Here is a 55,217-nt window from a genome sequence, read left to right as displayed (position 1 = left end):
TCATGTGTTATATCCTAGTGAAAGTGCAGTGATTCCGGGTCCACAGAATTTCTCTGTATACTAGTTTGGTTGTTTTGGTTATAAGTAACAGAATGCCTCATTAAAAATGAACAAGTCAAAATTTTAGATTGCATAACTGAATATTTCCAGAGGGAGATCAGGCATGGTTTGATCAGGGTGCTAACTGAATTTCTCTGCATTTTTCTTCGTTTGTGCTTCTTTTGAGTGGTAGCAAAATAACTGCAGAGCTTCTGGGCCTCAAAGGTATATTCCCCACTACCTAAAACCCAAATCTTTTCTTACTCCAAGTCCTAAACAAAATTCCTGTGTTTGACTTTGATTGCAGCCCACTGAGACAATCATTTTGGTCCAGAGATTATCTTAAACCTATCTAATCCTATTCCTGGAAGCTGTAGGTGGGAGAGAACTCTCTCCCCCAGCTCTCACAGTTGTTTCTTGCAGGGAAAGAAGATAAAATGGGAGCCCACCCCAGTGTCCTCCTCAAACTAGTTTGTCTTGTGGCCACAATCTTCAAAGCATGTAAATTCCCTGGTGAACCTCCGCTCTGAGACCTGAGACTTTTGTCTAGAATCCACAGGGTGGATGTGTTTTCCACGCCTGAGGGCCTCAGCCCACAAGAGTTCCATTGTTGGCCTTTGGAAAACACTCAGCCACACCCCTCCCATTCCACCCCCTTCCAGGAAGGGAACCAGCTTTCAGAATTAGTCACCCTGTCAGCATCTCTTACAACAACCCCATTGAATCCAAAGGGCAGCCCTGGGGAGTGAGTGCTATTATTATCCCAGTTGTGTGGAAGGGGAAACTGAGGCCAAGGAAGAGAGGCTTGCTTGCCTCAGGTCACACAGTGAGAAAGTGGTGGAGCTGAGATTTGAACACAGGCCATCTGGCTCTGGGTTCTTTCCCCTCCACACGAGGACCTATTTTGTGTCCCAAGGCTGTGACCAGCTCCACCACAGATGCCTGATTCATCTGCGTGAGGCTGGGGATATACAGTAATTCTCGAGAATGGTTTTCATTAATTCATCCCATAAATATTTTCTGAGCACCTACTATGTGTCAGACCCTGTGCTCAGTGCTGGGGAAACAGCAGTGAACAGCCAAGGTCCCTCCCTCCCAGAGCTAAGATTGCAGAGGGGAGAGAGAAAACAGACGTACCAAGTAAGTGCATATTCTACAGAATGTCGGGGTGATACCTGTAAGTGCTTTGGAATAAGAACAGAACAGGATAGGGTGGGGTCATGGTGGCTTCCAGGTAGAAGAAGACATGGTTTTAAATTGAGTGGCTAAGGACGGGGTAGTTGAGAAGGTGCAGTGTGAGCAAAGCCTGAAGAAGATAAAGCAGAAACCCATCTGGGGGAGGAGTGAGTCCACCAGGGCCTGGGACAGTGGCTGGTGTGCTGGAAGGACAGACACAGCCAGAGTGGCTTGGCAGTGAGTGAACAAGTGAGTGAGGGTTTGAGTGAGAGGGGATGATGAAGTCAGAGAGATGGTGGGGATCAGGTGGGGTCATGGGTCAAGGCGAGGACTTTGCTGTTACCTGGAGTGAGCTGCCACTGGGCAGGGCTCTGAGCCAGGAGGGCCCTGAATGACTCAGGTGTTCCCAGGCTCCCTCTGGGGGCTGGGACAGAGCAGATGAGGGAGAAGGCTGCCGGGATATCCAGGCAGGAGGAGCTGGAGGCTGGATGGCTGGACAGGGAGTGTAAAGGAGGGAAGAAGCAGTTGGTTCTGGAGATTCTCTCTGGACTCTAATCCCCTCTTCAAATCCTGCTGTCTGTTCTTGGAGTCCTCAAAGTTATATGGGCCCCCACTGTCTTTCAGTGCCCCCACATTCACTTGGGGTGTGGAGCCAGACCCGGGTTGGAATCTAGACTCTGTCCCTTAAATTAACCCAATAACTTGCCGCTAAGCAACTGAGGCCCACGTGCAAAGTTTCCTCAACTGGGAGAACAACGCCTACCGGGCAGGCAACAAGTCCCATAGCCACCGGTAGGCATCAGCATGGTTAGGTGAGAATGAAGGAGTCGTCGCTCTGGGAGGCTGAGGCAGGTGGATCGCTAGAGCTCAGTAGTTTGAGACCAGCCTGAGCAAGAGCAAGACCCGTCTCTACTAAAAATAGAAAAACTAGGGCGGCGCCTGTGGCTCAGTCCATAAGGCGCCGTCCCCATGTACCGAGGGTGGTGGGTTCAAACCCAGCCCTGGCTGAACTGCAACCAAAAAAATAGCTGGGCATTGTGGTGGGCGCCTGTAGTCCCAGCTACTCAGGAGGCTAAGGCAAGAGAATCGCTTAAGCCCAGGAGTTGGAGGTTGCTGTGAGCTGTGTGATGCCATGGCACTCTACCGAGGGCCATAAAGTGAGACTCTGTCTTTACAAAAAAAAAAAATAGAAAAACTACCCAAGTGTGATGGTGGTCACCTGTAGTCCCAGCTACTTAGCAAGCTGAGACAGGAGGATTGCTGGAGCCCAAGAGTTTGAGGTTGCTGTGAGCTATGATGCCACAGCACTCTAACCAGGGTGACAGAGTGAGACTGTCTCAAAATAGAAGAAGAAAAAAGACAGTCAGGGGTGGCGCCTGTGGCTCAAGGAGTAGGGCGCCGGTCCCATATGCCAGAGGTGGCGGGTTCAAACCTAGCCCCGGCCAAAAACCACAAAAAAAAAAAAAAAGAAAAAAGACAGTCAGCAAGTGTAGGTAAATGACTCAGGCATGTATAGAAGGGTCAGCGATGGCCATGCTGGGTGCAGCATCATCTTCTTGGACACTAGGGCACAGGGGAAGTGAGGGATACTGAGACGGGATTTGCCTGCCAGCAGGCTGCTGGGTCAGTGATTCCCTGTGGCCCCGGGTGCCAGCCAGGCTCTTAGAACTGCAGACTCATCATCCTGCAGCTGCAGCCAGGTGGGAGCCTGCCAGCCCCAGCCCTGGCCTCAGAGCCTTAGGGCCCCATCATGTAGGGCTAGGCAACGGGAGGGCTTAAGTCACTGCAGCTATGAAGGGACACAGGTGGGCGCCATTGGGTCACAGACTTCAAACTAATCCCAGAGAGAGAAAAGAAAGACATTGCAGAAAGCCCAGAACGAATACAGGCTTTTACCTAAAAGGAGGAAAAAAAACAATATATATATATAATTTTAATATAAAATATATAGTAATATGCATAAATTATAATCTCTCAAATTCAATTAGATTCTGTTTGACTTTTGGATTATTCAATTCTAAATTTACTTTGCTCTCCATTCTTTCACTGATATTTTGATCTTATGATATATTATTTGGTATTAACTTTAATTTTACATTATTATTGCTTTGTCTCCAACTTTTATTTTGAATTTTTTCAGCCATAGAAAAGTTATATAGGCCAGGCGCAGTGACTCATGCCTGTAATCTTAGCACTCTGAGAGGCCAAGGTGAATGGATAGCCTGAGCTCAGGAGTTTGAGAGCAGCCTACGCACGAGTGAGACCCGTCTCTACTAAAAATAGAAAAACTAGTCAGGCGTTGTGGCGGGTGCCTGTAGTCCCAGCTACTCCAGAGGCTGAGGCAGGAGGATTGCTTGAGTTCAAGACCAGCCTGAGCAAGATGGAGACTCCATCTCTACTAAAAATAGAAAAACTAGCCGGGCATTGTGGTGGCTGCCTGTAGTCCCAGCTACTCAGGAGGCTGCAGCAACAGGATCGCTTGAGCCTAAGAGTTGGAAGTTGCTGTGAGCTGTGACGCCATGGGTACGCAGGGTGACAGAGTGAGACTGTGTCTCAAAAAAAAAAAAAAAAATAGAAAAGTTATATAACTAGTACAAGGAACCCAAATATCCTTCATGTGGACTCACCGATCTTTGACATTCTGGCTCATTTGCTTATCTAATGCCTTGTACCTCAGCTCTCTTGCCCTGCTCCTACTTATTCAGGCATTTTCAAAAGACTCGGTCTTCTCCGTCGGGGTCAGTTGACCAATAAAGCCTTTTTAGAGGAGAAATCACAAAACACAACCACGCTTTTCCTTAATCCTGCCTCGGCCCAGGCTTCACAGGCAATGGGGCCTGGGTCACCCCTGGGAGACAGACCTGCTATTCTAACAGCCACCATCAAGAGAAGATGGAAGTGCTGCTTGTTATGTTGAAATATCCTGATGTTTAAATGTTGGCAACTATTATGTTTGGCATCACTCTGTAAACTAAAGGAAACATACAACAGTTGGATTTCACTGGGAGATTTGGGGATAGAGGTAGTCTGAGAGGAGGCTGAGGCGGTCCTCCCTTGAGTGCGCAATCCCCATCCCAGACACGTAGAGCCGAGATATGTCCCCTGCCCTCTCTTGCCTCCCTGAAATTCCCATACACAGCCTGGATGCCCAGCCAGCAGCCCAACCCTCCCGCCCCCTCCAATGATGAGAAGGCTGGTCTGGACCTGTCAGAAAATATGGCCCCTGTGAGTATCTCTGCCCTCCCATCCCACCCCAGCTCCTGCAAGCCCGGGCAGAGAGTAATACCTTTCTTTTCTATTTTGCATGCCAGGTGTTCTGATGAAAATCCGTGGGAGGAGCGACACGGTAGCAGGGGAGGCAGATAACCCCACAAGCAAAGAGGAATGTTTTATTAATAGAATATGCTGTGAAGAGAGATACGTCACAAGGCAATAGAAAGGGTAGGAGGTGGGTGCAATTTTAAAGAGGGTAGTTGGGAAGGCCACATGAGAAGGTGGCATTTGAGTGTGGACTTGAAGAATGAGCCATGTGTTGGCTGGGCGCCCGTGGCTCAGTGTTTAGGGCGCCTGCCACATGCTCTGGGGCTGGTGCGTTAGAACCTGGCCTGATCCTACTAAACAAAAACAAAACAAACAAACACAAAAAGAATGAGCCATGTGGACATGTGGGCAAAGAACCTCAGGCAGAGGGGACATTTTTTGCAAGAGGTCTGGAACAAAAACAAGCCTCTAGGAGTCTAAAAATGGTAAAGAGGCTGAGGTGGCTGGAGCAGAGTGATAGTATGGCCTCGGGGGGAAGGCCTGAACTTCACCCTAATTTGCCTGTTCAAGATGGGGCTCAAACTGGTGGCCACAGGGACGCATATATTTTTTAAGAGGGACAGTGTCTTGCTATATTGTACAGGCTGGACTGCAGTGGTGCAGTCATAGCTCACAGCACCCTCAAAGTCCTGGCCTCAAGGGATCCTCCCACTTCAGCCTCCCAAGTAGCTGAGACTACAGCTACTAAGCCTGGTTAATTTTTTTTAATTTTTAGAAGCGAAGACTCTCTATCTTGCTCAGGCTGTCCTCAAAGTCCTGGCCCCAAGTTATTTGGTTTGCAAAGTGTTAAAACTACAAGTTAGCTAACATTTAAAAATCAGGAGATTCCACCATAAAAATCTGTATTTCTAGCTTCTCTGGATGGGTGACATCAGGGTAGGGGGAACGGGGGTAGTGCTACCCTGTGTGGCCATCAGGTGGCTCCTGGAAGCCAGGCAGTGGCATGCCCACAGCCACACTACCCCTGGTGACAGGGCAGGGCCACCTGCAGCTCCTTTTCTTGTCCCACAGGTGCTGCATCCTGAGACCACAGGAAACAGCTCCACAAAGCCCCAGGAAGCCACATCCACCTGTCCACATCCATCTGTCTCTCTCTTGCTCAGGAAGGGGGACCGTGGCATGTCCCTGCAACCACGCCTTCCCAGCCCATCAGCATGGCTGCTCAGCCTCCACTGGGAAGGCAGGGCCGCAGCCCAGTCAGCCCCCTCTCATTGGGTGTCTCTAGCTCTCATACCCCAGGCTGGCCCATCTGGCGTCTACACATTTGCCAGGAGACTGCAGAAGCATAGCCCAAAATGAAGAGCAATAACATTCCTGAAACAAAATCAATGAAAGTGATGGATACCCCAACTACCCTGATTTGATCCGTTCACATTGTACACCTGTATCAAAACATCACATATATCCCATAAAGATATACAGCTATCCTATACCCATGATGATTAAAAAGAAAAAAGAAAAAAATCAATACAAGTTTGAATCAAGGACTACATAACATCCTATGGCTTTTGTTTTCTCTTTTCTTCTTTTCTTTTCTTTTTTCTTTTTTTTTAGACAGAGTCTCATTATGTTACCCTCAATAGAGGGCTGTGGCATTTTGGCTCACAACAACCTCCAACTCTTGAGCTTAAGCGATTCTCTTGCCTCAGCCTCCCAAGTAGTTGGGACTACAGGTGCCCACCACAATGCCCAGCTATTTTTTTGTTGTTGTAGTTGTCGTTGTTTGGCAGACCTGGGCCAGGTTCAAACCTACCAGTCCCCTGCCAGCCCCAGTACATGTGGCTGGCGCCCTAGCCACTGAGCTATAGGCGCTGAGCCACCCTATGGCTTTGATTTTGTGTTTTAGTTTGGCAATTTTGAAAACGATGACATCCAGAAACTATTAGTATCCATAGGTTTGGTTTTTCTCATTTTTCAAGAATTCCTAGGATAAGCTGGGTACTCACACCTGTAATCCTAGGACTCTGGGAGGCTGAGGGGTGGATCGCCTAAGCTCAGGAGTTTGAGACCAGACTGAGCAAGAGTGAGATCCCATCTCTTCAAAAAAAAGAAAGAAAGAAAGAAAAACGAGCATGGTGGTAGGTACCTGTAGTCCCAGCTACTTGGAAGGCTGAGGCAAGAGGGTCACTTAAGCCCAACAGTTTGAGGTTGCTGTGAGCTGTGATACCACCATATTCTAGCCAGGGCAGCACAGTGAGAATCTGTCCCTCACCCACAAAAAAGAAAGAAAGAATTCCTAGGATACTGAGAAATCACAGCTAATCATAGCTGCAATGGGTTCTTCAGGGCCGAATGATTTCAAAAGCAAAATGAAGGGAAATGTTTCAAATATTTTCATTATTACTATATAAAATATACATTATATATATGCACATTTAAAATATGACTGAGGTGAAATGGACCCGGAAGGCTCAGGACAAAAGAGACCCAACCCTGACCCGGCACAGTGATGACACTCCACTCCCTACAGCCCTTTGCCAGGGTCTTGGTGTGCTGTAAACCCCAGCCCCACACACACTTGGATGTGACATGTTCAAGTCCAATCCAGGAAGAATTTATTATTGGCCTGGGTTGAGTATAAACACATCTGTGCATCAGAATGTAAGACCATGGCAATTAAACCTACAGAAAACTCAGAGTTTGTCAGAAGGCTGTAACTGGGGGTGCCCTGGGCTGAAACCAGCCCTTAGATGTGCTTTGTTTGAACTGCATAATTTTTTTTTTTTAATCTGAGCTAACTTTTAATATTGGGAATTCCCCCAAGGAGAGTTCGGTTTCTGCGATCTATTACAAATAATGCTGGGAATTGGCCGAAACTAGGTAGAGGTTATCCCTTAATTTCTTAAAAATTTTAAAGGTAGTTCATTTTCAGGATATAAAATTCGAAAAGTGTAAGAGGTCCACTTCCACCCCATTCTTCAGCCTCCCGGTTCTCTCCTCAGAAGCAACCACAGCTGCCACTTTCCAAAGGTACTCAGTAGGGAGAACTTCCCCCCTCACAAATGGCAGTATTCTCCTGATTCCTACTACCGGCCTTTCTCCCTTGCAGGGTATATGAGTAATATCTACATCTTCTACGGGGGGTTGCTCCAGTCTTTTCAGACAGGACAACAGTTCTCCGGTTTACCCCGTTGCCACCATGCCTAGTGGCCTCACATCTGTCCTGCTGTACACATTGCAATTTCTGCCTGGCCCCTCTGGGCATCGGAGTTTGCAGGCGCGGAGGAAAGAGCGTCCCCCTTTCCAGACACCCTGCACAGCCTCGGCCACTCTTGGAAGCTTGTAGTTCCTAGGATCCCCAACAGAGGGAGACACCACTCCACTCCCCAAACCGGCAAGGGGTCTTCCCAGAGACGCTCAACCTTGAGTCTGGGGGAGAGATGCTGTGCGCACAGACACAAAGACCCCCTTAGCTAGCCTGGCCCCTAGGCCTTCCCTTCCTCTGCTCCTATCCTCTTCCGCGCCTTCTGCTTTGAGCCCCACCCAGGTGCCTGTCCTTCTCTGGGGACTGGCCCCTCCTTGATGAGATGGGAGGAGGACTTTTCCTGGTCCCAGGCCTGGGATTGCGAAACTGCCCCAGGGAACCACATAAGGAAAGCATGCCACTAGGCGGGCATTCTTTGCCCCTATCCCTGCCTGAAGAAGAGTAGGGGGTCCTCCCTGCTGTCACCCTGCCCCTGTGGCCTCAGCAGAGCCTGAATCTGAGCCCCTGTACCCATCCCTGGCCGGGCTCCAGCGGCCCCCTCACACTCCATGATGGTGTTGGGGGTCGCCTGGGTCCAGCTAGTGGCCATGGCAGAGCCACCCCTCTCTGGCCCTGCCCCTCCTTGTGACCCCAATCGTCCTCCGGCAGCTCAAAGGAGCCTTGTTTTCCATCCAGCCCCAGACAAAAGTCCCTCTGTCTGAGAAGGCGGAATTGAGGGGAGGAGAACCCCCAACTGGGACCATGGGGGGGCCTGCACAGACCCCAGCGGAAGAGACGCCTGGAGGAGGCAGCCCAGGCAGGGAGGAGGGAGAGGAGCTGCATAGTACAGGGGGCTTCATCTGGAGTGGAGCGGCAGGCACACCGGCCCTGGCACCCCATCAAGAAGCCCCAAACATCTGGCTCCCTGCACCCGTGGGGACAGTTTTGGCTGAGAAATTCTGGCCTCAGTTTCCCAGGGTGTGGGGGGAGATTATGGTCTGGTCTAAGGCCCCAAAGCCCCTACGAGACCCCTACTCACTGTTCCAGCTTCTCCCCCATTTTCTTCCCAGCTCCCACTGCCTGACTTTGGTCGTACCAGCATCTTTGGCTGACCCTCAAGCCATGCTGAGAGCAAGACGTGGCCTGGAAGGGGACTTTGAGCCCCCATAATTGCCAGCAATCCTTCCTCCAAGCAAAACACGAAATCTAAGTACCATAAGTTGGGTTGTTACACTAGCACCATCAGGTTGTTACCTTCCTCCATGGCCCTGCAGGATAGAAGCTTTTTTTTTTTTTTTTTTTTTTTTTGAGACAGAATCTCACTATGTCACCCTCGGTAGAGTGCCATGGCATCATGGCTCACAGCAACCTCAAACTCTTGGGCTTAAGAGATTCTCTTGCTTCAGCCTCCCAAGTAGCTGAGACTACAGGTGCCCGCCACAACACCCAGCTGTTTTTCTTATTGTGGTTGTCATTGTTGTTCTAGCTGGCCTAGGCTGGGTTCGAACCCACCAGCCTCAGTGTATGTGGCTGGCACCCTACCCACTGAGCTACGGCACCGCCCAGATAGAAGCTCTTTTAAGGACCCCAGAATCTTCCTTCTTCAAGGTCCCTTTCTGGGCACAGGAGATTAGAGAAAGCTCCCCCTCTAATTTAAGAGGCCAAGTTCCAGCCCCTCTATTCTCTTATCACCTCACTAGAGGCTGCTGTGGCCTCAGTGACCCTGGGACAGTGGTGGGGAAGAGCTGAAGTTGTCTCTTTAAGAGCAGGAATGGGGTGGAGGAGTCTCTGAGCCTGGGGAGCCTGACTTGTTCTCTACCTGCCCAGGTTTGCTTAGGGCGTGGCAGCTTTGGATAAAAGCAGGACTCAGGCTTGGCAGCCTCGATTTCTCCGAGCCTCTGCCCAGCCTGGTGAGCCACACAGGTGAGCGTTGGGCCCCTCCTGGCAAGCCCTTTTATCTCTCCCTGCCACCCAACCCCTGCCACAGAGAAGCTCTGCTGTCCAAGACCCTAGGTGGATTGGGGGCCTCTAGGCAGAGGGGAGAGAGTCGGTGGCCCCAGGGTGTCTGGGACTGGGGGTATGTGTTTTCTGGACACCTCTAGGGAAAGGTCAGGGAGCAGCCTGGGGAAGCTCTAAAATGGGGTGTCAGGAAAGCTCAGGGACACAGGGTGGGTGTTCCACACACCCCAGAATAGAGAGGAAAGTAGAGGTAGAAACAGCCCTCAGACAGGCCTGGAAGGAGCAGAGAGGGCTGCCTTCCTCTCTAAGCCTGCCCCCCTCCTGCACTGAGGGAACAGCCCAGCAGTGAGGGCGGACACCAAGCCCCTGGTTCCCAGTGGCCTCCAGAAAAGCCAGGCTGGGAGAGGCTGTCGCCATCCATCAGTCTCCTGTGTCCAACGCTGGGTGATGTCATGGGGATGGGGGATGGTAGGGGCCTCAGAGGCCATGGGTGGCTCAGAGGAGCCTGTAGAAAAAGCCTTGAGAGGTGAGTCTCAGGGTGACAGAGCACAGCCTTATGCTGAATTTGCAGGCGTTACAGGGTTGCAAGAGCAACATGGGCTAACAGTTGTGCCAACTTCATCAGGCTGCAGAGATTATGAGTGAATAAGCGCGAAGAGCTGAGAAAGTGCCCAGCATGGGGGGGAAGTCTCAATGAGCACCAGCTGTTATTACTAGTATTAGTATCATGGTGGGGTGGCAGAGCCTCCCGAGGTAGTTTTGGATAACAGGCAGTCCCCTGCAACCTTATGCTTAGGCCACCATGCCACCTGCTCACCCACCCACCCCTGCTCTTCCAACACTTCTTTAAAGTCCTAAATCCTTTAATAATGCTCCCCAAAGCTGTAGGCCCTCTTTCTGGAAAAAAAAAATGGATGCTCAAACTAATGGACTCATTCCATCTGGAATAGAGAGGGAGGTTGAGAGGATCCCCAGGGCACAGGGAAATGGAGTCAAGGAGGAGTCTGCACGGACATTTGGGAAACACCTGCACAGTTGGTTCTGACCGCACCAACCCCTCTCCGACCATGTGTGTTGCCATCAGTGAAATAAGAACATAATGGCTGACTTCAGGGGTTTTGGCTGTGGTCAGGGGTCTTACTGCAGGCTCACAGGGTGATAGGATAGGACTGCTGCCAGGCCAGGAAGGGATGGGGGAGAAGGTGCTCCTTACTGGGTAGGCCTACCTGAGAAGGAGGAAGTGTTCGCTGCTGAGAGGAGCTTGGCAGGGCCTAGGGTGGAATGGGGATCCAGAGCGGGGGACTGGCTGGCCAGGGCTGGGGCTGGGAGGAGGTAGAGGAAGACGTGACAGAAATGGAGCTGGGGCTGCAGCTCAGCCAAGTGTGCCCTTCCAACCCCCCACCCCAGCCTTGGAGATGTCTCCTCCCCATACCTTGTCCTGAGCAGCCTGAGAAGACAGCACCATCCCCAGCGCCCAAAGTCTGCAAAGTTGGGGCAGGGCCGGGCAGGCTCCAAGCTGTCTGTGGGAGACAATCCCGGAACCGGGCCTCCTGCCACCTGGCTCCCAACACCCCATTTCCCACAACACCCCAAGGCCCTGACAGTCCTGAGTTACAGCAGCTGCTAGGGAGTCAGGTCCAATTTAAACTCTCCTTCTTGGCTAGGTGACCTTGGGCACCTGCTGTCTCACTTCTCACAGCCTCAGTTTCCCCATCTGTATGATGAGGATAGCATGTGGGCAGTAACCCCCTCATTTGGCCTTGTCCAGTTGAGTTATTTCAGGGGCTCCTCCTCCTCAGGTCTGAGTCCTGGCCCAGCCCCCACTTCACTTCCCAACTCCTTCTTATCTCAGCTTGGAGTCTCAGCGCTAGCCCTCCTGTCCCCAGGGCTGAGCACCCTGGCTGGGAGCAGGGTGGAGGTGGTGGGCACTGGAGGCAGAGGGCCTGGTGGGCCACTGGCCCTGCTAAGCTGGACCCACACTTGGACCCCTCTAGGCCAGCGCTCTGACATGCAGGAGGCCGCCCTGAGCTTGCTCGTCCTCCTGGCAGGTGAGTGCCTGACCCTGAGCTGCCGTTTCCTCTGGACCCCCCAGCTGGGGGGTGGCCAAGCCTCCTGTCTCTCTCATGTGCTTTTCTCCCTCCCCTGGGGAGGTGGCAGCTCTTAGAACAGTATCTCCTTGGGGGTAAGAAGCATCACAGTAGTGATTTCAAGGGACGCAGGTCAGTGCTTCTTATGGCAGTGGCTCACATGGCTAGTAAGTCACTGTCTTCCCCATTCTCTTGTATATCTTCTGAGGACATGGAGGAGAGGGCTCTGTCTTTAACTGTGTCTTTAACGCCTCCATAAAGTGTTTCTTCATCTATAAAAGTGAGGGGAATAATAGCTGCTCGTAGAGCCATCGAGATTAAATAAGTTAATATTTGAAAAGCACTTAGAACAGAGCCTGGTGTAGAGTAAGCCTGTGTGTTCCTGCTTTAAGGTAATTAAAAAGTATTAATCTCCCTTTAACAGGGCTTAGGCCCAGAGCTGAGGCATCACACTGCTTCTAACCGGAATTCCATCCTGGTCTTTGCTTTCATTGTATTTCTCTTTCTGTCACATTGGGTAAGACTAGTGTTCCATGCAGGATAGAGATATAAAGGTGCATTTTTAAGTAAAGTGCATATGAGTTTATAATAGTGTCCCGTTTTAAAGAGGGGGGATGAGCAAATGCCAGCACAGGCTGTCTGGACGTGTCAGAAATCGGGAAGATGGACTGTGAGAGGGACTGGCTTTGGGGAAGCAGGACCGTCTGTCATCTTCACAAGGAAAGTGCCCCGTTTCTGCAGGAGGCATAATGACTTAACCACGTGTCTGGAGACATGGAACCAGATGATGGCCCAAACGCTCCCAGACTAGGCCCTATTTCAGGTGGAAAAATGCTGGCATGACTTGAATGTGTGGGGGCTAAGTGGGCAAGTCCTCATTTCCATGATGGGACATGCTGAGGCACTGTCATCATCTCCCCCACGTCCCCGCTTCTCCCCACCAGGCCTGCCTGCCCTGGATGCCAATGACCCAGAAGGTGAGTCAGACTGGACTCCTTCGCCCATCCCACCCCCAACTCCTCCAGTGGGGTCCCTGCATCCTGGCTGTTGTCCTGGATTCATGTTCTTTTTCTCTTTCCTTACAGATAAAAACAGTCCTTTCTACTATGGTGAGAGTTTGTGCCCCAATTTCACTTCCCTCAACCCCACATGCCCAGGGTCCCACACAGGGCTGGGTGAGGGTCTGATGTGGGTGATACAGAGGCAAGGACAGGAAGGGGCTGGGATTAGGGTGTTGAGCAGTAGATATGGTGAATTAAAGGGACAGGAGATGGCAACCTGGGTCTTGGAGAGGTTGTATTACAGCAAGGTAATTAGACACATGCAAGAGATGAGGACAGGTCACAAGACGCCATTGTTTGTTTCGAACCAACTGCTGGGAGAAGGCGTGATTTGGGAAGACTTCCTGGAGGAGGCAAGCTATTCCTCCAAAATCCTCGTTGGGCTCCAGATTCCAGGGTCTACTCTTCCTCCCACCCTTGCCTCCTCCATGCCCCTCACTCCACTGCAACCACACCAGCCTCATTGTTGCTCAAACACTCTGCAGCAGCCTCCGGCCTTTGCTGACCCCTCTGCTGGAAGCCGTCCTTCCAAGATCTCCAAGTCCCTTCCCTTGCCTCCTTCAGGCCTCTGATCAAATGCAGCCTCCTCAGAGAGGCCTTCCTTGACCCCTCTCTCTAGAACAATGTTTGTCAACCTTTTTAATCTCACAGCACACTTAAATTATGTTCATCCAAAACACTTGTAAAAAAAAAAAAAGAATATACTGTGCTTTGTTTGAACTCCTTTTGAAAATAATTTGATTCATACTCTTTAAAGATTTTCACAGCACACCTGCGATCCTCTCATGGCACACCAGTGTGCCACGGGACAGTGGTTGAAAATCACTGCTTTGGACGTGCTGCTTTTGACTTTCTGCCCCCTGCCCCATCTGTCTCTCCACACATGGTTCCTCTCTACCTGAGCCCACACAAGTGCTTGCTTGCTGTGTGTGGACCAGAATGTGAGCACCTGGAATTTTGTCTGTTCTCTGAGTGCTGTGTCCCCAGCACCCCACACATCATAGGTGCTGAAGACTTATTTACCAAGTGGATGGGGGGTGGATGAGGAGGACACAGGCTGGCATCCAGGTCCCCTCTGCTTTTCTCCTAGACTGGCACAGACTCCGGGTCGGTGGGCTCATCTGTGCGGGGGTTCTGTGCGCCATCGGAATCATTGTCCTCATGAGTGAGTGGAGATGCTGGAGGGAGTTGGCAGGGCAGGGCCCGGGGTCCCCTCCCCTCACCACTCACCTCTCCCCAACAGGCGGGAAATGCAAATGCAAGTTCAGGCAGAAGCCCAGGTGAGATGGGTTCCTGGCAAGCCTGCCTTGTGCTGGCAGGCACTTTTCAAGGTAAAAGAGCTATGTCTTGCAGAAAGAGGACAGGCCTCCAGATCTGCCTGGGAGAGTTCCTGCTACTAAGATTTCCTAGGTTTATTATTCGGTAGCTACTAGTCCCCAGAGGACTCCAAATCCTGAAATGCTTCAGTCCCTGGGATTGGTCAATCTTCCGGTGGAAAAGCAGCCATGTTTAGGCAAACTCAGAACCCTCTAGTCCTGAGGGAGAGGACAAATGGGGGTGGATATGGACCTTAGCACTTTTGTCTCCCTAGTCACCGTTCAGGAGATGCTCCGCCTCTCATCACTCCAGGTAAGGCAGGGGCAGCATGGGGCTGGGAGAAACATGGGGAATGAGGTGTGTGTGTGTGTGCTCACACTCACACACACACTGGAAAGGAAGAACTCAATCCACCCTCACAAACTGACTCTGTCACTTCTCCCAGGCTCAGCCCATAACTGCTGAGGATGGACCAGCCAGAAGAGCATGGATGGCCTTTCTCTGTTCCCAGGTCCCAGCTCTGCACAGGAGCCTGAGATCCAGAGTGAAATTCTCCCTCCTTTCCTCAGACTATCTTGCCAGGGACTCATCTCACCTCTCACAGGAGGGTCTGTTTATTCATTTTTTAAATCTAAAATGATCTTGCCTCTGGCCCAAGCAACGTCTTGACTCCCTGTGTATGCAGGTTTGGGGCTGGGAGCAGGCAGAACCTCTCTGTTGGGAAGATCCCTCCAGGCTTGGTGGATGGTGTGGGGTCTGCCTTCTGCCTCCATGGCTGTGGGAGCCTCATGTGCAATTTAAGTTTTTTTAGCAGGCAAACGTAGGGCGCTTTTGACAGTAAAAGAGAATCTAACCAGATGGAGTGCTGGCACACTCGGGTGGACACTGAGAATGTCTTAGGGGGACCAGGCTGCCATGATGGAAGGGCTCAGGTAGCTCACAATTTCTGTCCCTAGGACCCTCTAACGCACTCCTGAGACCTCACTTTGATCAGGAGACCTTTCCAAATCCCCAACTATCCCTGTGAGACCTTTAAATAATTCCCGTGATATCCCTAATAATATACTATGGGCACATGCTGTGAGAACTTCCCTGCCTCAGACTCCCCTGAGATTCCCCAGTACCCAATAAAGTATCCAAAATGTCCCCATGAGCCAACCCATAAAAAGCCCAAAACTCTTCAAAACGCCCAAAAATATCTCCTGCAAGGTTCGAGACATAACCCCCCAAAAGAGATCCACAATAAACTCGTAACCTGTTCCCTCATCATGCCCTTACATTCTTCAAATATCCCCTGAGGCCAGCACCCACAGGACCCCCCGGGTGGCTCCCCGCAGCCAAACTGCGCGTCCCTGGGGCCGCCTCCAAACCCAATCCCAGCGCTACTCCAGGGACCCGCCCCTTTCCCATTCCCTGTCCCAGTCACCCAGTCCCAGAGAGCTCACAGGAGCCGGACAGACGGTGCACAGAGCATTTATTAAACTGTCCTAGCCTCAGTCCTGCCCCGGAGAGGGGCTTCTGGGCAGCCAAGACACGCCCGGATCCCACCACAGGCCCAACTTCTGCCGCGCATGCGCAGGAGGCCCGGAGGCGGTGCCCAGGAACCGCCCAGTCCCAGCCCCAGGAGGTGGCCGGGTGGCAGTCAGAGGCACTCAGCTAGGCCTGGGCTCCTCTCTGCGCAGGGGTAAAGGAGAGCCATCTCCTCAGTTCTTTCTTAGGGAGCAGGGAAAGTGGGAGTGAGGGGGGCGCGTCCAGACCCTACTGAGCTCTGGACAGTCTCCCCTCTACTTTCAGGGGCTCCTTGCAGCCCCAGCCTGAGCGCGTGGGTTGCCTCTGGATGGTGGGGTGTCTGCTCCAGCCAAGTTGTTGCTTCAGACTGCAAGGGCGACTTGGAAGATCCAATGGGCTAAGGTCTAGGTCTGTGGGTGATGAACTTGGCCTGTGGTCAGCATCTCAGAGGACCTGGCACCAAATGAGGCCAGGAGGTCAGCCACGGAAGCGTCTGGAGGCACGAGACGTCCTGGGCCAGTCTCCTAAGCCACGTCCAGGCTCGCTTTGCGTCTCAGGCACTGAGGTCTAGCTCACGATGCTGGTAGATCTGCGTGGGGCCCTTGAAGCAAGCGGCGAAGAGGAAGCGTCTGCCGGCCACCGTGACGTGGGCGAAGGCCCGGGGCGCAACCAAAGCCGGGGGCCCCACTTCCTGCACTGGCTCCAGGAGCCCCTTGTCAGGCTCCAGCCGGAAAACCTGGCTGAAGGCGAAGTCGCTGCCCAGGATAGCCAACTGGTCCCTGGCGATGAGCAGAGGCTGGAAGACGTGGGCGCCGCGGGAGGGGAGTTGTTGCAGCAGGCGGAACATGGAGCCGTCCCAGCGCATGACCTGCAGGAGAGCTGCCAGTTAGGGCCAAGGGACCCAGGGAGGCTCCAGAGGACGTGTTCCCCAACCCCCACAGCTTTCTTCATAAAGAAAGCACCACCCAGCTGCTCAGGCAGAACCTCCGAGAGCTCTTGGCCCCTCTTTCCCCTCACAGCCCATGCAGAATCTGTCAGCAGGGACACAGCAGCTCTCCCAGGCATCTCCCCGGTCACACAGGGACCTGGTGAACACCTGAGTCAAATCAGGGTCTTTCCAGGCTCAGACCCCTCCCCTGGCTGCACTTCACTCCAGAACCAGTGCTGGAGAGGATGAGAGGGGGTTCGGAGCTTCAATGGGAGAGGGTGTGGCTGCAGTGGAATCCGGGGTGCTCAGAGTTACAGAGCAAGAATCTGGGAGTGAAATCAGAATCTTGGAGCTGGTGTCAGTGTTGGGGGTGTGGAGTGGTTTAGAGTTAGCCGGTCTTGAGGGGTTACTGACTTGGTGTCCCTATTTGAATAGGGGGGTGTAGTGCAAAGGTCAGTATGTAAGCTGGGCCAGAGTTTAAAGTTTAATGTGCAAGTAAGGTCAATGCCAAAGAGCCAGGCCTCAACGGGAGTCAGCCACAGCATCAGGCCTGGCTGGTGCCCCTACCTCACCTCCCTGCAGCCGGCCGCCCCACTCAGCCTCACCATGGAATCCCCAATGTAGCGTGTCAGGCACAGGAACACATCCCCACCAGCCTGGAAGTGGTGCGTGGCATAGACATCCTCGGCCTCAGGGATGTCTGTGCGCCTCTCGAAGCGGCCACCAGACCAGTGGAAGAGCACAGGCCGCTGTGAGGCCGAGGCCAGCAACAGGTGGGACCTGCCATCCAGCTCCAGGGCCTCTGCATCGGTGTCCCGGTGCCAGGCGTGCAGGCTCTGGCGCGGATAAAAGCCAGGTCCATCACGGCACAGCAGTGTGGTGCTGCCTGCCTTGGAAGCGTCAGCCACCACGAAGCAGGGCTGTCTGTCCAGCCACAAGAGCTCAGCATCGTTGGGCCGCAGCAGCCGCCGAGGGGCCAGTGCCTGCATCGGAGCCAGGCGCAGGCCCGGGCTGGGTCGGGTCCACAGCTGCGAGCCTCCCCACAAGCGGGCAGCCAACACGAAGAGGCTCGGGCCCAGCACCAGCGGCTTGCAGGACACCACCGAAGGCGCTGTAGGGGAGTGGGGAGCAGGTCAGGTCTGCCAGCTAGGCTGCTGGGCAGGCATGAGGGCAGCGGGGGGGGGGGGGGGGGCTCACCAGACAGCTCTTCCTCAGGCCGGAAGCGCTGCAGGCTGTAGTCCCAGGAGAGAATCAGGCAGCGGCCGGCAAAGGGCTGTGCCAAAACGATGTGGGGTTCTCCCTGGTAGGAGAAGGGCTCCACGCCCAGTGCTGACTCCCCGACAGTTTGGAACCAGGACAGCTCTGGGGATGGCAGGAGAGAATCAGGCAGTCCCAGAGGACCCCAAGGGTCCTCATAGCTGAAAAATGGTTTGTGCTTCTCTAAAACGTGGCCCATTCACCTCAGAGGGACATAGGAGTGGAATGTTTGTCTGTAGCTAATAATCCTTATTTTCTAAACTGTTGTGGCATCACTGAATAATCCCTTAGTAGTGGCACAGTTATTGACTTAACTTCGAAACATGACTATTTTTGATACATTCTGTTACCATCTCTACTTCATTCATGAGGAAATTAAGGCTGAGTGGCAAAGACAGCCAGTTGCCCAACAAACTCCCTCCTTCCCATTCTCCAGAAAAAGGATTAGAGCTAGCCACCAGGTTGCCCAGCCAGAGGCCACATTGTCTCAGCACTCTCACTCATGGCTCACCCTAGCAATTAGGTGTGGCCCCATCAAGATCAAGCTCCCAGCGGATCAAGGGCAGAGTGATGGGTTTAATGTTCGTCTCACTTGTTTGCATGAAAACAGCTTGTTCTGGACTTGATCTGGTGCACAGCAGATCGGGGAGTCAACCATGCCTGCCCAGCAGCCTGGTTTCAACCATGAAAATAAAGACAATGCTGGGAGCTGCCCCACCCACCTGGATAGCTCACCTCAGACTTTGCTGTCTTGAATTTGTGGGATTTTGAGCCTTTGCTACATCAGCTTAGCTTTCACAGTAACTTAAGTCCCAAGGCCACCCTTGTTGGAGGGTGGAGCCAAGCATTGACTCGTAATCTGTCACTCTGCATGCCTGGTCTTGTTTCTAGGTGCCAAGTTGAAACAATGAGCCAAACCACCCAGGATGTCCACCTAAAGGATGGATGTTTTAAAAATGGCCATCATTGGCTCGGCGCCCATATTTCAGTGGTTAGGGTGCCAGCCACATATGCTGAGGAAAGCAGGTTCGAACCTGGCCAGGGCCTGCCAAACAACAATGACAACTGCAACCAAAAAATAGCTGGGCGTTGTGGTGGGTGCCTGTAGTCCCAGCTACTTGGGAGGCTGAGGCAAGAGAATGGCTTAAGCCAAAGACCTGCCACAATGGGCTCCTGCCTCTTTTGACCTCATCTTTGTCTGTCCACTCACTTCCCCAAAGCCATACCTGCCTTCTTTTAAGCCTCAAATAGGGCATGCTCTATGATGTCTCAGGGCCATTGCCCTGACCGTTCCTTCTCCCTGGAGTGCCCTTCCCTCTGGTCTTCACTTAGCTAAATTCCCTGGGGTGAGTTCCCCCAAGTACCATGGCCTTCCCCTCACCTCTTCTTCTGAAGAAGGCTCTTCAGAGGAGCCTTCTCTGGCGCCCGGAGCACCCTCCTTAACTTCTTTCATCCCCGCCTACACCTGTCACAATGTGCAGTATGCATATACTTGGGGCATGTTTTATTTAATGTCTGTCTCCCCAAGCCCCCAGGACTCTTTAAGTCCCAAGGAGGCCAGAGCCCAGGGCTATCTTTGTCACCACAGTGTGTCTGTCCATCACTTCTCACAGGGCTGGGTGCAGAATGGACTTCAGTGAACGTTTGCTGAACAACTTGAATAAAGAGTTATTATATAACTCTTTATATACTAAAGAGGTTATACTAACCTCCTTGTTCTATGAGTCTCACAGACCAAAGATGTGTTACACTTCCATAGTAATTATTGTCATTATTGTATTAATAGCATCTCTGTAAAGATCCTTCAGGCTTGAACTCAAATGTCCACTCCTTCACGAAGCCTTTTCTGTCCCCTCAGTTTTCCTAGCTCTGGCTCTGGACTTCCCTGAGCCCAATCCCTCTGCCTGTCCCTCCCCATCTCTACCCTGATCAATTGTCCTGGGCCATGACTGTCCAGAGGTGGGTCTGCCTTCCCCTGAGGCGGGCTCTGTGAAGGCGAGACCCAGGCTGTCCTTTCATGCTGTCCCCTCTCTATTGCCCAGCTCCCACAAAGGTACCAAAAAATATTTATGGAAAAGCAAAGTAGGAAATGAGGTGATGTTGTACACGTAGTTCTTAGCATAATAGTTGGTGCATAAGAAGTATTTTTAAAGTGGTCAATTTTACACTAACAACAAGAGAACTATAAAGGCCTCTTGTCCCAGATTCTGTCAAATGCCGTGCATGTGTGAACGCATCACTGAGCCATACTACTGCACTATTTTTTTTTTTTTTTGCAGTTTTTGGCCAGGGCTGGGCTCCAACACGCCACCTCTGGTATATGAGGCTGATGCCATACCCCTTGATCCACAGGCACCACCCCCCTACTGCACTATTTATCATACCCATTTTGCAGATGAGGAAACTGAGGCTCAGAAAGGTGATGCTGCTTGCTCAGCATCTCACAGCCAGGAAGTGGCAGGGCAGGGTGTGAGGGGAGCCCCTGAGCCCTGGCAGTTCTTCCCCCTGCTCTCTGGCCTTATTCTGGGGACCCCTGCTAGCCCTCCCGGCCCGCTGGGAAAGCCCCCACCTATGCCTCTGCACTTGAACGTCTTGGGGTCGAGGTGGCGGAGCTGCATGTGGGCCAGGGCAGCAGGGCCTGCACAGGCCCCAGTCCCCACGCTGGCGTTCACGGTGGGCATCCACTGCAGCAGCCAGAGGACTCGGCAGTCACACTGGAACGGGTTCCCGCGGAGGTCCCTGGGGCAAGAGGCCGGGGAGGGGCTGCGACCCGCTTGCACGCCCTGGAGGCCTATGCTCCCACCTCCTCCCCAGGCAAGGGTCAGGATGGGAACCCCCCAGGGGCTACTAAAAATCTGTAAGAATCATGGCAGCCATCCTCATGCATGCCAGCCCAAAGTGGACACAGATGTCCCATCCCCTACAAACACTCCCACATCCCCTGGTATCCCAGCCCCCTTGAGCCTCACACATGAGTAAGGGTCTCCAGGCCTCGGAACAGGAATCTAGGGAGGGCCTCTATATGGTTGTTGGCCAGGCTTCTGGTGGAGGGAGAGAAGGAAGCATCATCAGCTGCCAGGATGCCCTGTGTCCCAGGTGATGGAGTATGAGGTGCCATCACAGAGGGCAGGGGGTGGAGGAGTCACGCACAGGTGTGTGAGTGAGCGAAGTCCTCTCAGAGCGTTCTTAGAGATGGAACCGATATTGTTGTCCTCAATGAAGCTGTGGAGGGAAGGTGGGGTGAGGGGGAGGCCATGGTACTTGGGGGAACTCACCCCAGGGAAGCCATAGGCCACTGGAATATGCTGAATTCTCCCCAACGCCTCAAACAATCCCAGGGAATGTGGCCCGATGGTCATTGCCTCACTGTGCATACTGCCACCACCATCACCACCAGCAGCACTAGCTCCAGTCTCACCTCCAACACCTCCTGTCATCACTGCCATTACTACCAGCACCAAGACCAGCACCACCCCCCACCAGTACCACCGTCAACACTGTCACAGAATCACCACCACCGTCTAACTCAGAGTTGTTTCCTGTTCATTTGGAACATTTCCTATTTCTGGCCTCTTTGTATGTACCCTCCTTGCCCACCTCCCCCACCAAGTCAGGTGGGGCCAGAAACAGGCTCTGGTTACTCAAGCTCTTCATGAATCTTGAAGCACAGAGAGGTGAGGTGAGTAGGCTCGTCAGCAGCCCTGACCCCATCCAAGGAGCCAGGCCTCTTGCCCCTACAGGAAGGTCCCTTGTCCAGACAACCCCCTCAGGGCCACAGTCCCTACCTCCCCCTACTCTGAGAGCCACAGAGGGGTCTCTTCTTCACCTCCCAGTCCCATTTGCGGCTGTCCCTTGGCCTCACTCACAGGTATTGCAGGTGGGACAGGCCTGCAAATGCATCATCCTCGATCACGGAGAAGGAGTTGGATGTGAAGAGGCTGGTAAGGGAGCAAGAAAGAAATGTTTCCAGAGTTACTGCCCCATCTGACATTTTAACCTTAGCCCCTATTCTCAGCCCACACAGGCATCGACACACTCAAGGGCATGGACAAATGCTTTCACACACACGCACACGTGTATACACACCCTCACACATGTGCATGGACACCCACGCCCTCGAGCTAGTTGCTGGTTCGTCCAGGCCCCACTCACAGCAGGTGCAGTGACGGCGTCCTCAGGAAGCTGCCAGCCTTCAGTTGGGTGACTCCAGTCCTGACAAGTGAGCTGGGAACACAGGTAGTGGTGGGTGAGGGGAAAACCGTACCAGTACTCCAGTCCCAAAGCAAAGTCTCCTGCTGTCCAGGAGAACTTGCCACGCCACCCTGCCCCTGGGTGCATTTCCCTACATGCCAGGAGGGACCGGCATTTGCCCTCCTCCCTCAGCAAGGATCCCAGCAGTGCTCAGCCCCCGGGGCTATCGGTCCTTTCCTCTCAGGCCCCGATGCTGTCCCTGCCCTCTGCTCCCTTCCAAATCCCAGTGTCCTTTGCTGCCCACCTTCGGAGGTCCCAATGGGCCCCTGTTTTGTTAGAGGCACCCTGCCCCAACCCCTGGGGGGGGTCCCAGGACTCCCACCCCCACTTCAGGCCACAGATGGCCCACACTCACAGTGACAGCAGGGTTGGGGAGAAGTTCACGGGCAGGTCCAGAGAGCCCTCACATAGGGCACTGTCTTTGGAGCAGGAGCAGCGGGGAGGACACTTCCCCTTTGGGGGTCTCCAGGCCACCCCCATCCCCACAGCGGCCAGCAGCAGCAGCAGAACGCCTGACCCGCCCATGCCCCCCACCTCCGCTGAGGCAGCTGCTTCTCTGCCCACCCAGCCCGCAGGGCACTACATCTCCTCTGCCAGGCGCCCCTCCACCCGCCTGCTGGCACGCTCTGCCCAGCTTCTGCCGCCTCTTTCTCAGCCCTTCTCTCAGCCTGGTCTGTCTTTCTCCCTGTATCTCTTTGGTATCTAATTTTCTGTTTCTCTTTCTGTCCCTTTCTGTCTCTTTGTATTTCTAACTCTGTGAATTCGCCTGTTTCCTATGCTGTCTCTTTCTCTCTCTAATTCTGTCTTTGTCTCTGTTTCTCTCTCTTCCTCTGCTGTTCTTTAGGTCTCTATCATCTGGTAGCGGGTGTGTGAGGGTGTGTGTGTGTGTGTGTGTGTGTGTGTGTGTATGTGTGTGTTTCTATCTGGTGTCTTTATTCCTGGTCTCTCTGCCCGCCCTTCCCAGTTCCCTGCAGTTTTTTGCCTCTTCCCACGCCCCTGCTCCCTGAGGTTTGGGAAAGGGGCTCGCTGGGCACCCGGTGTGTCCGGCAAAGCAGTAGGAAGGAGGAAGGGGTCAAGAGGCCATAGGAGGAGCAGCTCTGGGGAAGGGACTGGATGGCCCTATGCGAGGGGGAGGTGCCACCAGGGGCTGGAGCCGCCCCCACCCCTCCCACTAGCCCCCTCCCCAGATTCTCCACTCAACCCCGTTCAGGGAGTGTGAAGAGGATGTCACAGGGTGGGGACTGGAGACCCGGGTGGCTCTGCAGACCAGAGGGGTGTGGGAGGAGAGGCTGCTGGGGGCAGGGGACATCCTGGCCACTCCCAGCCAGCCCTCTCCCCTGGCTCCAGGAGGGCGTGGTGGGCGCTGTCTCCAAGGCCCAGAGGGGCCAGCTCAGGTCCAGCTGCTCCCTCTGGTGGCCACACTCAGCAGGACGCTGCCCTGACCCAATCCCAGGACCTCCCCGCCTAACCCTGAAATTAACCCCTTGAGTGCCCCCCACCTACTGGGGTCCCGGGGGGCCAACCAGGGAAGATGACAATGATACCACATCTTCTTCAGCACTTATTCTGCACCTGGCCTTGTCCTAAAATCTCATCTATTAACTCACTCTGAGCTCAGTTGGGCACTGTTCTGCAGCTGGAGAAATAGGAAGGACAGGGTCGGGTTACCCAGCTGGGGCAGAGGCAGGAGTCAAACCCAGGCAGCTGGCTCAGGGCCTGTCCATGTTATTTTGCATTCTTTGGAGATCAGAATTCGTTGAGATATGGATTGATGGTCGTTTTTATTTGGACGAAGGTCTTAGCAGCTTGGATAGATTCTGTAATTTATTCCATTAAATAAGGAAAGTAAATGACACTTGTTACCCATTCTGTAATAGTAATATATATTGAGCCCTTGCTCAATGCCAGACTTCACATGAATTTACTTACAACTCTGTGAAATGGGTATTATTGCCACCTCCCTTTGCAGATGGGGAAACTGAGGCATGGGGGAGGCTAAATGATTAATTTCATGACACTGGTCAGCTCTAAACCTAACCACTGTACCACCTGGTTGCCTGCAATTTAAAAAAAACATGCAGCCACTGTCACCACAAGTGCACACACACAGAAGCCTCATTGAAGGATAGGGAACTTAACACCAGGGCAGAGGTCACACCAGCCCAGTCTGGTGTGGCCCCAGGCAACTGGTTTTCAGTAATCCCATATGTCCAGTGGGGGCAGCTGTGGCACCCACTTCCCAGTTGTAGAGAGGACTCAGATGATGGAGGCAACTGATGCTTTTGGGGTCTGTATGGGGTAACACCTCATAGTGGTGCTTGGGGTGGACTTCGGATCCATGTCCTGGTCCTGCCCTGGGTACCTTGTGGTTTGAGTAAGGCCCTTTTGTCAACTGGATAGTGGGTATGAGGAACTTCTTTACAGGGGCTTTGGAAGTGAAGTGAGAGAGCTCAATGACAGGGACACAGAGGGGGAAAAGACAGGCCCGAACCCACACTCATAGAGTGCCCGGCCCAGCAGGGTTCTCACTGCAGATTATAGTGAGAACACAGACATCAATAACGATAGCTAACATTTTTGAAAATCACTTACCATGCTCCAGGCTTTCCTCTCGTTGTTTAATGTGGATTATTTTATTTTGTTTATTTATTTACTTTTTAGAGACAGACCCTCATTATATCACCCTCGGTAGAGTGCCATGGCATCACAGCTCAAAACAACCTCCAACTCCTGGGCTTAGGTATTCTCTTGCCTCAGCCTCCAGAGTAACTGGGACTATAGGTGCCCGCTACAATGCCCAGCTATTTTTTGTTGCAGTTTGGCCAGGGCCAGATTTGAACCCGCCACTTTCAGTATTTGGGGCCAGCACCCTACCCACTGAGCCACAGGCGCCGCCCTAACGTGGATTGTTTTAGATAATCAACTCAACTTCCCTCTGAGGTGATTACTGTTATTATCTCCGTTTTACAGGAGAAACTGAGCGACAGAGAGGTTAAGTCATTTGCCCAACATCACATGATTACAAAGGGCTGAGGCTCTCCACCATGGAGTGGTTAATGTTTCAGAGTTGACCGTAGGTGGGAAGGAAGGCAAATTGGCTAAGAGCTGGACAGATGCCCTGACCCCTGTTGCCCCCTTGCTTCCCTAACTCCTCCCCAGTGCTCCATAAACATCAGGGTTATCATTAACCCGGGACTGCTTGTGACCTTGGGGTGCAGGTTACTAGGGGCAGAGACTCAGAGGGCCCAGGACTGCTTGTGACCTTGGGGTGCAGGTTACCAGGGGCAGAGGCTCAGAGGGCCCAGGACTGCTGGTGACCTTGGGGTGCAGGTTACCAGGGGCAGAGGCTCAGAGGGCTCAGACAGGGATGAGGCAGCTTTTTGCTGCCTGGGTCCTCTGAAGCCACGTGTGTCTATGCACGCGTGTGTGCATGCAAATTTCAGGGCTGCACCTGTGCCTGGGTGTGATCACATCCAACTGCTCCTGACTATTCAGCAGAATGTGGTGTCTGGGCCTGTGCCTGACCATTGTGCGTGGGTAGCTTCTGTCCTTAACCACCAGGGGGACCTCCGGAGAACCAGGTCCACTTCACGAAGCCTTGGTTTTCTCATCGCTAAAATGTAGTTAATAATAACACAATGTCAGGTTCGGTGACCTCTGAACCCGGCCCAGGATTACATGTACATCCTTAGTGATTTCTCCATTTTAGAGCACAGAATACTGAGGCACGGAGAGATCACACAGGCCGCCCAAGGTCAAACGACAGGAGTGAAGGTTTTTCTTTTTCTTTTTTTTTTTTTGGCCAGGGTTGGGTTTGAACTTGTCACCTCCGGCATATGGGGCTGGCGCCCTACTCCTTTGAGCCACAGGTTTTTCTGTCACCAGCCTGTCACCGGCCTGCCCTGAAGATGCCTGTGTGTGTTGTCCCCTGGTGTTCACAGAGCCTGCATGAGCTCAGGAAAGGAACATTAAACACATGCCCATGATTTTGGAGTGTTTGAACACACAAGCCTGTCAGCCTGTCTGTAACAGTGTGGCCAGCGGTGTGCCTGTCTGCCGGTGCATGTGGGTGAGAACAAGTGTGTGCCTCTGTCTTGGTGGCTCTGTGTAAGAGCAGCTGGTTGCATGGCAAGTGTCCTTGACACTTTTGCTCGTGTTTCTGCTTCTCTGGGTGCCCATGGAAATGTGATGTGTATACACAAGTTTGTTGGCCTTTATACTTTTGAGGTTGCATAAGAGTGCGAGTATATTGTTGAATGTATTTATGGGGAGTGTGTGTATGTGTTGGTGTGTTTCTGTATGGCCATTTGTGAGTGTGTTTTCTGAGTGACTGTGTGGACGGGTGTGTGGCTGTGTCTCTATGTGCCTATGTGGGCGTCCATCTGAATGAATATGTGTGTGTACACAACAGTTTGTCTCAGTGTTTTCTGGCTGGTATTCGAGGTGCTGGCTGTGCGTCCAGACCTTTGGGTTTCTCTGTGGGTGTGTTATTCTCAGCGTGTGTCTGTCTCAGTGTGGGTGTGCACATACATGCATTTGTTTTTGTGCCTGTGTATCTGAGTCTTGGGGTTCCTCTGTGTATGTGTGGTGTATGCATCACTCAAGGGACCCACCCGACTGCAGCAGATGGTACCCCCTACAGCACACTGTGGTTAGGGGTCAGTGGGCTCCTAGGCACTCAGGCTGGGTGACCCCAGGCTCCAGCTGGGCTGATTCCCAGGGAGCAATACACACACGTGTGTGTATGTGTGTGTGTGTGAGACTGTGTCTGAAATTCTGTCCTCCACCGTGTTCCCTGCCTTTCCTGCACCGTCTGCTATTCCTCCAACTGCCCTGAGAGAGTTAACCCAGCGGGCCAGGGCGGTCTGGGCTGGGGGCCGCCCCCTGGCCCCCCTCCAGCCCCGGCTCCAGTTACAGCTGCTGTTGGGGAGGGCCAGGGTGGGGTGGGGCTGGGAGGGGAGCCTGCTGGGGGCGGTGCATCTAGCTCTGGGCCAGGGGGTCCAAAGTGCTCAGCCCCCGGGGCACAGTAGGACATTTGGGGGCCTTCTTTCCGCAGGGGACAGACTGACTGGGGTGAGCACCCCCCTCCAGCCCTCCCCTCCAGGCCTCACCCCTGGCCTGGCCGGGCTGCCTATTTTGGGAGCAGGAGTGGCCAGCCCATGGCTTCCCAGGCAGGCCTGACCCAAGAGGGAGGGAGAGTGGTTGGGACGCTGGGGTTCTGCAGGGGTGGGGTGTGGGCTGTAGGTGCGACTCCTCCCTTCCCTGCGGCTGTGTGTGCACTCTGGCTGGCTGTACTGTTTGGACACACACGTGTGTAGGTCTGGTTGCATCACTGTTTGGGGGCACCAGAGGCCCAGATGAGGAGAACGGTGTGCCTGATGGTGCGTCCACCTTCCCACCCAGCCCAGTCCCACCAGAAGTGTTGTCTCATTTCCATTCCTGTTCTGTGGTGTGTATGTGTGTGTGTACTCATCCCGGCCCTGGCATCTGTCTGCCGTCTCTCAGGCTCAGTAGCCTAGGCCCCATGCCACTGGCCGGGTGTTGTCAGGTTCTGAAAGATGTCACCCAGAGTCGGGTGGGGCAGAAGGATTGTTTTCCCTTTTCTCATTGCTTCCTGGAGAGGAGAAGGGGTAGCCTTTCCCACAGGGGCAGCCTGTGGCAATGTGGCAGCCGGATCTCGCCCCATAGGACTGTTCGTGACCCCCGAGTGGGGGAAGGCAGGCTGTTGCCATGGTGGCCTGAGCGAGGCGAATTCCTCCAGGGTGAAGTGGGAGATATTTATACCCAGGGTCAGGCCTGGAGGCGGGCAGCCGAGGGCAGGAGAGCTGGGATTTCACGGGACACAGCGAGGCTGGGACTGCAGTGTGCAAGCAGGTGGGACTTGGGCGTGTCCCGCTGTCTTCCACATTGTCTGTCTCTTCTCTGCCGGTGTGAGGCGTCACTGTGCTCTCCCCTGGAGGGTAGGTTTCAGGAAGTTGGGTCTGCTGTGCCCCTGCCCTTCCCCCACTTCGTAGATTGTTTTGGTGACGCCATGTCCTCATGAAGCTTGAGGTACCCCTGTTTCTCTGGGCAACCAAGCTAGTTGATTAGTGCTTTTGTGATTAAGTTCCTGGACTGTCTCTGACTTAATCCCTTGGGTTCAGGCCCTTATGGTGGGGAGAAAAAGGGGACACATTTCCTGACCTTCAGTGTCTCCCTAGGATAATGGCGTCTCTTGGCCACATCTTGGTTCTCTGTGTGGGTCTTCTGGCCACGGCTGACGCAGGTGAGTCTAGGGGAGGCAGCCCACTGTGCACCTCAGCTCCAAGGATGACAGGGATAGAAAAGACCTCACGAAGGAACCCAACCCGCACTGTTTGGGTCAATTGGGGCACCAGAAAATTAAGGGTCTCCACATGGTGTCCAGCCACAGGCAGGGATTTGGGGGAGGGGAGAGGATGTCAGGCAAAGGTGGGAGTGGGATGTAGGCCCCCCAACTGGAAAATGGAATCAGATGGCCTGCAGTTAGTCAGAGAGCTGGGGCAGTTAGGGGGCCCCCGTTCCCCACCCCAGAAAGTGCCTCTGGGGCAGGATGGATCCAGAGAGGGTGGGCCACATGCCCCAAACTCTCAGCCCAGGAAAGCAGAGCCCTGGAAGAATGTTTATGCCCCTCCCTGCCCAGGGTCCCAGGAAGCATTTGACCCCTGATTTCTCTCTCTTTCCAGAAGGTCCAAAGAAGGAACATGACCCATTCACCTATGGTGAGGGGCGTCTGTCTTCCGAAGTCTGGGAGTTTGGGGGTCTGACTGTCCTTCCTTATTACTCCCCTCTTTCTCCCTCTCTCTCTTTTTCCTCTCCCCACCCCTCATCGTTTATTCTCTGTCATTCTTTTCTCTTTTGCTGTCTGTCACCGTGTCTAGACTGTCACTCTCCTTCTCTCACTCCCTCTGTTTCATCCCTCATTGGTTCTCTCTGTCGTGTTCCCTGGTCTCTCTCAGTATCTCAGGGCCCATCCCCAGCTGCCTCCTGTCTTTTCTCCCCTCGCTGTCTCCTGTCTCCCTTCTCCTCCCCACACTCCACCCCTGCTCCCTGCCCAACTCCCTTCTCTCCTGCTTTCCTGGGCATCCCTCACCCCCTCTCCTTTTGGGTTTCTCTGTGTATGTATGGTTTCTCCTTTCATATCTGCTGCTCCCCATCTTCTCCCTTCCCTCCTCCTCCCTGCCTCTCTGCTCCCATTGTGCCCCTCTCCTCTCCTCCCTACCCTCACCCTGCTTCCTGCCGTCCGCAGACTACCGCTCCCTGCGAATCGGAGGCCTCATCATCGCTGGGATCCTCTTCATCCTGGGCATCCTTATCGTGCTCAGTGAGTGCCCCCACCCGGCCCCGCCCCGCCCCGCCCCGGCCCCGCCCAGCCACGCCCCCAGCGAGGTGAGCTGGAGCGAGAGCGCCCCGCAGCGCCAGCCCGTGGAGAATCAGCCTTTCTCTCCTCGCCTACAGGCAAAAGATGCCGGTGCAAATTCAACCAGCAGCAGAAGTAAGAGGCCTTTCTCCACCTTGGGTGCCTACTACGCTCTAGAAGGGCACCGGGTGGGGCGGGTGAGGGGGGAAGTCCACCCCATCCGCGGTCAGATCCCTTGCAGCGAATCTGTATTAAGCACCTACTGTGTGCCAAGGCCCACTGTCCCATGGTCCCCTGGGACTGCGATGAAAACACCTCCCACCCTTCCTGGCCGAGCTCCCAGTCCAGTGGGGGCGGTGGCCGTGGGTTCTGACAGCTCCACAGATAGAAAATCACAAAGCGTGATAACACAAAGTGCCGGAAAGAAAGGGCCGCGGTGAAATGAGATCACCTCACACTGGCGGCCCAGTTTAGCTTGGAGTCCTGTTCCCGGCGCTTTGATTCAGCTTTAAATAAAAATTTAAAAGCACAGCAGTGTATGGATACCTTCGCCATGCTAAAGAAGTACAGATATTATAAGTAACAACTAATATTTATTGGGTGTGTACCACGTGTCACACACCGTTTCATCGTGTGTTAGGTCATTGACCCCGCACATCACCTCTGTGAAAGGGGTGCTGTTATTAACCCCATTTTACAGTTGAGAAAACTGAGGCACGGGGAGGTAAAGTCGCTTTGCCCAAGATCACTCAACTGGAAGGTGGGGATTCTGGGTTTCCCACCCCGTCATCTCGTGCCAGTCTGCCAGGTTCCTTTGATCCTCGCTCCCCCACCAACTTCAGGTCCCATCCCCCACTTCGGTGGAGGTACTCACTGTTCACCTGCTGCGCATTTAAACTGTCCCTGGGGGCTCCTCATTTCGGACCCTGAGCCTGCTCCTCCCACACCGGTCTGGGAAATGAGGCCTGTATTGGGTGTTTCCTGCAAGGGCCGCCTCTCCCCTTTTCCATCCCCAATTCCCTCTGCCTCTGCCTCTGCCTTCCCAGGACTGGGGAACCTGATGAAGAGGAGGGAACTTTCCGCAGCTCCATCCGCCGTGAGTTTGGGGAGACTGTGGGTATTTGGAGAAGAAGGCTAGTTCCAAGGACTCCTTTCCTGGCCCGCCCCGGGCATGTAGAGGGAGGGGCTTGATCTGGGAGTTGCCCAGCCGCGGTCCCCCCTCCGTGGGAGGGAGGATGCCCCTTCTGACACCCGATCTCTTGGTGTGCCCCTCAGGTCTGTCCAGCCGCAGGCGGTAGAAACACCTGGCGCGCTGGAACTCAGCCAGGTCCTGCAGCTCTGACTAGGCGGGGGGAGGGGGCAAGGGGGGAGGAGGGGCCGGGTGCCAGGGAGGGAGGGCGGCGAGGAGGAGGGCTGGAGGTCCCTCCTTGCCTCTCGCCCTTTTCACCCCACAGGAGTCCCTGGGAACCTGACGCCTCCCATCCACCACCTGCGCGCCCACCGCCTGGTCCACCGCCTGCTTCCCCAGCTATGCCGGCGCAGACGCCTCACGCCGCCCGGACTTCCAATAAAACGTGCTTTTCTCCCTTGACAGCGCTTTGTTGATCTGTCGGTCCCTCTGCGGGAAAGCTTGGGCGCCCCTTGGCCCCGGCAGGGGGCGCCCCCACCCTTGGGGAAGGGGCGGGGACGACGGCAGTGGGCGGGGGCGGGGGCGGGGGTGGCCTGGACGGGGGCGGGCTCCCCGAGCCCCCATTGGCTACAGGCCCCCCCAACACCAGGGCTCCCCCCCGTTCCCCCCCACATCAGTCCATCCTGCTTCCAGCTGCTGCAGCGCGCCTTAACCGCCTCAGCATCCAGCAGCCCCCTGCTCTGGTCCAGCATGGCGACCCCAACCCAGACCCCCACAAAGGGTGAGCGCACTTGGGGAGGCGGTGCTGGGAGGCTGCGGCATCTGAGAGCTTAGAGTCACCTGGGGAGGGGATGCAGGGGGGCTCCGGGATCTGAGATCTTAGGAGACACGGTATGGGGGCGATTCCAGTATTGGTAAGGGAGGGGAGTGGAGAGGTGATCTCGGCTCTTCCCTGGGAGGAAGCACCCCTGAGGTCCCTCTGGGTTTCATGGGCACTCTCCGCCTGACCGTGTCCTCCCTATGTGGGACCCGCGGTTAGAGAGTGGCAGTCCCGGGAGAAAGGATGCTCGGACAGGTCGCTATGGCAACCGGGTGGCTGGTCCAGCTTAGAGATGGTAGCAGAGACAGAGAGAGATGGGCTTCGATGGTGGAAGCGGGTGGGTCTGCGGCCACAGAGGTTCTGGAAGATATCAGGGTCCCTGCGGTGGGCAAGGGGGTTTGGGGGTCCCTATCCCTTTTCTTTCCAGCCCTGTCTCCTATGATGGATGTGTCCTGAAACCCCTGACAGGCAGGTTTAGAGGGAAGGAAGGAGGGAGAGCTGGGTGGGGGGGTGGAGGGCGAGAGAGAGAGAGAGAGAGAGAGAGAGAGAGATTGACTGAGAGACCGTGAAAGAGATAGAGACCAAGAGACAGATGATTCCGAGTCAGAGACACAAAGACCCAGAAAAACAGAAAGACTCAGAGAGATTCAGAGCGAGTGGAGGGGAGGGGCAGAGAGCAGGAGACAGAGCTGCAGAGAGAGAAAATCAGAGACAGAGAGAGACTTAGAGGGATTGAGACCACTATGGGGAAGGATGCAGAGAGAAACAGACAGAGGGAGGGAGAGAGGAATAGCAGGGGGGCAGCCTGGGGTGGGGCCCAAATCACTGCAGTGAACCTTCATGGGTGGCACTGGGTGGCGGGACCCTCCTTCCCAGCCTACACCCAGTGGTGTTTTCTAGTTCTGGAGGTGCACTTGGGTGTGCACATAGGTGTCCTCCCTACCCCCATGCAGCCACACACAGGTTTATATTTCACATCCCTTAACCCAGTTATGCACCCATTTAATCGCTCACTCCCATTCTTGTGCCCTAACAGCCCTTTTGGCTGAACCTGCTTCTGCAGCAGGGCAGGGATAAAATGCTTTAATGGGGGAGGGTGTGTGGTGAGGGTTTCCAGCACTGGGGGGAGGGCTAGGGGATAGGCTGGGGTGTTGAGGAGCCTCTGGAAGCAAAGGGAACCCCAACCCCACTCCTATCTCTCTTCCCCTTCCCCCTTTTCCCTTTCCCAGTAGCCAGGGGCTGCTGCACTGAGCCATATCTGCAGAATCCAAAGCAGGGCGGGGTGGGGGGGCTGCAGAGGCTGGAAGCCACCCTAGGGAGAGGGGGCAGGGCTGAGGCAGCAGGCCTGGCGGGAGCCCAGGGCTTCTTTTCGCAGAGGTGGTGGTTAGCAGGATCGATGGCAGCAGACAGGCAGAGGTGGGAGGGCAGACTCCTTATCCCCCACCTTCCGCTTAGCTCCCCCTTTTCTCCCAGTCACAGCAGGAGGGGGGGAATCCCAGGGGAGAAAAAGCATGTTGTATGTTGTCGCAAGCTACTGAAGGAAACTAATTAATGAATTCTTGGGGAATGAAGGGGAAGGAGGTGAGGCTCTCTCCCCACTTCTGCCAGAGAACAGGAGGGAGAACTGAGGGCCAACGAAAGGGGGTTCATTAGTTCAACTGTGCCTGCGTCCCTGTGCCTGAGATGGACCCTAACCTTGGCCAGAAGCCAGTCCTGCAGGGGCAACAACAGGAGGTGGAGAAGGAGGAGAGGGGGCTGAGGTTGGGCACAGAGTTAGAAACCCAAGCCTCACACAGGACCTCAGCCAGCCCGGGGTGCCTGCACCCATCACCTCTCTTCACCTCTCAAGATACCCTGGTTGCCACAGCAACCACCTCCTTCATGATCTCTCCTTGGCTACCGGCCAGGAGTAAGACACATTCCTTTTCCTGCCTCCTGGCTCCACCCCTTCGCCCAGCCTCACCCTGAGGGCCCAGATTGCTGGGGCAGTGGGGACCAGAAGAGGATCTTCTGCATGAAACACTGGGTACCCAGGAGGGAACCAAAGAGGATTCTGGGACAAGCGCTCACCCAGTGGGTTCCTGGTAACTTCGGGGGAGGGAAGGTGTGTGGAAAACCAAGAGGCAGGAGGCTGCATCCCAGCGGCAGCAGTTGGAGTATCTCATTTCTGCCTCGCATCCATTCAGTTATTCATTCCAGAAAACTGGAGAGCCTTCCCCAGATATCAGGATGAACAGCAGAGATGAATCAAACAAGTTTATCTGCTATCTGGAGACAGAGCACAAGTAACTCTACAAACAATCTTCCCCCATCTTAAGGCTTTTGAGTTTCACTTTTATGATTTTGGTCCTATTCAAATGTTCCCCATCCTGCCATTTAACATTTTTTTCCTTCAAGGGATTAGCTTTTTTAAAACATAATTAGTTTTATTTTGTATCATCACCACAAATGGAAAATTAGCCCTTTTTTTGGCCTTAAATCGAAGTCAAACATAGAAATAATCTTAAGCAAGTGACTGTGCCTTTCTGGGTCCAGTGTCCCCCTTTTGTGAAGTGGGGGTGAAGATAGCACCTGTATCAGAGAGTTGCAGTGAAAAATGAATGTGTTGATGTTTTTAAATTGCTGCCAGGCATGGGGCTGTGCTATCCATTGTCAGCTGGGAAAATAAAGGAGAAAACCAAGTAATGTCACAAACTTACACATTGTGTGAATCAGTGCTATTCAAGGTCTGGCCTCGGGGCCACCTTATTGGTCAGTTTAGGCTAGCTAGCATATTCTGTAGTAACAAATAGTACCAGAAGTCCAGCAGGGTTCACTTCTCACTTATGCTACATGCATGTCCTTCACAGGTTGACTGGTTACTAAAGAAAAGTAGAGCAGTCACCATCTCGAACATTTAGGTCACTAGACCAGAGGCCAAAGAGAGCTCTTTCTTTAAAAACTTTTTTAATTGTTTAAAAAAAAAATTTTTTTTAGAGAGGAGCATTTTTATGTCATTTATTTCTTTTTCTTTTCTTTTCTTCTTCTTCTTTTTTTTTTTTTTTTTTTTTTTTGAGACTGAGTCTCATTCTGTTGCCCTGGGTTGAGTGCCATGGCATCATAGCTCACAGCAACCTCATATTCTTGGGCTTGAGCAATTAATTCTCTTGTCTCAGCCTCCTGAGCAGCTAGGACTACAGGTGCCCACCACCATACCTGGCTAGTTTTTCTATTTTTAGTGGCGATGTGGTCTCTCTTGCTTAGAATGGTCTTGAACTCCTGAGCACAAGCTATCCACCTGCCTTGGCCTTCCAGAGTGCTTGGATTACAGACATGAGCCACCACGCACACCCTTAATTTTTATTAATTAATTTATTTGAGATGGAGTCTCACTCAGTTGCCCTGAGTAGAGTGCCATTGGTGTTATAGCTCAGAGCAACTTCAAACTCTTGGGCTTAAGTGATCCTCTTGTCTCAGTCTCCCAAGTAGCTGGAACTACAGGTGCCCGCCACAATCCCTGGATAATCGTTCTTTTTTTTGTAGAAACAGGGTCTTTCTCTTGCTCATGCTGGTCCTGAACTCCTAAGCTCAAGCAATCCACCCAGGTTGGCCTCCCAGAGTGCTAGGATTATAGGCATGAGCCACCTTGCCCTGCCAAAAGAGATTGCTTGCACAGGCACTTATATGCTCTAGACTGGAAATGACAGTGACAATTTCACTCACAATTCTTTGACCAAAATTAGTCACATGATCCCACTTAACTTTAGGAAGCCATCCTTTCCTGAGCCTGGAAGGAGGAAGAACATTAAGGATGATACCTGGCATTACCCTGGCACCCCAGACCCCTTCCCTGGGTGGCAGACACTCTATAGAATTGTGCTCTGGAGAAGGCCAAGTGTAACCATCAGAGGAATTAGCCAGGAGAATGGACTTCCCAAAAATGATGTTCTGAGCTTTCCTGAAGGGAAATATGGTTGGGGGCAGGAAGGTGGGAAATTGGGAAAAGTAGATCCACAGACACATACACGTTTTATCCACACATTAACATTTCTGAAATTGCAGTGAGACTTCTCATGGAAGGGTATGTTTCATGTGGTAGAGTTCTATACAAATGTGCATGCATGTGCACACACACACAGAGGGAACGCTATTACAAAATTAATTTTGAACCTTAAAATGGTGTCTTAAAAATATACTGATATAGGATAGGAACCAGCATGGCTCCCCTGTACTGGATTTGTTGGCAGGGCCACTGGACGAGAGCAGTGAGCTCCCTACAGCACTTGTCTGAGGGAGCTCTGAGGTGATGAGAAGTTTTAGGGAGCAATGAGGGGAAGCTGATACGTTCAGTGGTCCACCTGTGGGACTGGGGACTGTTAACCCCTTGGCAACATATGCCAAGTGTGTGTGTGTTTCAGAGAATGAACTTGCATCAGACCTCCACAGGGGTCTAGGACTGGGACTGCCAGGTACAGTTGGATAAGTTGTGCACTGCCTATAAGACAGGACTGATTGACATGTGTGCAGGGGCTGGAATCCAGTCAGTGTTCCACTCTTCAGGCCTTGTGTGTCTTGCCACGAGGCTGTGTCATCCAGGACAAAAAGTTACTTTATCTGATTTCTGCAAAGAAAGTATTGGTTTGGTGGCCCCATATGTATCTTCAAAAAGACTTAGAAATCCATGGTTGAATTTTCTCTGTCTCTCTCTCTCTCTCTCTCTGCCCCACCACCCCCCACTCCTTCTCAAAGCTCCTGAGGAACCTGACCCATTTTATTATGGTGAGTGTTGAATTTTGGGATAGAGCTACCTTGGGGCTGGGTGGAGGGGTGGCTACAGGTCCCCACAGGTCACTGCTGAAGTTGCTTCAGCTATGGCCACTTGATATGTGGCCTTATAGGATACAGTGCACATCAGCTGGGTTCATGGAGGGCTGAATCAGATTGGGGGAAGGGTGGGCTCACACTCTCTCTGAGCTCCCTTCAGAACCTCACCAGGCTCTGGGCTGGTGCCTTGGAGTCATCAGAGAAGCAAACAAGGGGAAACCTTAAAAGCAATGACTCAGAGGCCCGGCTGCCTGCATTTGAATCCTGCCTTACCCATTCACTAGCTGTGTGGCCTTGGGCAATTGACTTTACCTCTCTGGGACCTTCTGTAAACAAGGCATAGTAATACCCCATTCCCCGAAAATAAGACAGTGTCTTATTTTAAGGTGTGCTCCCAAAGATGCGCTAGGTCTTATTTTCAGGGGACGTCTTACCTTTCCTGTAAGTAGGTCTTATTTTCGGAGGATGTCTTATTTTCGGGGAAATAGGGTAGTTATTGCTTATGAAGACTGGGAAAGATTTATCTGGATGGTGCCATTAAATCATGTTCGTGGTACTGAAGCTCAAAGAAGTTTCTCCAGGTCTGGTGGATCTGGTCCCAGTTTCCCCTCTAAATACCTACCTGTTGCCCCCAACCCTTTGCTTATTCATACTGTTCCTCTTGTGTGTCAGTTTCTTTTCCATCTTAGGGTCTTTGCTATTGCTTCTGCCAGGAATGCTCCTCCCCTATCTCTCTACACAGCAAGCTCAGATCAAATATTGGCTGCTCTGCCAGGAGAGGCCCTCCTTGAGACCCTGGCATCATAATATGGAGGTCAACTCGAGGGCAGAGGCCCAGGTCATTGTGGGAAGAGTAGGTGGTCCATAAATTCATATTTTAATGAATATTACTGAGCAATGCTCCAAGCAATGCTCCAGGGACTTGGAGACGCTGCAGAGAGAAAGACAGACAAGAATTCCTGGCCAGGCGCAGTGGCTCGTGTCTGTAATCCTAGCCCTCTGGGAGGTGGGTAGATTGCTTGAGCTCATGGGTTCGAGATCAGCCTGAGCAAGAGCGAGACACCCATCTCTAAAAATAGCTGGGCATTGTGGTGGGCGCCTATAGTCCCAGCTACTCGGGAGGCTGAGGCAAGAGAATCACTTGAGCCCAAGAGTTTGAGGTTGCTGTGAGCTGTGACCCATGGTCTCAGGTTCTCTACTGAGGGCAACAAAATGAGACTCCTGCCTCAAAAAAAAAAAAAAAAATGAATTCCTGCCCTCCTTGGCCCTACATCAATGGAAAAGAGACAGATATTCAAGAAAATAAATAGGAAAGTTATATATTAGACAAGAACCTTTTTAGGCAAGAATAGGAAATAAGATTAATTCTTGTGAAGGAGCACATAGGAGGGAATGAGATTAGAAAGTGTTAGAGAGCATTGAAAATTCTAAATAGGACAGCCAGAGAAGGTTTCACTTACACTTGCATGAAGCCCAAGATGTTGGTGAGGGAAGGAGCCATGTGGAGATTTAGAGGAAGAGCTTTCAGGCAGGGGGGAACAGTATGTGCAAAGGCCCTGGGGTAGGACAAAGCCTGATATGCTCTAGGAACATCAGGGAGGCCAGGGTGGCTGGAGCAGAGGACTGACAAGGAATGGAGTGGGAAAGGTCTGAGAAGGAAGAGGGACAGGATCACACAGGGTCTTGGGGGCCATGGAGAGAACATTTTGGCTTTTGGTGGAGTGCAGTGGAAGTCCAGGGAGATGAGGAGTTCTGAGATGAGGAGTCCTTGTGGCTGTGGGGTTGGGAGCAGGGGCAAGGCAGCAAGACCACAGAGAAGGCTGGTGTCATAGCCCCGATGGGTGATAGGACCAGAACAAGGGAGGAGACAGTAGAGGGAGATTATGATAGGGTGGAAGAATCTAGAGGGAGAGGGCTGGAGAGGATGGTAGAGGGTAGAGAGTTCAAAAGGAGCTAATGGAGCCCAAGCCCACGTTCTCCATGCTCACATTAGCCCCTGACATGGTCTGCAACACCCTTGGATTCTGGGCCCCTGGCTGGGCAGCCTAGAGCCAGGACCGGGCTCTGGGTGGGGCTGAGGTGCCAGCCTGGCCTTGACCGCCCTCATCATCTTCCCCAGACTACAAAACGGTGCAGACAGTGGGCATGACTCTGGCTACCATATTGTTCCTGCTGGGCATCCTCATTATCATCAGTAAGTGTGGCCCCTTCCTGGGTACCCCTGGGTGCCTACCACCCCACGGCTGGCTTGTGCCCATGTCCTTACCTGTGTCCTGTCTCCTTGTTCTGTCTCTCCCAACAGGCAAGAAGGTGAAGTGCAGGAAGGCGGACTCCAGGTCTGAGAGGTCTGGCCATAGTGGGGAGAGGGGGAGGAGTGGGGGGGCCTGGCCCTGGGGTGCTTCCCTAGTAGAAGGGCCCTCTGGGCCTTTGATGCATGCCCCCACCCCCAAGCCCGTGCCTGGTGAACCTCTCTGCTTTTCTCTCTCATCTTTGCCTCCACAGCCCAACATGCAAATCCTGTAAGTCGGAACTTCCCTCCTCAGGTGAGGGTGAAAAAGTGTGTGGTTGTGGGAGGCTGCGAGGTGGGAGTGGAAAGGGAAATCCTCAGCTGGGACAGGGAATTGGAGCCACCAACAGAGGGTGGTGGGACAACTCCACAGGAAGCTGAGGAAGTGTGGCAGAGGAAAGATACTCAATCACGGAGAGACAGAGTGGGATGTCCTAAAGAGGCCACAAAGATTCCCAGAAACAAATACAGAAGCCTGTGAGGGCAAACTAATTTCCCAGAGGAGAAAGCTGCGGAGAGAGGGGCCCTCTGTGGGAGAAGGACTTCTGCCAATGAGAATGGAGAAAGAGTCCGAGCCCAGGGGAAGACGGGGGACAGAATGTTTCCAGCCTTGATGCTTCTGCTGGGCAGATCTAGGATGAAAGGACCACAGAAAAGGAAGGGAGGGAGGGAAGGCAAGCTGGCTTCTGAATAATTACATCAAAATAACAAGAAGAGAGATGTATAGAATACAGATTTTAAGATTCATGTTGGAAAAGAGAACATATGGCTTGCAGAGAGTGCCAGGATGGAGGAGAAAGCTGGGACCCGCAGGAGAGGGATGAAGGGTGAAGAGGAAGGGGGTGGAGGGGGAAGATGTAGGAAAGGAACGCGGAGGAAGGGATGGGGGCTGAGGAGGAGGAGTGTGGGTGCAGGTGGCTGGAAGGTGTGTGGGAAGACGGAGAGGGATAGAGGATGCAGGAGCTGGTAAGCATGTAGATGAAAGATTTTGACTCCTTGGGGGTGTTCATTTTAATTATGTAAAAATATCTTGACCTGTTTTTACTGGAATCGCGTCCTTTCCAGAGACTTTGAGAAATCAGAGATGGGAATCTCTCTGCCTCTTATAAATTCTCATAACCAAAAAAAAAAGCGGGGGAAGCGTCTTGGGTTACTCAATAGTTGAGGGGGTTTGGTGTGGAATTTCATTTCTCTCGTTTTCTGTTCTTTTAATGAAATTAAAAAACACAAATGGGGCAGGACTCTGACCCATCCCAGTTGAGGGGTAGTCCTGAGTGGGTAAGAAATGGGGGCATATCCCGTTATATCCGTTGGATATAATGTTCAGGGTCTGGGAAAGAAGTGAGGGTGTAGCAGGAGGTTGGGGGTGTAGAAGGGTCCCTTTCTGGCAGGGGACCACCCCAGAAAAGCCCAGGTTGGGAGTGGGGTCGCCAGCTCCCACAGATGTGTTCCTCTCCATGACGCAGGTGTCCCCCTGTGGACCAGACAGAAGGGTGTGGGGAGGTAGACAGCTCCTCGATGTAGCTCGAGGGCGACAGTCCAGGGTGGCTTCCACGAGGACTGGGCTGTGGCACGGAAACTGCTTCCACCCTCCGGGCGCTGACACCCCCTCTTCTCGCTCCAGCCCCTGGCGGTGGCGGCGTGTAAAAGCAGCCTTGGGGAACCTCCACTGCTGTCCCTGCCTGAGCGCGGGAGCCTGAGGACCCGGTGGAGGCGGTGGGGACCCCAGCCGTGCGCCGGGGAGCGCTCCCCGAATGGGCCGCCCCACCCACCCCAAGGCTGGAGCCGCTGCACCCCGCCGTCCCTCCTCAGACCCTGGCAATGACGACCCCCGCAAAGAGCCCGTCTGTATCCCAGACCCAGGGACTCAGGCCTTCACTCCTGGGCTCCAGGGGTCCCTCGCGAGCCCCCACAGAACCCCGTGTACCGCTTCCCTGCACCTCCTTGTCTCCGCCCCGAAGATCCGTACCTCTGACCCCTCGGTGTCCCTGTCTTGAGCTTAATAAATGTGCATTTGGTTTTTCTCCTGTTCTGTCTCTGTGTCCTCATCTGTGGGGACGCAGTGGGGGAGAGGCGCTCCCCTGAGTGCTCGGATTGCACCCCTTCTCCTTCTGCTCTCCCAGCGGCAGGAGTCGCCTCCCCTTCCACACCCCCGAGTTTCCCTTTCCCTTCCCTTCCTCCAGCGACCCCGCCGTAGACCCCTCCCCCCGGAGCCCCACCCACCCAAGACCAGCCTGCGGGGTTCCCCATCCCCACCCTCCTGCAGGCCGAGAGGTGGGGCCCCGGCCTGTCCTTCACCCCTGCCCCCAACACCCTCAACGTCTTCCCCTCCGGCTCCCACCCCGGGCCCTAACGCCAGGAAACCCAAGAGGAAATGACTGAGCCGGTCTGGGTCCCCGCCCGCCCGCGCTCCCCTGGCCACACCCTCCGCCTGGAGTCAGCCACTGTCGCTGCCCTCTCCCCACGCGGCCGCCGGTTCGGGACCCCGAGCTCTGACGTAAGTCCCTCCTCCGCCCACCTCCACCCACCTCCAACCTCCTCCCCTCTGCCCAGGCCTGGCTCAGGTGGGCGGGAGACCGGCCTTTTCTGCGCCTCTGCGCCCGGCCTTCAAGCCCTCTTGTCTCACCTCCTCTTTCTGTGCCACAGTGGGCCTCGCCGCTCCGCTCCCTCCTGCCTCAGTCTCCCCGGATCTCCGTCATCCCTCTCGGACCAATCCTTCTGTGATCCTCGCAGCATCCCGTTCTATCTTCCCTGCACAGCGGCCCCTAACACCGCTCACTTTTCCTGTGTGAGCAGGAGTGCCTTACTCACTCTTCCTCTTTGCCAACTCCTGGGCTCTGGGCCCCTAAGGGAGGGAAGGAGTCTCCTGATCTCCTCCCCTGCCCCAGACCCCTCGCGTCCTTCTTCACTGTCTGTCGGGCCAGGGGTAAGTGTCCAGCAGAGGAGCAGGGAGGTGCTTTTCTGCTTCAGGAGTGTCCCCTGGCGTTTCTGCTGCTGGGAGATCAGCTTGGTCTGATGCTTCTTGTGTTCTTTGGGGACCTGCAGGGGAAAGAAATGGGTGGTGGCTTGGGGTCCCCACCTCTGAGCCTCTCACCCTGCATTAGAAGCCAGCTGCCACTCCTGGAAGTCAGAGGTGACTACTCAGGGTAGGAAATGGGTCTGCAGGACCCCCAAGGGCTGCCCTGGGCCTAAAGCCTGACATCACGACTGACTCTATCCTGTTCTCACCCACAGATGACGCCCTCTGGTCGCCTGTATCTCCTCACCATCCTTGGCCTGATTCTTCCCACCAGAGGTAAGACCCAGCCCTTGTCTGCACCCTGCCCAGAGCACCCAGCCCTCCCAGTGTGCTGTTGGCTGTGTGGGCAGAGAATATGGATGCTGGGTCCTGTCTACTCACTACCACTACTGAGCTGACACCAGGAAGTGTGGAGGCCTCTGGGGGGCAGGGTTGGACACCTCAGAACTGGGTGGGCCACTTCCAGTGAGTCCGGCTGGAGCCTGTCCTGCTGAGCATCCTCCATTTCACCTCTGAGAAGAGCTGGCTTGGTTTGATTTGGCCGTGAGATCGGTATCAGTTTCCTACTCAGCAGCCAGGAAGCCTGGGCTCCAGCAAAGCAGATTACCGGGTCCCTGGGCAATGCACCGTTAAGCAAAGAGGTTGAGCTTGGGCTAGTCTAAAGCGTTAAGAGATATCTCCGCCTTGCCTCGCCTGTGTTTCTCAAAGGTGGGAACTGAGGGGGCATTTGCAGATGTTTTTTACATGGCGGGTACTGTGTGCACTAGCCCAGTTAGGTTTTAGCTGTTCTCAATTGAACACGTTGTCATTCCTATTTTATGGATGAGGAAACTGAGGCTCACTGAGGGAAAACGCCTTGTGCCAGCGGCTAGTACATGGCGGAGCTGGGATGGTAACTGTCCCGCCTGCCCCCAGAATCCAGAGCATACACTGCACTGATGGTGCCCCCATTCTTTGACAAAATGTATCTTTCAGCCATTCGATAGATATTTGCTGAGTGCCTACTATGAGCCAGATCTTCTATGCACTGGGGAGAGAGCAGTGACTAAAACCAGAGCTCACAGTCTAGTGGGGAACGTCAACAAATCAGCAAATGATGGAGCAGTAGACAGTATTTGAGAAGGTGACATGTGCTATGGAGAAAAACACAGGAGGGGAATGGGGATTGTTTGCAGAGGGTGTTCAGGGAAGGCCTCGCTGAGGAAGTGATGGTTTGAGCTAGGAGATGAGGAGAGAGCCTTACAGGTGATCTGGGAGTTGAGTGCTGTCTGACAAGTTTGAAGAACAGCAGGCAAGGAGCTGGCTGGGTTGGAGTGAGCAAGGGTGGGAGGAGGAGAGGTCCAAGAAGTGATGGAGGCCCTGGAGGAGGGGGATTTAGGGGCCAAGTGAGGACTTTGTTGTTACCGGGAGTGAGGTTAGCTGGGGCAGGGCTCTGAGCCAGGAGGGTCCAGACCTGACTCAGGTGTTCCCAGGCTTCCTCTGGCTGCAGGTGGGGACTATGCCATGGGAGACCAGGGAGGAGGCTGCTGGGATGTCCAGTGATGAGGGGATGGAGGCCCGGCCAGGCTTGGGGCAGTGGATGTGTCTATTGCTGATGACCTGAAGCTCCATCTCATTCCATGCTATTTAACCCTGGGAAGTAGATTCAGTTATTATCTCCACTTGCAGACCAGGCAGGCGAGACTCAAAAAGGGGACTTCATTTGCTCCAGGTCACACAGAAAGAAAGTTTAGGGAAGTAGAATTTGAAATCAGGCCCCTGGCACCCGGGCTAACAAGATGAGCCTGCATCTCTCATCTCATAGAGTGGGCGAGGAGGGGGATGGAGGGAGGGTTCTCAGGCATTAGCAAAGCTTAAAACACTTCCAGGGTCACGGATTCAGGGTCATGGATTGATTGATACCGCCAAAGCTGGGTGGTTCCATGGGCAGTAGGACCTCCAGAGTTTCTAGAGTTACCCCCAAGAGTTCAGCAAGAAGGGGAGGGTGGGAGCGTTGATAAGACAAGAGGGACCAGAGGCTTCTCCCAGATTTCTCATCCTTTATTTCCCAGGACAGACATTGGAGGGGACCCCGCCCATTTCTCCAGCAGACTCAACTACTGTGGCCATTTCTGGCCTGACACCAGCCCCAGGTGAGGATCTTAAGAGGGACAGTTCTGTCAAGACCCTGTCATTGCAAACAGCAACAAAAATCCCGAACTTGAACCAAACACACACAGGATTTATGGATTCGTGTAACTAAAATGTTAGGGGATAGACCTTTAGGCATGGCTCCGCCTAGGTGCTCAGACGATGTTCTCAGGAACCTCACTCCATCCCTTAGTTCTGTTTTCTCATTATTGGCTTTGTTTTCAAGCAGTCCTCTCTCATGGGGCCATGTGGGTCCCTGGAAGCCTGGGGCTTTCATCCTTCCTGCTAAGAATCAAAGCAAGAGAATTTCCCCTTCCCCAATCCAGCAAATGTCCCAGAAACAAGTGTCTTTGGAGCTGATCATTGTGGCCACAGGCACAGAAAGCTAATTGGCTGGGCCTGGGCTCCATGTTCAACCTTCAACAGGGCTGGCACCAGCCCCACCTAGTAAAGTAGAGCAAGAATCAGAGAATAATGGGTCCCCAGAGGAAGTTCCAGGGGCTCTCATCAGAGCATGTGGATGCCAGTTTGTGGGCAAAGGTATTTGGGAGATTGAGTTAAACGCATTTCTTTAAACAAGACATCTCAGCATCTTGAGAGAGCTAATCTGCAGCCAGCATCCCCAAGGAGCCTTTGGGATGGCGTCTGTGGGAGTGAGGTCCTGAGTCAGGGGAGATGCTGGCAGCACATTTGGACAGTTAGCAGATGACTGGATTAATTAAGTCATTTTCATTACATGGAAATTGAGTTGCTATGGGAATCCCCTGTGTGTTCATCTACGGACCTTCTCCACTTTTTTCTCTGCTCTTTTCTCCCTGATCCCCTGTTTCTGGACTCCAGATGCATCCTATCCAGAGCTTCAGGCCACCCCTGAGCCCCAAGCAGGGCCTGCTGATGGTGAGTGGGGCAAGAGGAGGGGCTGGGGATGGGTCCGGGGCATACATAGCTCTCCCTCTTCTGCTGATACTCTGGGTCTTTGGGTGCCTATTTCAGTCTCCACTTAAGCTTTGAACCCCCCCAGTTTACTTTGAGTAGGGCGGTCAGCCAACCCCATTCAATACTTTAAAAAAAAAGAACTTTTAGGCCAGGTTAAGGTGGCTCACACCTCTAATCCTAGCACTCTGGGAGGCTGAGGTAGGTGGATCCCTTGAGCTCAGGAGTTTGAGACCAGCCTGAGCAAGAGTGAGACCCTGTCTCTACTAAAAACAGAAAAAACATTAGCTAGGCATTGTGGCAGGTGCCTGTAGTGCCAGCTACTCAGGAGGCTGAGGCAAGAGGATAGCTTGAGCCCAAGAGTTTGAGGTTGCTGTGAGCTATGATGCCATGGCACTTTACCCAGGGTGACAGAGTGAGACTTGGTCTTAAAAAAAAAAAAAAAAAAGAATTTTTGAAATTGTGACATGAACATGCATATAGAAAATACAAAACCCATAAATTATGTACAACTTAATGGCTTACTCTGAACTGAACCCATGTGTGACTGTCACCCAGATCAGGGAGTAGAACTTCACAAACACCCCCCAGAAACTCCCAGTGTGCCAACTTCATTCATTTCTTCCTTTCATCTCTATAACTCTTTTTTCCTTTTGTGAATTTTCAAATAACATTTGAACTTTTTCTCGGAATATGACATAATTCAAAACCACTCCCCAATTTTTTTCAATTGATGTTTACTGCCATGGTCGTACATAAACACATTCTCCGTGGAAAGGACACAATACTGTCAGCAAGATAAATTCCATTAACACTCCCATGCTTCTTCCCTCCCCACCTCCCCGTCTCTGAGAGGTCCCCATTGCCAGCACTGGGGATGGCTCCCCAGTGACACCATATGACATGGATATTACCTGGGAGAAAATCTTCTGACTGTGGGGAATATTCGTGAGTTTCAGGATATCAGACTATTCTGCAACTTGCCTTGTTTTTTTCATGCAACTATATGTTTGGAAGCTCTTCTCACGTTACTGAGCAGAGATTTGTCTTGTTTTCGCTGCTGCCGGTACCCACGGGGTGCCCTTGCTGCAGTGAAGGTAGTCACACACCTCTTGGGCATATTGATGGCCTCCAGCTTCTTCTGTCTACACACAGTGCCGCAATGACAAGCCTTTCTCTTCTTCCTCGAGCAACACTTTGAGTATATACTTAATATGTGCTGGTTATGGTTCCAAATATTTTCACTTGTGTTAACTCCTTCAATCCTCACTCTAACTCTAAGAAGTTAGATCATCCCCATTTCACAAATAAAGAAACAGAGGCTCAGAGTATCTTGCCGAAGGTCAGGGACATAGCTCTGATCAAAGACCAAGAATATAATTCCAGGGCCTGTGCTTTTGTCCAAAACACATTAGGGCAAAGGGCATGAATGTTTCCATTTGTTTTGAAAGCTGCCTTCCCAAGTCCTGCACCAGTTTTCTCTCCCACCAGCAGTACATGGGAGAGTCCCCCTTTCTCACCTCTGAAATGACACTTGGTATATTTGGGTTCTGCCAGCTTGCGGGAGGGAGATTGCTGCTTGCTGAGCTCTGGAACTGCATGTCCCTAATGTGGTCTTTTCTATCTTTCCCTCTTTGCTTTTCTGACCTGAGTAGAAACAACACTAAAGTCAATTGAGGCCCAGACCCAGAACCAGCAAACGACGGAAGTGGATGGACCTCTAATGACAGATCCAAGGACGCACAAGAGCACCAAGGAAGGTAGAGCTGGGGACTGAGAACGGTGGCCTACAATTTTTGTTTAATTCTCTATGTGGGTCACCATTTCCCCAAGTCTAGAGCACCTGAGGGGTTGTTAATATATTTTTTAAAAAACTTTTTTTGGTTTGTGATCAAAGGTATTTGGGGGAACTCTGAGTTAAAACATGTTTCTTTATGGCAGGACATCTCAGAGTCTTCATTAAGCTAATTTGCAGCAAGCATCTCCAAGGGGAGCATACATTATGCAGCATTTCCTAAACTGGTAGACTTGGGAACTCTCTCTCCTTCAGTTCCCTTCATGGAAGTGGGGCTATAAAATGTGGTTCTGAATGTCTGCTTTGTGTATGTCTTAATAATAGCGTAGGCGCTTGTAAGTTGCAAAATATAGAAAATACAATTTTTAAAAAGAAGATTTACTGGTTAAATAAGTTCTGCAAAGTCCAGAGGTAGGCAATTTCAGGCATAGCTGGATCAAGGAGCTTTCACTGCCATCATGACCGAATTGCTCCCTCGCTTAGCCCCATTGTCTTCATTCTCAGCTCACTTTTCCTCTCTTGGTGACAAAGATGGTCACATAGTTCTAAGTGTAGGTCACAAGCCCAGTGGCTGGAGAATATCTCTTTCCCATCATTTCCACCCTAGTACTGACTCTCATTGGCTTGGCTGGAGATGTCCATGTCTGAACCCATGGTTCTCCCAGTGGTTTCTCCCAGTTCTGGAAACTGGAAGTTCATCATGGGAGCCTGGGAAATGAATACTCTGATTGGTTAGGCCTGAGTCTTGTGCCTCACCTTGGGTCTGGAGACAGGGATCAGCCCTTCCTGAATCACATAGATCTAGAGTCAGGGAAGAGGTAGTTTCCTTCTGGACATGTGAGTTAATGTTACCAGGTATGGAAAAGGGGCCAAGCTGATATGATGGCAACACAGGGCCTTTAATGCTTGTGTGATCATCCCTTTCAAGGGGCAGCCCCCACTGGAAAGTATTGTAGCTTAGGTCATTCCCAGGCTGAGAGGCATGCACAGTTGTGCAGGCTGGGCACTGTGCAAAAGCACCGCCTCTAAGGCTATTCCCCTTGGAAATCTTCATAATCATATCAAGTTTTCAGTGATGGCATCATTAAAGCATCTCATTCTTACAGAATCTGTCTACTAAAACAATTTTACAACAAATGAAAATAAAGTGTCTTGGGGAAGGGAGCTTTTTATTTTACACAAAAGCGCCCTTCTGGGAGTGGGGGGTAGCAGCTATGTCTACACTTCCCAGTTGATAAAGCATTTTCACGTTATCTGCATTAATTTGCTCTGAGTCTTTGCTGACCTGAGTTACTTTATGTATTAGTCCACGTTCCTAGGTCTACATGAGAGAAATTCAGCAGGGCCAAGGGGATCATAGCCAAGTAGTAAAAGGCACTGATGAGCCTCCGGATTTCCCAGATCCTCTCTCCCTCTTCCACCTCTGCTTCTCTTCCAGTTAGGGAGGAAATGGCCCCTGTCATCTCCCTGCTTGGAGCTTCCTAACTTCACCAACTGTCATAGTCACTCAGGTTGCCATAACAAAATACCACAGACTGGGTGGCTTAAACAACAAGAATGTTTTTCTCCCAGTTCTGGAAACTGGAAGTTCATCATCAAGGTGCAAGCAGGGACAGTGTCTGGTGAGGGTTGTGGATGGCCACCTTCTCACTATGTCCTCACATTGCCTTACCCTGATGTGTGTGGGTGGAGAGAAAGATTAGAAACAAGCTGTCTGCTCTATTCTAAAAAGGGCACTAATCCCATCAGGAGGGGCCCACCATCATGAACTCCTCTAACCCCAATTATCTCCCAAAGGCCCCATCTCCAAATACCATCACATTGGGGGGTAGGGCTTCCACATGTGCATTTGTGGGGAGGGATACAATTTAATCTATAGCACCCATCTTTCACCCCCAAATCACTAGTTGAGATTTGAAAGTTCCCAGGGAAAGGCTAGACTGGGGTTTTCATGCTTCCTATTGTCACCTGGTCACAATTGGGGAACCACATAGACTGGGGTAGGGAGAGCAGTTTCCCCAAAGAAAGGGGGAGCTGTTCCCAGAAGGAAGGAGGAGAGCAAAGTAGACAATACTATTGCTGAAATTTGCAGAGAGCTTATTCCATGCTGGGTGCTGTACTAAGCTTTTCTGTGCTACCTTGTTTAATGTGCACAACCACCATATATGGTGGGGACTGTCATTACTCCTGTTTTACAGGGAAGAGAACTGAAGCCCAGAGAGGTTACTCAGCTTGCCATGGGCCACACTGACAAAAGTGACAGAATCTGAATTTGAGTCCAGACTATCTAGCTCCAGGGTACAACACAAACACCACACACCCTCATGGCTGTCCTTTGCATTTTCTGTGGTCTCAGCAGCTTTGCACCTGCTGTTGATCTTGTGCCTGCTTTAGGCCACACAGTCCCTACACATCTTGTAATCCTTGGCTGCCTGTTCATACTGAGGGGGTGAGATGCTGAGAGAGGCTCAGGAAAGTCAGGGTTCACAAGGCAGCTTTCACCTGTGAATTCTCATGGAGGTATCAGGTGGGATGCTGGAGTCTTTCTCAGGGCCAGAGGGACAGGGCCTTTTCTTTGGGGCACTGATTTTTTTTTTCTCTCAAGAGAGGAACTCTTTGGTATTTTTGGTCTAAGGCAGTGTCAACCTTTTTTTATCTCACAGCACACTTAAATTATATTGATAAAGAAAAGAATAAGAAAAAGAGTATATTTACTATGCTTTGAACTTCTTTCAAAAATAATTGAATTAATGATGTTTAAAAATTTTCATGGCACACCTAAAATCCTCTCACAGCACACCAGTCGAAAATCACATCTAGGGCCAGAGGTGATATTCAAAACGTTTGACAAGTATCTCCAGGCTGTGTAGCTGGGGGCATAGAAGTCTCCCTGCCTGCCTTTGCCAAGGGGTTAGTTCCTTTATCTCCTGGATTGTAGGTGGTCCGTAAGATCCTAGGGCAGGGGTTCAGGTCACTCAGGGGTTGGGGTTAGAACCAGACGGTGCCAGCTTATTCAGTATTTCATTACTTGTTGTTATACCCTTACTTGTTGCCTCTAGGGGTGGGTTTGGGGGATGGCTGACCCTGCACACTGGCTGTGCAGGTGTGGGAGAGGGGTTTCTCCCAGATACAGACTTTCAGTATTATCACTTGTTTCTGCTTCCGTCATCCTCTGGCCATTCTCTCTGTCCATCCCACTGAAGCCACAACGATGGTCCTCAAGAGAATGTCCTCCGGCGCAGACCCTCAGACCTTCAAGCCACCTGGTCAGTAACTCCCCACCTCCCCCACTCCCTATAGAAGCAGGCTGTTTTCTATTCACTGTGTAGTTTCAGCACCAGGAACACAGCCAAGCACAGAATAGTCCCGGTAAACATATGTTGAGTGAATAAACGGCTTCAAGTCTGGCAGGGGGTGGTGAGCGCGTAATAAATGTCTGAATAGGTGAATGGATGCATAAAATGATGCTGCATACATTCTCAGTAACTAAAAACGATAACCATTCATTCAGCTCTCAATTCTGCAATTTAGAAATGCAGGCTGTGCTTGTCTGGGTGGGTCCTCCGGTTTCAGCTGGATTTACTCAAGCATGTGAGGTCACTTGTGGGTCAGCAGGGAGTTCTGTTTGTAGGGGTACCTGGTTTATTCCCCTGTAGTCTTATTCTCCACTTCCGGCCCAGTCAACCCCAATGGAGGAGTGAAAATGATACATACCCACAGGTCACATAGAGAGACTGTTTGCCCATTCATTCAACAAATATCCATTGAGCACTGTCCTAGGGCTGGGGATACAGCAGTGAAGAAAACAGACAAAAATCTCTGTCCTCATGGAACTGATATTCTTGTAGGGGAAGAAAAATTATAAATAATAATCATAATAATTATTATGGGTGGCCATAAAGTTCATGTGCAATTTACGTCAGTTGCGTTTAACTTGCCATCAAGAAAAATAGATCTCAGTGTTAAAGAGATCAACTGAGGAGCAGGGGTCGAGTATCTATTATTCAAAATGCTTGAGACCAGAAATGTCTCAGATTTTGGATTTTTTTTGGTGGGGGAGGTGATTTTTGGAATGTTTGCATTATATTTACTGGTACCACATTCCTAATCCAAAAATCCAAAATTCAAAATGCTCTCATGAGCATTTCTTTCTTTTTAATTTTAGATTAATATGAAGGCATAAATGATTAGGTTACAATGTTTGCATTCGTTAGGTAAAGTCCCTGTTGTAGTTGTGTCCTAAACCCGGGGGGGGGGGGAGGGGGGGAAGGTTTCCATGTACAGTTACATTGTGCCCATTAGGTGGGAGCACACCAATCCCTCTCCCTCCTCCCCTCTCTAATGAGCGGTTTTTTTGAGCTTTGTATTGATGCACAAAAAGTTTCAGATTTTGAAACATTTTGGATTTTCAGATTAGGGATATTCAACCTGTATTTCATATGCAGGACCAGTGCAGGTCTCACTAAAAAGGAAGTGAACAAAGTAGCCACGTGGATGTCCAGGGTAAGGGTGTTCCAGGCAGCGGGAAGAGCTAGTGCAAAGGCCCTGCGGTGAGGTGTCTGGCATGTTCAATGGCAGGGAGGCCAGTGGGTCTGGAGTATAGTGAGTGAGGGGAGAGTGAGGGGATGAGGTTAGAATAATAATGCCGGCCAGATTATGCATGGCAAGGACTTTGGGTTTTGTTCTAAGGGTACCAAAGCTGAGACCCTGGTGTTCTCCCGTCCCTGACTCTGCCATTTACTTATTCACTCCATAAACCTTTGCTGAAACCTGACTTGCTCCTTGTCTGTCCCCTTCAGGTCCAGATGAGGACAACCCCTTCTTCTATGGTAAGTTATACATGAGAAGATGTGGGGGAAGGAAGGGTGAAGGCCCCTCTGATTATACCACCTCCATTTTCTCTCTACAGATGAAAACACTCTCCGGAGACGGGGGCTATTGGTGGCAGCTGTGCTGTTCATCACAGGCATTGTCATCCTCACCAGTGAGAATAGGGGTTGGGGGGGGGAACGGGGAAGCTTGCACTGTGACTGAGGGTGAAGTCCTCCCTGGCCTCTGTGCCAGGTTGTTTTATTTTTTTTGAGACGGGGGGACATGGAGTGGGTGATGTCACCCACTTGGTAGAGTACCGTGGCACCACAGCTCACAACAACCTCAAACTCTTGGGCTTAAGCCATTCTCTTGCTTCAGTCTCCCAAGTAGCTGTGGCTACAGGCACCTACCACAAAGCCTGGTGTATGTGGCCGTTACCTAACCCTCCCTCCCCCTTCTCCTCCTGTCTCCTGTCAATGCTGACCTAGAGGACAAGGGGCCCTGGAGGATGCGGCTGGTCAGGTCAGCTTCTCAAGACCCAACACAGGGCAGAGAAGGACCGACGAAGGGAGAATAACAATAGAGAAACTGATTTTTTAAAAAGGCTTTTAAAATGCTGCAGGACAATTGGACAACACCCCAATTTACAAGCTCTTAGTTAATCTGAGTAGCCTGCACCAACTCTCATTACCTACTTGTCCAATTTCCTCATCAGGAAAGTGAGCACAGCCACATCTTATTTGCCTGAACGGGGAGGCAGAGCATGGATGATCAGTTGATACTACACTTGATCTTAGCCAAAAGGCTGAGAAGCCAAAGAGCATGGATGATCATAAAGCAGGATTGCTAAGGGGAACTGCTGCCTCGGTCACTCAGAATGTGTTTGCTCCCGGGTGCGGTGGCTCACACCTGTAATCCTAGCACTCTGGGAGGCCAAGGCAGGTAGATTGCTTGAGCTCAGGAGTTTAAGAGCAGCCTGAGCAAGAGTGAGACCCCTTGCTCAAAAACAAAAAAACTAGCCTTGCGTGTGGCAGGCATCTGTAGTCCCAGCTACTTGGGAGGCTGAGGCAGAAGGATTGCTTGAGCCCAAGAGTTCGAGGTTGCTGTGAGCTATGATGCCATGGCACTATACCCAGGGCAACAGAGTAAGACTCTGTCTCAAAAGAAAAAAAGAGAAAAGAAGATGATGTGGCAGCATCAGGCCCACCTTGCTTCCAGTGGGGCAATAATTAAGGCTCAGAGAGTTGAAGAGTCTGCCCAAGGTCACATAGCACATGAGAATGGGTGAAGGATTGGCCCCAGCTCTGGGTGAGGGCAGAGCCTGGGGCGTTAGCTCTCGGGACATATATTCTTCCAACAGCAAGCATTTGTGGACACCCACTCCATGTCCCCCCTGTCCTCCACCATACTATGGGGGCATGGTGGTGATAAGCAGCCCTGGTCCCTGCCTCAGGGAACTCACATGTGGTGAGGAGATGACAATAAAGAACAGAGTGGATACAGAGAAAGATGTTTGTCAATAAGGCAGCGTGACCAAGACTGAGAGGGGTGGGGAGAGAAGCTTCCTCTGATTCCTAAGGATGAGAAAATGGTAAAAACAAGGTAGAGGGAACAGCAGGTGCCAAACCCTGGGAGGCAGGAATGAGCTGGACACGTGTGACAGCAGCAGCAGGAGGAGGCAAGTGGCTGGGCAGAGTAAGCCAGGGGACAGAAGAAGGGGTGAGGCTGAAGAGCTGAGAGGTGAGGGGGGACGGAGGAGGGAGGCAATAGTGGAGACAGTAGATTGCTGTTTTTCAAAGTCCTCTGGGCTTCTAAGGTCCCCCTCACCTGCTCTGGTCTGGCCACCTGGCCTCCTTACTGTCCCTTGAGCCCATCTGTGCCCTCTTACCCCAGGGCCTTTGTAACGGCTGTTCCCTCTGCCTGGAACACCCTCTCTCCAGGTGTCACAATGGCTCCCCCAACCTTCTTTAGGTTTTTGCTCAAATGTCACATCCTCAGTGAGGCCCCCTAGTCATCCCTGTGAGGATGTAGTGGTCTCCTGGGCCTCCCTGCCTCCTTTCTGGCCTTTTCTTCACAGCATTTACCCCAGCTGACTTCTCATCTTCATACATTTGACTCTGTTATTTTTCTCCTCCTTGGTCTTCCCCACCAGAAAGTCAACTCAACAGGGGCAGAGATTTTTAACTTTGCTCCCCACTATGTTCTCAGGGCCTGGATCACTACCTGGCACACAGCAGGTGCACAATAAATACACAACATGCAAAATAGTCTTGCATTTTCGAAGAGCTCTTGCATGCAGATCTGAGAAGCTCCTCCCTCAGCGGGTGGTGCCCTGACTTGTCATGGGTGCTTCTCCATTACTTGTTTAGAGTTGCCTTTGAGTTTCCCAAGGGCTGGAATTGACTGGCCTTGCCCCCCCCCCGGCACCCAGAGCACACAGGATAATCAATATTGCTCCAACTCGTGACTGAGCTCTTTCCTTCATCCACAGGTGGCAAGTGTAGGCAGTTGTCCCAGTTATGCCGGAATTAGTGCAGGTGAGTCGGTCAGAAGTAGGGGCCGGCACCCCGAGACTGAGCCCCTCACAAGCTCACCATGCCCAGCTGCCTTCCTCCCCTCAAAGTGCCTCCAGAATGGTCAGTATAAGAAGCCCAGCCTGAGGGGAAGACGCAGATGCGTGGAGCCAGAGCTGGGGCTGACAGCCAGAGTCCCCTGCCTTCCCCACCCTGGCTACCAGGAAGGCTGTTGGGCTCCCTGGGCACTGCCCCTCCAGTTATCCGCGCTGTTCAGACCAAAATAAAGCACAGTGGCCCTTACCCTGTGGTCTCCGATCATTCATGACAGGGGAGTGGAAGAAAGGTAGGGCTTGGCCTGGGTCCCCCCACCACACACACCCCAGGAGTAAAGCAAAGGAGTCACAGTCACAAAGCCAAGGCAGGGAACAAAGTGAAAGAAGGCAGCCTGGGGCCTGGGGGTGGGAGCCAAGCTGTGGCCAGTGAGAGAGTCAGGGCTGCATTGTGCCTGCAGAAAGTTTGAGCCTGCCCACCCCCCTCACATCACCCCCACAGCTCAGCCCTACTCGGGAGGGATTCGGGAGAGCGCCGGCGGAGGTCCCAGCCCACGGTGGTCCCCTCGCCTTCCCAGCCTGCACATCCATACTCCAATGGTATCCCTCCATACACAAATGGCCACCTCTTGGCTTATAGCTATATCCACTAAGTAGGCCATACAGGCCCTGGCATGGGCTCAGAGCGCAATTTGAGTGAGGAATTCTGAGGTACTAAGGACCCAGAACAGAGTCAGGAAGGGGCATAGACACTAGTGGGCACTTCCTGAAGCCCCCAGAGTCCACAGCCCAGAGGAGGGGCTCAACCAGGCTAGCCCAGAGCAGCCCCTCAAGAGCAAGGCTTAGGCCAGGCGCTCTGCCCAGGTATAAGGATTTTGCTAAAGCAAAGTGACAAGGTGCCGGTCACAGGGGGTTGCATAACCACCTTTCACAAACTGCAGGTCACAGCCCATCCGTGGGTTACAAAAACAGTTCAGTGGACTGTGAGTAGCATTAAAAAAAAAAAAAAGAAAGAAAAAGAAAAGAAATAATGAAAAAGAAATCACCAGCATATCCCAAATGACAAATGCAAGATTTTATATACACAAGGTGGTCATAAAGTTGGCGTGCAATTTTCTAAAATAAACTATTTTAAATTGCACACAAACTTTACGTCCACCCTGTATAATATAGACAGTATATTACATGCATATATGTATGCAATATGCATATTGGGGATACTAAAAATATCTCCTTATTGGCTCCCACCACCTGCTTATCAGAACAGATGTCTAATGGAAAAGGAAGGAATATCATCTTTATATGTGGTGTCTATATATATATACATAAGAAAAGGGATTATGTCTATTAAATTAAATCATTTGAAAATGTTATTGCTCAAATATTTCAACCTACAGAAATAGCAATTTCATACAGCTCAACCTCACGATATGCACAGTAGTGATGACATAAAATG

At 52.3% G+C, this 55,217-nt stretch overlaps 5 protein-coding genes across 19 annotated transcripts; 4 read left to right on the top strand and 1 right to left on the bottom strand.

The window, feature by feature from the left end:
* The first annotated feature begins 9,598 nt into the window (after positions 1-9,598).
* Positions 9,599-14,990, top strand: FXYD3 (FXYD domain containing ion transport regulator 3). Its single transcript, XM_053607018.1, has 8 exons — positions 9,599-9,643; positions 11,674-11,727; positions 12,711-12,743; positions 12,852-12,875; positions 13,918-13,992; positions 14,071-14,107; positions 14,419-14,456; positions 14,590-14,990. Exons 2-8 carry the CDS (start codon positions 11,688-11,690, stop codon positions 14,607-14,609), a joined length of 267 nt encoding a protein of 88 aa, XP_053462993.1. The 5' UTR covers positions 9,599-9,643; positions 11,674-11,687; the 3' UTR covers positions 14,610-14,990.
* A 170-nt stretch (positions 14,991-15,160) lies between these two features.
* LGI4 (leucine rich repeat LGI family member 4) lies at positions 15,161-23,247 on the bottom strand. Of its 2 annotated transcripts, none has more exons than XM_053607017.1 (9): positions 22,445-23,234; positions 21,991-22,062; positions 21,705-21,776; positions 20,989-21,060; positions 20,808-20,879; positions 20,408-20,577; positions 17,779-17,943; positions 17,187-17,692; positions 15,161-16,521 (listed from the first exon to the last, which is right to left on the bottom strand). In XM_053607017.1, exons 1-9 carry the CDS (start codon positions 22,612-22,614, stop codon positions 16,207-16,209), a joined length of 1,614 nt encoding a protein of 537 aa, XP_053462992.1. In that variant the 5' UTR covers positions 22,615-23,234; the 3' UTR covers positions 15,161-16,206. The 2 variants fall into 2 exon arrangements, 1 of the variants encoding a protein (XP_053462992.1); XR_008383194.1 differs by having other exon boundaries at positions 16,386-16,521; positions 16,750-17,692; positions 22,445-23,247.
* A 2,517-nt stretch (positions 23,248-25,764) lies between these two features.
* FXYD1 (FXYD domain containing ion transport regulator 1) lies at positions 25,765-31,060 on the top strand. Of its 13 annotated transcripts, XM_053606985.1 has the most exons (9): positions 27,057-27,162; positions 27,778-27,963; positions 28,290-28,354; positions 28,794-28,829; positions 29,357-29,431; positions 29,566-29,602; positions 30,514-30,563; positions 30,743-30,794; positions 30,922-31,060. In XM_053606985.1, the coding sequence occupies exons 4-9, from the start codon at positions 28,812-28,814 to the stop codon at positions 31,056-31,058; spliced, it is 369 nt and encodes a 122-aa protein (XP_053462960.1). In that variant the 5' UTR covers positions 27,057-27,162; positions 27,778-27,963; positions 28,290-28,354; positions 28,794-28,811; the 3' UTR covers positions 31,059-31,060. The 13 variants fall into 13 exon arrangements, with proteins under 13 accessions (XP_053462968.1, XP_053462961.1, XP_053462962.1 ...); XM_053606993.1 differs by lacking the exons at positions 27,057-27,162; positions 27,778-27,963 and adding an exon at positions 25,765-25,863 and having other exon boundaries at positions 30,922-31,058; XM_053606986.1 differs by lacking the exon at positions 27,778-27,963 and having other exon boundaries at positions 27,040-27,162; positions 30,922-31,058.
* A 22-nt stretch (positions 31,061-31,082) lies between these two features.
* Positions 31,083-40,534, top strand: FXYD7 (FXYD domain containing ion transport regulator 7). 2 transcript variants are annotated; one of them, XM_053606995.1, is made up of 6 exons: positions 31,083-31,377; positions 36,145-36,174; positions 38,339-38,413; positions 38,522-38,564; positions 38,722-38,762; positions 40,131-40,534. In XM_053606995.1, exons 1-6 carry the CDS (start codon positions 31,347-31,349, stop codon positions 40,151-40,153), a joined length of 243 nt encoding a protein of 80 aa, XP_053462970.1. In that variant the 5' UTR covers positions 31,083-31,346; the 3' UTR covers positions 40,154-40,534. The 2 variants fall into 2 exon arrangements, with proteins under 2 accessions (XP_053462970.1, XP_053462971.1); XM_053606996.1 differs by having other exon boundaries at positions 31,191-31,377; positions 38,522-38,555.
* A 250-nt stretch (positions 40,535-40,784) lies between these two features.
* FXYD5 (FXYD domain containing ion transport regulator 5) lies at positions 40,785-54,011 on the top strand. The gene is made up of 9 exons (XM_053606979.1): positions 40,785-41,003; positions 41,741-41,801; positions 43,577-43,657; positions 44,496-44,552; positions 46,244-46,348; positions 49,587-49,649; positions 51,183-51,212; positions 51,293-51,367; positions 53,687-54,011. The coding sequence occupies exons 1-9, from the start codon at positions 40,881-40,883 to the stop codon at positions 53,725-53,727; spliced, it is 636 nt and encodes a 211-aa protein (XP_053462954.1). The 5' UTR covers positions 40,785-40,880; the 3' UTR covers positions 53,728-54,011.
* Positions 54,012-55,217: the final 1,206 nt, after the last annotated feature.

Source organism: Nycticebus coucang, chromosome 10, assembly GCF_027406575.1.
Source record: "Nycticebus coucang isolate mNycCou1 chromosome 10, mNycCou1.pri, whole genome shotgun sequence".
Taxonomy (NCBI): Eukaryota; Metazoa; Chordata; class Mammalia; order Primates; family Lorisidae; genus Nycticebus; species Nycticebus coucang.
The sequence above is the reverse complement of the archived record's forward strand: the minus strand, read 5'-3'. Positions and strand labels throughout refer to the sequence as shown.

Bases quoted from the DNA above. Each gene is read 5' to 3' on its own strand.
- FXYD3 (XM_053607018.1), top strand. From the start codon at position 11,688: ATGCAGGAGGCCGCCCTGAGCTTGCTCGTCCTCCTGGCAG. The intron at 11,728-12,710 runs GTGAGTGCCTGA...TCTCCCCACCAG, and splicing joins CTTGCTCGTCCTCCTGGCAG to GCCTGCCTGCCCTGGATGCC. The intron at 13,993-14,070 runs GTGAGTGGAGAT...TCTCCCCAACAG, and splicing joins CGGAATCATTGTCCTCATGA to GCGGGAAATGCAAATGCAAG.
- LGI4 (XM_053607017.1), bottom strand. From the start codon at position 22,614: ATGGGCGGGTCAGGCGTTCTGCTGCTGCTGCTGGCCGCTGTGGGGATG. The intron at 21,061-21,704 runs GTGAGTGAGGCC...TTCCCTCCACAG, and splicing joins CTGTCCCACCTGCAATACCT to CTTCATTGAGGACAACAATA. The intron at 20,578-20,807 runs GTGAGGCTCAAG...CTCTTGCCCCAG, and splicing joins CTGGAGACCCTTACTCATGT to GGACCTCCGCGGGAACCCGT.
- FXYD1 (XM_053606983.1), top strand. From the start codon at position 27,447: ATGAGGAGAACGGTGTGCCTGATGGTGCGTCCACCTTCCCACCCAGCC. The intron at 27,539-28,289 runs GTGTGTATGTGT...GTGTCTCCCTAG, and splicing joins ATTTCCATTCCTGTTCTGTG to GATAATGGCGTCTCTTGGCC. The intron at 28,830-29,356 runs GTGAGGGGCGTC...TGCCGTCCGCAG, and splicing joins ACATGACCCATTCACCTATG to ACTACCGCTCCCTGCGAATC.
- FXYD7 (XM_053606995.1), top strand. From the start codon at position 31,347: ATGGCGACCCCAACCCAGACCCCCACAAAGG. The intron at 31,378-36,144 runs GTGAGCGCACTT...TCCTTCTCAAAG, and splicing joins AACCCAGACCCCCACAAAGG to CTCCTGAGGAACCTGACCCA. The intron at 38,414-38,521 runs GTAAGTGTGGCC...CTCTCCCAACAG, and splicing joins GGGCATCCTCATTATCATCA to GCAAGAAGGTGAAGTGCAGG.
- FXYD5 (XM_053606979.1), top strand. From the start codon at position 40,881: ATGACTGAGCCGGTCTGGGTCCCCGCCCGCCCGCGCTCCCCTGGCCAC. The intron at 41,004-41,740 runs GTAAGTCCCTCC...TCTCACCCACAG, and splicing joins TCGGGACCCCGAGCTCTGAC to ATGACGCCCTCTGGTCGCCT. The intron at 46,349-49,586 runs GTAGAGCTGGGG...ATCCCACTGAAG, and splicing joins GCACAAGAGCACCAAGGAAG to CCACAACGATGGTCCTCAAG.